We start from the raw sequence: 68792 nt of genomic DNA, 5'->3' as shown, positions 1-68792 counted from the left end.
AATAGAAAATGCGTAGGAACATGCTTCTCGTGTGTTGGGTGTGCACACAGCAGTGTTGGTTGTCTCTGCCTCCTAGAGTTTTGAATCCATGCATGATCAAAGACCCTCTTTACAGGTCATGGATGGTTTCTGAAAGTCACATGCCTTCTTATGGTTCAATCACCTGAAGCGGCACCCCTTTCCCGTCCATTGGCCTATAAAGTTTGAGAACACTTCAGCCTTCAGGTGCTCCTGTTCTGCACCGAAGAAAAAAAACCCACATCAAAACGAACATGAAAAATCCAACCAAAATATAAGAAAAAAACACATCAAAACGAACAAGATAATTCATGCAGATTTTGGGGCTGAACAAAATTTGTGCAAAAATAATGCATGCTAGTACTAGTATGCGACCCCACGACGTGACCATTCAGTTCAGATTCTGCAGAGGTAGCACTTGAAATTGGTAACGGATTCTCCTGAACCAACACGACTCCGCGGCGATCTCCAAATTTACTTTAGTACCCCCCGCTGCTTCGCGCGGGGTGAGGTTTCCTTCCGAGTCCCCGCCGCCGCCTCCCCCGCTCACCTTCGCCTCTCGGCCTCCGCGGCTCACCCTCCGGGCTCCGGCAACCCCACCCCGATCGCGCTGGCCACCCGCTTCGTCGCCAGCCATTGCCACCCGCACCGTCGAGAAAGCTCCCTCGCCTTCCTCGACGATCGAGTCCTCCGCCCGCTCGGCACCGCCACCGCCGCCTCACAGCAGGTACCCAACTACTACCCATCCTTGCCTCCTCGCGGCTGAGGGCTTGCTCGCTTGGGGTTTTGTTGCTTCGGCGCTTTGCTTCGCGGTTACTGATCGTGCAGGGACTAACACGGTAAGCCGAACCGTCAGAAGCCTAGGCAATGATTAACTCCCCAGCCGGATTCGTTGTACCATGAATAATCGTGGTAAAAAAAAAATAGAACATAGAAGCATGGACGAGGAGGAACCTAGCCAGTGATCGTGGTAAAAGCTGCAATGTTGGATTTAGTGTAGCGTGCCATAAGCTTAGGATGATGCTCTATGGCCTATTTTGAACTAATGCATTATTTTACTGGCAAAGACATGATTCACGTAGGAATAGGATACGCGTGAAATTATTTGATATGTGCATACATTAATTTGGTTAAAAGTCGAGCTAAAAGTCTCAAACAAGAACAGTGGCGGACCCAGGGAATAAATGGAGCCCGGGCAAAAGTCATGGTAGTCATGGTAGCTCTTCATTCTCTCTTCACTATAACAGGTTATTACAGTCATGAGTTGCTGATCTGAATGAGCTTCAAGCCAAGATTCTCTTGCACCATTCCATGGGAGCCCGGGCCGGTGCCCAGGGTCGCCGGGCCCTGGGTCCGCCCCTGAACAAGAAGCATGTTCGTGGTAACTTCTATGATATAGATAGGTCTATTATATATCACAAACCCAATCCAATTTTCATGTTAGGGAAACATGTACAGTGCTCCGTTTTGTCACTCTAATCATCGATCTTTCATGCACAGGCAACACATTAATTTGGATTCATGGCCTTACTCTGGCCCCCTACTCCACTGAAACTACCTCCTGTCCATGGTGCTGTCCGCCCTACCATAAGCGCGGGACAGGTTGCGAGGGTTGCAGGTGCGTTGAAAAACATTACTTATTTGTGAAACCTGTGATTTGTTTTGCAGTATGATTCATCCAATTTGTATGGTGGTTAGTTCTTGTACTGTGTGCATGCTTACATGCGTCCGCATGAGTTTCAGTGGGTTTCAACTTTCAAAGATCGTTGTTTCTTTTGATGTAACTATATTGTACTTAAAGATCATCTGCACCCACTATATTGTGCATGTACAATTTTTTGCTGTAACATTTGATGTGCATGTAGAACCATGCATCATAGCCATTGACCATTGGATTTTGTTGCTTTGTTAAAACTAATTATTGTTCTACATAGTTGTTTATAATCATTTAAACTACAGGGCTGTAAAGAATGTGAATGACTCCTAGTACTAGTGAAATTCTTGTGTTCCATATATAACTGAGATCAAATGTAACTGAAATAGGTTCTAGAAATTTTGATTAATTTTTCTCATCAGAGGAAGAATCTAGGATGTTTTACCGCTTGACCTGATTATCTGTCATATTTAGGCTATGGGGCTGCATTTGCAATCATGGCACGAACCATGTGTGGACCACCTTCTCTTAGATCACCAGGCGGAGGTAGCATAACAAACTGGAAATGTCGGAGCGCCAGGAGGCCTCCCTCAATAGTATTGATGGCTCAAAACCATCAAACCAAGGCACCAGCATTTGCTGGGATACGAGCAATGCAGAGTCCTACGGCTACACCCTTATTTGGTTCCAAATCTAAGTTTCCCAGCAGATCATCGAGAGGACAAAAGAACACTCTTGTCACCAGGGCGACGCTCAATAGCTTCACCGGGGAGATTTTGAACATGTTTGCACTTGCACAAGAGGAAACACAGCACCTACTCAAGATCGGAAGCAATCAAATCCTGTGGAGTCACGTTTCACAGTGCATTCGCATTTTGCTCTTGGACCTCATACTCAATGAGGTAAATTATATTCAAATAAACTCTTTACCTCAGTAGTGCTATATCACTCTTGAATACATTTGCATGCTTAGTTGATTGATAGTCATAAACTTTTCTTGCATCTCAGGCTTTCCAACTGATCGATGGTAGAGTTGGGAGAGGAAGCAGCCAGACTTCTTCGAAAACTCGAAGCAGTGAGACTTCTACTGAGACAAAAGGCAAGATGTCAACACCCACACTTGATGAGTATGGAACTAATTTAACAAAATTAGCAAATGAGGTACTGTTCTGGACATATTAGAGTGTAACACAATCCGTAATATTCTGGGACACTAATCGATAATTTGATTATGTGATTTACTCTAGGGAAAGTTGGATCCTGTTGTCGGAAGACAAGAGCAGATTGATCAAGTTGTACAAATTTTAAGCAGAAAGGGGAAGAACAATCCCTGCCTGATTGGAGAGCCAGGAGTAGGAAAAACGGCAGCAGTGGAAGGGCTTGCCCAGCTCATTGCCCGAGGGGATGTTCCTGAAACAATGCAAGGGAAAAAGGTTTGTTTCTTTGTTGTACAGGGCCTTTATTGTGATTTGTTTTGTCCTGATTCTGTCTTATTATTATTTCAGTACAGCAAACCGTTTTACATACAAGATATATGGAATAGAAATACCCGTTTATGTTGGTTAGATTTATCAGTTGCTGCCTTGCTGTTTTTCTATGTTTTTTTTGTTATTGTAATATACTGTAATCACAATGAATTTTTAAATTACTAGCCTAGGATGAGTTTCTTAGGAGACATACATCCAGATTAATGCAGTAGTTCATTGCTATGCAAATGTACCAAAATTAACGAAACACAGCAAACTTCTGTGATGATTTTCTTTCGCTTTATTTGAGCTGTCCATCACAACATCATATGGGGTGGTCATTAATTAATTGTCGTTCCCTAAAACTCCTATGGTAGGTCATCTCCATCGACATGGGACGTTTCCTTGCTGGTACAAAATACCGTGGAGAGTTTGAAGAAAGATTAAAGAATCTTCTGGAAGAAATCAAGAAGTGTGGCAATATTATACTCTTCCTCGATGAAGTTCACACCCTAGTAGGAGCAGGAGCAGCAGCAGAAGGCGCCATTGATGCTGCTAACATTTTGAAGCCAGCACTAGCTAGAGGTGAACTACAGATGAGCATATCACGTTGGACCTGACATATGAGAATTTTTTATTGTTGAATTTGTTTTGCTAAGGTTCTCAGTCAGACATTGATGGTTCAGTGTATTGGAGCCACTACAACTGATGAATACATGAAACATATTGAGAAAGACCCGGCACTAGAAAGGCATTTCCGGCAGGTGAAAGTTCCCGAGCCAACAGTTGATGAAGCAAGATAAATTCTAAAAGGGCTTCAAGAGCGTTACGAAACTCATCATAAAGTCCAATACGCTGATGAAGCACTGAGCGCAGCTGCCGAGCTCTCGCACAAGTACATCAGGTATGTTAATCTGAGAATGGTGTCAGTGAATGTTGCTCCATTCAATTCATGAAAGAAATTTCAAGATAGAAAAACTAGATTCTGAATTCTGTTGTTTGAAAGAAAAACTTTGAATTCTGATGACGTTGAAAGCTGTAAATTTGATCCTAAAGTGCTACATGTATTTAGTTAAATATGTTATAGTATAAACCTTACAATGTATTTTCCTATCATGTTGGGTGTACCTTCGATTTTCATGAAGTTAGATTTGAAATCACTATAGAGATAAGAACCCATTTCAGCTGACATACTTTGTTGAGGACCAGTTGGAGGTCTCAAGAATTTGAACCCTAAATCCTACTCACAGATATCTGTAACTCTACATCTGGTTCATAATTTCACAGCAGCATTTGTTTTGCAGTGATCTTTCATAATTTTACAGCATCATCTTCCATTTGCAGTGATCGTTTTCTCCCAGACAAGGCCATTGACTTGATTGATGAAGCAGGTTCCCTTGTCCGCCTACGACATGCCCAGGTACAAAACAGTCGCAAATGTATCATGATTCTTTTTTTTAATCATGAAGTGTCACTTACAATTTTACAAAATATCAATCTGAACTGATCCACAGCGGAAGCTACCCAAGGAAGTTAAAGATCTTGAAACAGAGCTCAAGAAAATCATGGAGGAGAAGAACGATGCCATCCACAGCCAGAACTTTAAAAGGGTAACGATGCACCTATGCATTTCTTTGCTTGATAATCGTGACATTTCTTTCGGCCATCTTCTCCAAATTTTGTAACATGTTACTGAGTACTGACTAGATGATCTGAACGTTATGCAATCAGGCAAAGGAGCTCCGCTACCGAGGACTGGAGCTAATCGGTAAGTGCAAAGAGGTGACCAACGATGAGGTGAATCCCGGCATGTCTCTGGTGCCGGTGGTCACCAAAGAGGACATTCGCCACATCGTGTCCCTCTGGACCGGCGTGCCTGTCCACGATGTCTCCACTGACGAAACCAACAAGCTCCTCACGATGGAGGCGGCCCTGCACCGGCGCGTCATCGGGCAAGACGAGGCCGTCACGGCGATAAGCCGGGCCATCCGGCGCGCCCGCGTCGGGCTCAACGACCCGCGCCGGCCGATCGCGAGTTTCGTCTTCGCAGGGCCAACCGGCGTCGGCAAGTCGGAGCTCGCCAAGGCGCTGGCGGCCTACTACTACGGGTCGGAGGAGGCCATGGTCCCGCTGGACATGAGCGAGCTCATGTAGAGGCACGCGGTGTCCAGGCTGATCGGCTCGCCCCCGGGCTACGTCGGGCACGGCGAGAGCGGCCATCTGACGGAGGCCGTCCGCCGGCGGCCCTACTCGCTGGTCCTCTTCGACGAGGTCGAGAAGGCCCACCCCGACGTGATGAACATCATGCTGCAGATCCTCGACGACGGCCGGCTGACGGACAGCATGGGCAGGACGGTGGACTTCACCAACACGCTCATCATCATGACGTCCAACATCGGCGGCAGCATCGCCGCCGACGGCGGCTGCGGCAGCGGCGGCGACTGGAGCAAGAGCAAGGGGCTCGTGGAGGAGGAGATGAAGCGGCACTTCCCGCCCGAGTTCCTGAACCGGCTGGACGAGACGATCGTGTTCAGGCCGCTCGGCAAGGTGGAGGTGAGGGCGATCGCGGCCGCCATGGTGGAGGACGTCGCCGCCCGGGTCAGGGAGGTGGGCGTGGAGCTGCGGGTGACGGAGGGGTTCGTGGACCTGGTGGCGGAGGAAGGCTTCGACCCGAGGTACGGGGCGAGGCCGCTGAGGAGGGCCGTCGTGAGGCTGCTGGAGGACACGCTCGCCTACAAGATGCTCGACGGGGAGATCGCGGAAGGGGACTCGGTGGCCGTCGACGCCGACGCGGCGGGGAATGTCGTCGTGCTCGGACGGAACAGCCGTGTCCTGCAGCTGCTGCAGCCTGTCACGTTTGAGAATGTCTAGATCAGGCCCATTTTTGTAGATAATATTCTAGGAGTTGCTTAATTGATTGTGTTGGAAGAAGTTCATGATTTTGGGCCTGTTTGGATGGAGGGGTAAATGGAGTAAAAATGGTAAAAGGAGGTACTTTATACCTTCAACATCTAAACATGAAGGTAAAAGGAGTTGAGGTAAATGTTTTACCCCTTAAATTTTCTTTACCCCTCTTTGGGTGTCAAATAGAGGTAAAACTTGTCTAGATCCCACCAAAAATAGTGCAATTATTGTCTGGCTCTCTCTCATGGCTATTCTACCAAGCCTAGCTACCTACTAAACATTAAATGTTATCTCCAACCACATTTGACCCTAATCCAAACAACTTTATGGGGGTAAAACTAATAGGGGTAAATGGTAGGAGTAAAATATTTAACTTGAGGTAAATTTACCCCCAAATCATTCAAACAGGGCCTTTGCCGACTACTGCTAGCTAGTATAAACTATAAACACAGATAATAGTTAGGCTATCCTGTCATGTAAGGCTCTGTTTGGAGGAGCTAAATTCCTGCCCCGTTGGCATAACCTAAGCCAAAACAGCTAAGCTAAAGCTGGTGAGGCAAAAAAAAAACTTCTAGTTCATTTTAGGACGAGTTTAAAACAGATTCATAATACAGTATCTTGATTTGCGTAAAACAAGTGACGGTAAAGCTGGAGCTAAAATAAACTATGGGTTAAAGTTTAGTTTAGCGAGCTAAACTTTTTTTTTTAAAGAAGCGAGCTAAACTTTAGCACTATCTTGTTTGGAGCCAAATGCTAATCACGTGCTAATGGGAACCTATTAGCACAGCTCCTTCTCCCCATCTAATGTTTTATCCATATTTTTTAAGTTTGCTAAACTTAGCACTCTCATTAGCACTCCTATTTAGAAGTGCTAATGCTAAAGTTTAGCATTTTTATGCATTAGCATTAGCACTAGCCTCCAAACAAGATCCTAAATATATTAAATTGGTGTGCATACAATATTTCTAATATATAATAGTATAACATTATCATGTTATTTCTTAGAGACCAAAACAATCAAATGCTGCGTCATTGTGTCTATGAAAGTGGGCCCGAGGAATTTGATTTCGGGGCAAAATGTTCTATTCGTGCCAGAGCTACAGTTAGGGATGGCAACGGGTACCCGAAACCCGATAGGTTTTTGCTCCATTAGTTGCGGACATAGACTAAATTCTATACCCGCGGGTTTTTTAATGGGATAAACTTCGTACCCGTCGGGTTTGCGGGTGCGGGTTTGTTCTCCAAGTACCCAAACCCGCAAACCCGTGGGTACAATAAACCCGACAACATATAACCTAAAATACCAATGTCACGAGGCCTTGTATCAAAATAAGGTCCAATCACATGCTAAGAGAGACTTAGACTCATATACTTCCATTCCTATGGATGATTACCTACTCATAGACTCATTTGACTATAATGCATTGTGTATTTGTTTATGTTTTCTATTAAATTTTGTTGCTTCTACTGTCGGGTACGGGAAACCCGCGGGTAAAAAAAACCCGCACGGATACGGGTACGGGCATGAAATCATACCCGCGATGGGTATGAGTTTTTTAACAGATATGATTTTACCTTAGCGGGTGCGAATTTGGGTTAGTGATACCCGTCGGGTTTCTACCCGTTGCCATCCCTAGCTACAGTGCATCGCTACGAGCACACGCGCACCGGTCCAAAACCTGGTTGAGAATTGAGACGCCATAAAAAAAAACCTGGTTGAGACGCACCCCGTCGCACCCGCACAAGCAACCCGTGACTGGTGACTCCTACGCGCCGCACCGGAACCGGTCGAACCAGCCCGGCCCCTGGAGTAACCCTTGTCCCCTTCAACCCCCTTCTGTTCCGCTCGCCGACCCGACCGCCGCCGCCGCCACCTGCTGCGGCTCGTCGCCGGCGAGGTGCCACCCGCACCGATTTCCCAGTCCTCCATCGTCGAGAGGCGCCGCCCTTTTCCCGGTCCTCACCTCGCGGGCAAGGCTCGCGCGGGTCGATTCCTTCCTCCCCGCAATTGGTGGCTGGTGAGTAACCCTAGCTTGCTCGCCCCCTCGAATTCCTTCTACCCCGAACCAAATCCGAGCTTCTCGTCTCCTTCTGCGTCTGCTCTCCAGCGCGCGAGGTCGATCCGGCGGAGCTGCGGGGCGCGGTTTATTTTCTCCTCCCCAGAAATTTCGCGGGGCTTGGCTGGACTGAGGAACCCCCCCATGCCGGACGTGAAGCCCCCCGCTGCCGTTCCCGCTGCCGCCGGCGCCAAGGCGGCGGCGGGTGACGCGCCTTCCCCTGCGCCCGCTGCTCCCGCTCCGCCCCCCGCGGCCGCCAACGGCAATGGGACGCCGCAGAAGCCGCCTCCCGTCCCCGCCGCGGCCTTCGACATGCCCAAGCCCAACCTCCGGGGCCTCAACAAGCCCAAGTGCATCCAGTGCGGCAATGTCGCCCGCTCCCGGTAAGAAGACGGAACTTATATAGCTTCCTTATATTAGGCAGGATTGCTTGCTCCTACTGGTTGTGTGGTGTGTGAAGGCAACTCAAAAACCTTCACCTGTGTTTATGTGATAGACCGCGGTGTCGATATTGATTTGTGAATTATATGCGCGCGCTTTGCGCGGCCTTTCAGGTGCCCGTTCCAGTGCTGCAAGGCCTGCTGCTACAAAGCCCAAAATCCTTGCCACATTCATGGTATGTGCGATGATGCTCCTTTACCTTGATCTGTTCTTGTAGTTAGTGACCTGCAGGCTGTTTGGTGTGCTGTCTTTAATATCTTCATGATTACGTATCTGGTTGACCCACAGGCAGTTTAGTGCTGCGATATCTAAATGTCTGCTGATTTTGTTTCTGGTACAACCTGTTTTCCACGCATCGGTTTCCTTTTCACCTTATATTTTTGTTCAGGCGAAATTGTATTAGTACAATTCTCCACGAATCATTTTGCTAACATACCACTCTCCAAACTCATTTTTCTATTTTATCACTCCCCAAAATTGTCTCGATAGAACTCACAAACCATTTTGCTAGCACACCACTCTCCAAAACCCTTTTTTTTTCTTTTTATTTTTGCACTCCCTACTTCTCCATTTTCACCCTTCTAGCACCGCGCTCATGATTGAAACTGAAGTGCAGATTTGATTCGAGGAGCGCTCACGATTGAAACCGAAGTGCAGATTAGATTCGAGGACTCTTACCTCTTACCACTATCTTCTCTGTCTCCATAACCACTCCCGATCCTCCTCTACCTTGTTATCCTCCATCTTCCTTTGCACTATCTCCTTCCTCTGCCTTTAACCTCCATCTTCATCCCCTCCAGCTACCGCGGATCTCCCCGTCATCAGTGCGGGGCACTCCCTGGTGGTGGCTATGCCGCTAAACGTCCACAAGCACCACACTTGACCAACAGACAAAGTCAAACCACGGGCCCTTTGTTACCCAGAGCCACCACGAGGTAAGCAACTCCACATGCATGAGCTCATCTCCAGCCTCCAGGGGACTCAACCATGAGTAAAGTCGTGCTCCATGTACACGCCCTCTCTGATGCTCCTTGGCCTTGGTCTCTCAGTCAGCACTACTGAGGGCATCCTTCGTCCTCTTGTCCAGCAGATCTGACAGGATGAGGCAACAGAGCAGGGGGGCTCGGCTTCCGGTGATGTGCAGAGAGATATAGAGACAAGGAGGAAGGAGACGAGATCTAGAAGCTCTGCTTTGGCAACAAAGAAGGAAAGGAACAGCCGAAGATAGCAGGTTTGACGAACAAGTGCTAAAATAGCAAACTGAGTACACAGTGGTATCTTAGCAAAACAGGTTGTGGAGAGTGCTATTGAGACAAATTTACATTTGTTTAGCCTCACTTATCGTTTAGCAGTTTTTCCAGATTTATTTAATGTTATAATTTAGTGGTGCATCAGGTTTCGTAGCCGAGATGAGCTAGCTTTGAGATACAAATTAGGAAATTTGACGAATCCATCCTAGCACTGGCTCACTGTTTGTTTATTTCTAATTTTTTTATGGCAAGTTTATAGACTAGTGAATTCATTATTATGTTCAGATATTAGTTACCATCCAGAATTAATGTCTGGAACAATCTTTCAAATAAATCTTACAAACTGCAAGTACGGCTTGTCCAGCAGATATCAAAATTTTAAAAAATTAACAAGCAATGGAAGGTCGTAGTTTCTTTTGATGGTGAATACTTGCAGACTATTTGAGGATGTAATAACCCTGTCTTGCTTTGTGGAACATGTTAAATAAGTGGGGAGGGAAGTGGGAGACGGATTATTTATTGGACCTTGCATTAACCTTCTCATTTCATGAAGAAATCGGGGGAAGAGGCTGCTGCAGAAAAAATTGAGAAGTTCTGAGAGTTTTTTGCAGTTCCAATTTCCAAAATCTAAACATCCAGTCTAGCCAATCAGCACTAGAAACTCTGTCGCCTTTGATTCAAACATCCCCTTATACATGGCCCTGTTAGTGTTTATGTTAGAACAATTTCTTACAGGCATTGATATTTCATTTATGATATTTCTAGCTCAATCTGCTTGTTGATTCCTTTTTTCGTATCAATTTTCTTTTACATGATTTTGTATTGGGTCTGCTGCTCTGTGATATTTCAGAGTGTTGTTTATTTTTAACTCTCCTCTGAACACCACTAATATTGTCTTGCTTCACTGATCATGACAGTTCTGAAGCAGACCAACACATTGCCAGACAAGCCATCACCTACTTCTGCTCCTTTGACAGAACAGCCATCTACCAATTTACCTGCAACCGGGTAGAGTTCATGAAACAATATTGATAATTCATCTCTGGCAAAGAATTGCATTGGTTCTGATTCTATGTTTGCCATTTGTCACAGTTCAGCATCAAGGCTTGCTTGCTTGCAGAAGCTTCCCCACCATTTTCTGAATTCTCTCCGAACAAAAAAGGCGCTTGCCAAAAAGGTTATTGGCTGTTTCACCCACTCTTATCTGTTTCGAACCCTTTTTAGTTTCTATCGTGACTTGTTTTTTGTGTTCTAGGATGTTGCGAGCATAAACAAGTGGAGATTTATGAAGTTAAAGGAACATATGCAAGGAGATATTGATGCTGAAAATGAAGCATATGAGAGGTACACACAGAATGTTGGGCTCCTGGAGGAAACATTCTGTCCCATGGAGGATGCTGCTAATGAATCTGAAGCTGAAGCAACTTCCTCTTCAGAAGAAGAAAGGATGGACCTGTTGGTTTCAGAGGCAAAGGTGAGGTTGAAGTCGGATAACGAAAATGCAGATAGCTTCAAGGAGAGGGTTGCCACTATCTTGGACGAGAAGCTGAAGAAACTGCAAGAGCGTCAAAGTGCCTATGACTATGAGGATGACAAACCACCATCGAATGCAGATAGCTTCAAGGAGAGGGTTGCCACTATCTTGGACGAGAAGCTGAAGAAACTGCAAGAGCGTCAAAGTGCCTATGACTATGAGGATGACAAACCACCATCTGATCAGGATCAAGATGATCATACAACCCCAGTGAAGTTTAGTGCAAAGCAGAAGATGGAGAGAGCCGCAAAATTTAATGAGCTGCTTGGTAGGATGACAAGAGCACGGAGCGAGGATGATTTGAAGCCTTGCCGTGATCTCATCGAGCAGCTGTTTGGAAAGGAGGCGCTGTTTGGAAAAGAGAATGGTACCCCCATGTACGAGTCAAACAGAATGGAGACGGAGCCGAGCGGCCGGGAGTCAACTACCGTAGCAGCAGCAGCACGGACGTATTCCTTCCCAAAGCTGTGCACTAGGATAGAAGTTGGCGAGGAGTTTGCCTCCAAGGTCGATGCTGAATTCTCTTCTTTGAGTGAGGTTGCGCAGCTATGAAGTATGAATCTGCAACCTGGGCTGATCCCTACACCACTGTTCGGTAGGGGGTGTTGTCACCGAGCTTCTGCGCTGCGTGCTAACTTGACAGTGTAATTGGTAGATGTTTGTTTAGTGACCGGTCATTTAGTGTAAACAGTGTGGCGTCAGTTAGAGTAATGCTGCGTTTTATATAATCAGTTTTCTTGAGCTGTGTTTGTCCTGAATACATGGAGCATGAATCGAATTGTTGTCTCAGTTAAAATGGCAACTGCTGGGCTGCTCACTTCATTGGTTCAGTTATGTTATTCATGTCCAAATATGAACCTTGTTCATCGCACATTCAGCACGCAGAGGAGCGTGCACACGACGCAGGCTTCTCTTAGCATGCCGAGCCCACGTCAAATTCAAATGTCAGGCTTCTCTCAGTCCGCGTTAACAGAGGAGCTGGTGTGGGCATCGACATTGAAGGCCACGGGCGGTGTGATGACGCCGTCTTCCTCGTGCGTAGCAGCCGGTGGCCATGGTGAGCTTCACATGCTCTCGGTCACTTCGCCTGCCGTCTGCCGGAGAGTGCCTGCAGTGGCGGCGAGCAGGGACAGGACGCGTATTTGTTCAGCGATTGGGAGAGCATCACAGCACAGGACCGGACTGCAACGCGGGCCTCTTCCTCGTCAGGAGCGGCGGCTTGCATTACTTGCTTTCGGTGCTGACGGCGGGCAGCGGTGGCGCGGGCGCGCCCATACATGTCGGCCGAAACGCCTCACCGGCGGCGCAGGCGCGCAGCATTCGGCCGTCGTCCTCAGCTCGTCAGGGCCGGGACTCGGAACGCGGAGGGCGTGCGTGAACCGGCACCGCGGCGAGCTTCTGCAGCGAAGCCCGCTGCACCGACGCCGCCACTCGCCACCCGGACGACTGGAGGCGAGCAGAAGCGCGGCCCAGAGAGCGCGCCGTCCTGGCCTCCGAGGCAAGAACCTTGCCGTGCCAGCTTCCAGTTCAGGTTCAACTTCAACCTGGCAGCATCGGGGAGCTCTGCAATCTGTGTGCAGGGAAGACGCTGGTGGGTCCAATTGGCAGTTTGTCGATGCCTCAATGCGCTGCCGAGTCTCTCAGATCATCCAGCTGATCAAGAACAGGCATTTTCGCAAGAACAGGGCGCACACAAGGGCTAAGAGGAGGGATCGGAGGGCAGACTCGTGCGGCAGCTGCGACGGCAAGGTCTCCAGAGAGGAAGCACGTCGTAGGCGGGGGCCTCCTGGACTCGCCGGCGCCCGCCGCGGCGGCGTGCGGCGGAGACGGCGCGTCTTGGCGATTGCAGGGGGGACGGTGTCCGAAATACCGACCGGGTGGACGGTATTTCAAATACCGTCCACCCTGGGGTGCCTAGGAGTCGTCCGATCAAGCATGTGCGGCCCAGATTGGCGTATCGCAGGAGAGTCTTCCTCTTCCTCTCGCGAGTCTTGGGAGTTCGGTCGGGCCACTCGCTCCGCCGCGGCGCCGGCTCATGAGGCTCCTCGCTGGCCGGTGCACGGTGCCATGTCCGCCGCCCCATGCGCTAATTGGCTTGGCTGTATGCTGCTCACCGTTGCTGTGGTCAAGTTGGCCACGAACGCCGCCCGCACGCATTGCGCGCGACGCGCGTCCCGTGCCCACGCCGTGCCCATCCTGCCGCGCCCTTATTCCTTCGCCCAGGTGCCTCACCCCCTCCTCTCCTTCCCAGACCACGCCGGCCTCCCTTGCTCGCGTCCGAACTCCACCACCGGCCGCCAACTCGCCCAGCACGCCGAGACGCCGCCCGAGCTAGCTCCAACCTTCCCCAGCCCCCTGCGCGTGTTCACCACCCTTCACTCCATCTCCCCGAGCTGCCAGTCCACCGCCCGACCACCCACCTCGCCAGAACAGAGTCCGCCGCCACCGCCCAAACCATCTGCACGTCGAGCTCCCTTCCCCGGTCCTCCTCCGCCCAAGCCGAGCCCCTGAACGGGTTGCCCTCAACCCCCTACCCCCTGAAGCTCCTCGACCCGGCCCCCATCGCCCCCATCGCCGGAAGCGCTGCCGTGTGCCGCGCGCCATGGCCGCCGGGGCACTGCTCCACCGCGCCCCCACTTCCGGCCATCCCCGACCCCGACCGAGCACACCCTCAGGTAGCCCTCGTCGCCCTCATGCTCATCCACCCCTCCCTCGCCGCCGGCAAGCCCCCCCCAATGGCCGGAATCGTCGTTCCCCATTCTCCCCTGCTTCAAAATCGCGTGGAGGACCCCATGCGACAATTGGAACTTTTTCAGGGGGTTTTCTGCACAAACATAGACTCATATGAATAGTGCTGTGAAGGACTCTTTTTCAATAAATCGGCTGAAAATTTGGAAAATTATAGTAAATCATAGAAAAATCATAAAAATGCAAACTAAAATTTTTTGGATTCCTCTAGCATAGACCTATCTCAGAAAAATATTTTTTTTCATGCTAGCTTTCTTTAGATTTAGTTATGTTTTATTGTTACAAAAATGAGTTAAATACTTAGTTATTTGTGTACAGCTCTAAAAATGTCAAACCAAATTTTTCTAGACTCCTTGTGAAGTTTAATTTTCATTGGTGCAACTTTCTCATATGTTTCCATACTTTTTGTTAAGGTTTTACCTTAATTTCGTGCTTGCTGCCTGGGATGTTGTTTATTGCATAAATATTTGTTGAAAAATGATAAAATGGCAAAACCACTTTTGTTAGCCTTTTTTACATGTTTGGTTCCTGTGTAAATTTTATGGAAATTGTTTGAACTCGTTTGCATATCCTTTTTGATTTATTTTGTTTAGAGTAGCTGAAAATTGATATATTTATGGTTAATTCTAGAAAAATGTTTTTACTGAAAATCCAATTTTCATGAGTCGTTTGTAATGCCCTCTGTATGCTCAGTTTATCTCATGATTTGTGTGAACTGTTTGTTCTCCTAGTTTTAAAATTGCTTGCCCTAGGGTTATTTTGCCTAGATAGGGTTTATTGCTCGATGGGCGTGGTCATGATTGTGTATGTGCCATTGCTTGTTATTTCATCCATGTTTCAGTCATAGCATGTCTTTTTCAAGTCACCGCATCATACTAATGCATACGCATCATTTTATGCATAGTATTTTTTGCACAAGCATAGCATCGTACTAACGCATGCATTTCATTCATGCATTATAGTGACTGAACCGTCGGAGAACGAACCTGTGGAGCCCACAGAGTCCGTTGAGTCTGAACCCAGAGTCCAGTTCGTGGTCGAGCCCGAAATTAATCAAGGCAAGCAACAAAACATAATTCCTTGCACCTATTTAATTTGATTAGTTTAGTTATCTCACTTGGGTATTGTTGGGATATATATATATATATATATATATATATATATATATATATATATATATATATACACACACACTATGTACATATTGCATTCTTGTACCTATTTTCATGCATTATCCTTCCTTGATTCGTTTATCCATATCCTTGGCATCGGTTAGATAGCTAATTACTCAATTTGACTAGATGCTTAGCCCCACTTAGAGTACTAATATTACTTGCTAGAAAGGAATGGTCTGGAGAATCACACCTACCGGGTGGTAAGGGTTTGACTGGGTGGTTTTGACTTGGCGGTAAGGGTTTGGTAGTATCGAGATTCGAGCGGAATGGTAGGGCCTAGAGAATGAAGTCACGCGGGCATAGTCCGCTTGGATCGATTAAGGACCGTCGGTGGATGACGTCGGTTTTGAGCACTTTCCGTGCTACCACATATCTAATATAATGGTACGGATGAGCCAACTACCTTCTTTGACTTGATCATTGAGGCCCGGTCCCAGATTCGTGGCTAAGGGCTATGCAGATAGGCTTAGAGGTGTCCCCGGATGGACCTATGTGTAGGAAAGTTTAGAGATGTCCCCGGAGAAACTAAGTCTCCACGCGCAAGTTGGGCGTACCCTCAACGTTTGAGCCTTGTTGGGAACGGTTGATGCGAGTACCCCCTCATCCAACTTTAGCGGGTTGGGTGAGCCGCATGGTCCTTGCGTCGTGTGGGTAAAGTAGTACGCCCTTGCAAGTTTATAATCAATTCGAATTGCCGCGCTCTCGGTTATGAGCACGCTCTTTATCCCATGAACTCCTCGTAGAGTTGCGGTCATGTTGGAATGGATTTTGGCATCTCGGAAGTAAATATGTTATTCTTAGTATATTCCACTAAAATTTAATGGGGGTTCGGGCAACATTAATCAATTTTGCTAGGTGTTAGTCAAGGGAGCTCATGCTTATGCAATAATTACTTAACCTTAAAGCTTTTACTTGAGCCTTTGCATGATCCTTGTTTATTTAATCGCGTAAGTCTTGCGATTACTTTTTGTACTCAGGTTGCTTCTAAACCTAGTTGCAGGTGAGCCAGAAGTTGTCGATTGTTGTGGTCGTAATGGTGCCCTTGAGCAAGACGCCATTGCTTTGTTACGCTTTTATCGATTTATCCGCTGCGTAGTTTATCTCCGTGAGAGCATGTAAGTATAATAAATTCTAAGTTCCGGTTTAATTTGGTTTTCGTGAGCCCAAGGCTTGTATTGGAAGTTAGCTGGACCCTCTTATATCGAACTTGTAATATTAAGTGTGTAAAATTACTCTTTGTGGATCATCGGTAATGTACGTGCTTGTATAACGGTACGTGTGCTTAATCCTGGGCATGTGGCAAACACGTACCGGGACTACCGGGTTTGCTCTCGACTCTAAGGTGTGGATTAGCATGTGGCGTGTTGAGAGACGGACACGTGCTAGCCCTCATCTTAGAGGATTAATCAATAATTTTACCTAAACCGAGTACAAATTGAGCGGTTCTCACACGCGCTTCACAGCTACGCAAGCACAGGCACGTCTTGCCGTCCCGGCCGCGATGCCGGGCAGCCTCGGCGTCGTTAGGCCGGGCGTTGTGTCCAACGAGATCCAACCATAAGCGCGCGGTCCGATCTGCACAGTGCACAATCTGCCACGCAGGGGCGGAGCCAGGAAGTTGATTTTTTCATTATTAAGAAGGCCAACCATACAAATTTATATAAACATTTAATCAAAATTTAAATTTCTAGTGTAAATTTAGGGACCATGGGGCCAGGCCCTGTCCGCCCCCTGTCTCCGCCCCTGAATCTGCGGAGATGATTCTGTAGAGTCCACGCTGCTCCGTCGCCGTCGCAGAGCGAGCTGGTGGCCGGCATGCGAGCGTGGAGTTGCCGGCGGGGCTAAAAGAGGAAGGAGGGGGCACTGGGAGCGCACAGTGGGCACGAGCAGCGGCGGCGGCGGCATGGCCTCAAGGAGGTACGACCAGTGGCGGAGCTTGACCTTGAATTTTGAATTTTAAATAAATGAGGGAGGGCCACTCTTTTGCTACAGTAATAAACAGTAGCCATTTTACTATTCACGTAGTGGGAATTTTCATTGGCCAGGGGCAAGGCCCCCTTGGCCCCAATGAAGCTCCGCCACTGGGTACGACGCCTTTGGCGGTGGCCCATGCCTAAGATCGGTGAGTCCCTTCCTCTACCATGGGCTCCATGCTGCTGCGCTCATCTGGGCCATGCCTGCCGCACGCGCGCGGTGCACCCCGGCGCTGTCGAGGGACGGGACACTGGACAGAGGAGACGCGTGCAAGGCAGCTAGTACACGGCCGGCCACGCGCAGGTAAACATGTGGTTTCTGAAGTCAATCAATAATTCTTATTTTTTCTCCTTGTGTGCTATAGGTAATACTCTGAAATATAAGGTATTTTTAACTTTTTAAATTAAATTATTTTAAATTTGATCAAATTTATAGAAAAGAGTAATGATATTTTGAATGTCTTGAATGTCAAATAACAATAATTAGATTCACTATGAAATATATTTTTCATAATATACTTATTTGATGTATTAGATGTTAATGTTTTTATAAATTTGATCAAATTTAAAATATTATTATAATTTAAGACAAAATAAAATATCTTACATTTCAGAACAGAGGAAGTGAACTTATATAACATGCCGAAAGCATATGATACATGAGCTGGGAGTTTAATAGGCTATGTGCTAGGAGGTGGGAGCTGATTGCATGCCGAAAGCATCTGATACATGAGCATCCCGTCCATTTCTGACAGCAACGTTCAAATGAACAGTTTAGCTACAGGCTGATGTGAGTTTTCGTCGATCGTAGCAGTTTTTTTTTTCACAAGCTGTGAGGTATTCGCATCTTTGCTTTGAGGAGCTGAATTGCAAATAACGGATGGTGTAGCTCGCTGTTCAGTTGCAGACTTGCACGCTTAGTCAGATTCTTGCACAATTCATTTATAGTCAGATTCACCGACTCAGTTTGTTTGACGCCGAGAACATGATCCGAAGAACATTCAAAACTTGAGACGTTCACTTCTTTAACAGGGACTAGTAATTATGCCCGTGCTAACGCTACGGGACATAAAAAAAACAACACATGTCCCATAGTTCAAAACAAGTGCTCATGTTTGAAGGCAAAAAATGAGAGGGAGTATAACAGAATTAAAGGCAAAAAATGAGAGGGAGTATACCTCATGTTTGAGCATGCAATATCCTCGGTACAACACTCTATGAGATACACTTCTCCCAAGACGGCCTTGAAGACATGGAGATACACATGTATCAATTCAAAAATATTCTGATTCCTTAAAAATCTGTAAGGCTCAACATGCATAGCAGTGGGGCTATGGCCGTTCCATAGCAGTGGGGCTAAATATGCATTAGCAATTTAGCACATTGCCTAATCAATTTAGCATACAGACCTTGCTTTTGTTTGACAGAACATCAACCCGATAACCATTATTCAGCAATTGAATCTATAAGGAAGAGCCATGTGTAGGAAAATAAATTGGTCTTAGAAAGAGAAAAAAAACTATCGACCTTGGCCATCCAGTAGCCGGACAGTGGGATCCTGTGCAAAGCACACGGCAGTGATGTCTCTGGCATCGTACCTTGTCTGTTCCTGGAGGGGGCGATGGCGTCTAGCAGGGTGGGGGCAGCGACCGTCCAGCAAGGAGCGGCGTCCTTCCTGTAGGAAAAGGGGGCTGACGTCATTAGCGTAGGGAGGCACCAGGGTCGCGGGAATCGGACCGGAGGGAGGCTCGACGGACCTGGTCGGCCGGCCTAGGGAAATCGGATCGGGGAGGCGCCGCTGGACGGAGTGCTTTAGGCCTTCTAGGGTTAGGGCACTGGGGGAAATCGGAGCGGGGGTGCTGCCTGAGGGGGAGGCGAGGGGGAGGAAGCCCCCTCCCAACGGCGGGGTGGCGCGACCAGGGAGGCACCGGCGGGGGCGACATGCCGGAGTCGGGAGGGAGAGGGAGGCGCGGGTCGGGAGGGAGGCCCGGCGTTTGGAGGGCGCGCGGGCGAGTGGCCGCGGTGAGGAGAATAAATAGAGGGGGAGAAAAAAGAGAGAAGAGAAGGGGAAAAAGAAGGAAAAAGAGATGGCTCATGATTCGAACTTTTGGTATGTCAGCGGGGTGCATTTTCCTGTGTGGACCAAGCCAAATTTGATCATCCTTTAGGGGTAGAGGAAGAGGATAGAGGATAGAGGAAGAGACCTGCTCCTCACCTCTCCCAAGTCCCCATGCAGTTGTAAGGTAATTACGCATCTCTGCCACCCGAGACAGAACAGCCGACTCCTTCCTCCTCCGCCCCCATAGTCCCCACCGCCGCGCCGCCTCTATCACGCGAGGGGACGACTAGGGTTTGGCCCCGCCCCCCCCCCCCCCCCCGGCCCCTCCGCTTCCGTTCCAGGAGGCCCGTCGCCCTCCCTCTCCCTCCCCACGCCATCCCGACGCCCGTCGCCCGCCCGCCGCGGTCTGCCATCGCCCGGCCACGAAATCCCTAAGCTGCACTGACGGAGGTTACTGGGAGCTGCCAGCCCGCAAGGGGCCGATTCCAAGGTTAGGCCCGCGATCCGATTGGTGCCTGCGCCGTGCGTGGTGCTGTGAAACGGGATTCGAATTTGATTGACGCGTGCCTGCGCCTTGTGCTGCTGTGAAACGGGGTTCAAACTTGGTTGATGCGTGTGCCGTGTGATGCAGCTTGCGTGACTGCGTGTTTTTTTCCTGAAACCGCGCAATTGTGAATGTAGCGTCGGACGGGCCTTGTTTGATTTGCTAGGATATCAGTTGATAATGAAGAACCGAAGGTTGTGTTATATTGTCATAATTTTCAAGTAATCGGGATGCAAGCATATTGCCTTTACAAACTTAGTTCAGAAGACAATTCATTTATGTATAACACAGATCAAACAGGGATACTATAGTCTATAGGTATTTCCATTATAAGCCTACCTTTTATGACCCTTGTGAAGCCAATTCACCAAGTGATAAACTGCTTAGCTCCACCATCGGAGCTGCTTCACTAGTGGTTAGATTAGTTCCAACCTACCAGTGACTACCTCTGCTGATTTTTTTGGGAAAAATGTTATTGGACTCGGAAAATTTTGGATGGTGCAGATCTATTATCTCAACTCTGTACTTTACTTTGAGCAGTTGGATATGATTTCTTTTCATGGTGCTCTTTTATAATTAATTCATGTATCTAGTGCATTTTAATTTGTCTAAAGTGTTCATTTGTTCTATGATATAAAATTACGGGATTTAACTCCATATTGCCTAACAACGAGATAGGTTTCTGCCACATTTATGGACTTTTGGATTGATATCAAACCATCAAAATTTTTCTACACTTGCTGAACATCAGAATGGGTTCGTGAACAAATGAGCATCAGTTATATGTCCGGCTCTCTTGGTTTAAGTAGATAGAGTCAGGACGAGCAATTGAGTGGTATTCTGAGACTCATGCGAACAAGCTGTTCAGAATGGGTTCGTGAACCTTGCAAATTTATCCAAATGGAAACATCATTGTTCAGTTAGAATGGGTCGCTGATGCAAACTTGCTGTAGAGTACAACTTGGTGTTATGAGTCCTATAATAGTTGCAGTAAGCTTTGTATGAAGCAGCCGGCTCTGTTATTAAGTATATTTGCTTGAATGTCCCTTTTCCAAAGTGATATCCACTATACTGTATCTCATCTTGCTTGCAAGCCAATTCCCAGAACTTGCTAGGTAAACTAACAAATGGAGGAAAAACGAATTGAACAAAGGTTTTCATATGGTACTGATGGTTGAGTGGACAAGATCACATGAATGTACATGCCACAGTTAGTTCCCTTGTGGTATATGCATGTAGCTAAATGCTGCATTGAACAATTTGTGGATGATTGTTTAATGAGCATTCTTAACCTGACTCTAAATCTTGCAATTCACTTACTGAGTTTGATAAGCGAAATACTGGTAATCAAAATAGAATACTATCTGTTATCAATGGCTTTGTCATTTATGGATGCCTCAAGTTCTGTTAGACAGTTGTGAATAGCTCTCATTGGCCTTACAATGGGTATACATTTATTTGAAATGTAGTTTATCCTGAGATACGTTGGTGCTTACGGTTTTGTTTATTCTGCAAATTCAGGTTTGGACCTGCTTTCAAAATATAAAATATGGCTGCGGTTGATACAGTAGCCAAGGAGATGGAGGCATTGCATGTTGGACAAAATGAAGAAATGAAAGTAAGTAGCTGCAGCAGTTCCTTTCTTTTCCATGCCCCATGGAATGAATCGCTAATTCTGTTTCTACAAAAAGGAGAATATATTTTCTTTGGCATCTATTTGAGAACCGGGGGAGTATTTTTGTTTCCAGAGTTGGTCTGGTTCTGGTTATGATAGCTGGCCGTTGTTCTTGCATACACATGTTTAATGCATTATTTGCTTATTCATTTGTTCCATGTTGCAATTATGCTGTATCTGAATTTGCCATTGTAAAGTGATGGCCTAAATCGCTAATAATGGTCAACAATGTTCAAAAAGGCGCTAGGCGCTATCTAGGCGGTGACCCACCGCCTAGAGCCTAAGCGGGATTAGGCGGGACTAGGCGTTTCAAGGCGTTTTTCTAGGCGGTGCCATATACATACATATATTTTGCAATAGACATCATATATCTCTTAAAGAAAAGAAAAAGAGAGAACCAGTAAATCTTGAGTCGAAAAGAAAGCCCAAAAACCCATCAAACCAGCCCAAAACCAGCCCAACGGCCCACCTCCCACCTTTATCTCCTCACTCCCGTTCCCGACGCCTCACTCGACCGCCGCCGCCCCTGCCTCCTCCGCCAGACCGCCACTGCACACCCGCCCCTGCCTCCTCCCCGCCGCGCTCCCACCCCTGCCTCCTCCGCCGGTCCCCTGCCTCCTCCTCCTCCGCCAGCACCCGTCCCCTACCTCCTCCTCCGCCGCCGCCGCCCGTCCCCTGCTTCCTCCTCCTCCACCGGCGCCCATCCCCTGCTTCCTCCGCCGCCGCCGCCCACCCCTGCCTCCGCCGCGCCCATCCCTGCCTCCGCCTGCCGCCTCCTGGCCGCGCCGGCGGCCCACCTCCTCCCGGCGGCGCCTATCCTCCGCCTACCCCCCTAGGCGAGGCGGCACCCCTCCGCCTAGCGCATAAGCGCGCCTGGGCGAGCGCCTAGTAGCGCCTTTTTGAACACTGATGGTCAATAAACTTTTGACTAGAGGACGTGGGTAGCTTTTCCAGGACTCAGTTTCAGAGATAAATGATTAGAAGACTTGAACTAGTGATACCAACTATCATTGTTACGTGGATTGTGGATATGGCATATCTCGACTGCGTGACCCTTGCTTTGCTGTAGTTTTTATTCCATCATAGCAATTAGCATCCACTTTTCTTTTGCAGGAGAATCTGACTAAAGAGGACAAAGCTGCAAACAGCAATAGTGCGTCTCTTGCAGCTCAGTCCTCACCACCAGAGGATGATGACGATGAAGCACAAGCTGATGGTCCATCTCAAGATGGAGGACCAGGTGACAACTCTGCCTTGCATTTTCTCTTTGTCAAATTTCTCATATAAATCTGAAGCTTATTGTGTAATATCTAGCATTTGGGTTGAAGTTAGTCTAACCAGCTCTCTTTTGAAATGGGTATTCTTCTGAAGCTGTAAAGAAGAAAAAGAAGAAAAACAAATCCAAGTGAGTTTTGCTGTTGAGTTAAACCATACTTTTCTTGTTTGGTCTGTTTAATTTGACAAGGAGGATTCATGTCTTCTGTAGAAAGAAGAAGGACCCCCTTCAGCAGACAGATCCCCCATCAATTCCTGTTGATGAGCTTTTCCCTTCAGGTGAATTTCCTGAGGGTGAAATCCAACAATATAAGGATGAGTAAGTGCAAATCTATCACATTATTTTAAGTTCCTTTGAATTAAACTATCCTATGTGAACATATGTTTGTCTGTTATCATATCAAATCCTTTACATCTGAAATGTAGATTTTTTTCTCCATCCTTTTAAGTACTGGCAATTCTGAACTATTATAATGAACTACTGATAATGCTTACAAATCTGTACATTACGCAATTTAGTAATTTATGGAGAACAACTAGCGAGGAAAAGAGGGAGCTCGAACGACTGCAAAAGCCAATGTACAACTCTGTTCGTCGAGCAGCAGAAGTTCATAGACAGGTTTAAAATATATCCCTCTGTAATTTATTTCCAGTACAATTTGTTCTATATGTTGCTGGTTGCAATTCTACAATGTATATTTGTATTTGCTAGGTCCGGAAATATATGAGGAGCATCATAAAGCCTGGAATATTAATGGTTGATCTATGCGAAACATTGGAAAACATGGTCCGAAAACTTATCAAGGAGAATGGATTGCAAGCTGGCATTGCCTTTCCAACTGGATGCTCCTTGAATTGGTACGATGCTCTTTTCCATTAGTTTGGTATACTTCTGTTATGTTTCCAAATCTTCATTCCATTCACGAATTGATGAAAGAAAAATGCATTCCTTAGGGTTGCAGCTCACTGGACTCCAAATGCGGGTGACAAAACTGTACTACAATATGATGATGTGATGAAGCTAGACTTTGGGACACATATAGATGGTCCGCCAATAATTTTGCTTTATTTTATTGATTTGGTTGCTTGTAAATTAGTCATGCTATTTTAATTGCAAGCACTAACTTTGTATTTCTTCCAGGGTACATTGTTGATTGTGCATTTACTGTTGCGTTCAACCCTATGTACGATCCATTGCTTCAAGCAACGAGAGATGCCACAAATACAGGGATCAAGGTAATTTTGACATGTTTCTGCATTCTGTAGGCTTTATTCATGCCATTTCCCTGCAGTTCTCTGCTTGATTGTACAAAAGTGAGAGCTGTAGCTCAAGTGCAATGATTCATTGTTCTTGTAATACTGATTTCCATTATACAATTATAGTATGTGTAGGCCGGCAGCTGCTACTGTTTAGTTTGTCTTGACTAATTTGAATTTCTCCTGTTATAGTGGGCCGGTATATGTGGTTGTCTGAAATTATTTCCTCTGTTATAGCTTGCACACATTGGACATCAGTAATGATGTGATTACTTCATCTCAGGAAGCTGGAATAGATGCACGACTTTGTGATGTTGGTGCTGCAATCCAAGAAGTAATGGAGTCGTATGAGGTTGAAATCAATGGGAAAGTTTTCCAAGGTAATGTAAAGCAGTCATATGCAGCTTCTGATTTCCCAGTGTGTGAAAATGATGAAAGTGAAAAAGGAAATGATAACTAAAACTACTTTGTTGCTTGTGTGACAGTAAAAAGTGTTCGGAACCTCAATGGACATAGCATTGGGCCATATCAAATCCATGCTGGGAAATCGGTTCCAATAGTGAAAGGTGGAGAACAAACAAAAATGGAGGAGGGAGAGTTTTATGCCATTGAAACATTTGGATCTACCGGTATGGTACTCTTTTACTGCTTGAACTCATGGATATAAATGTATGAGTCGTGTAATTTGTCATAATTGTTTTGCCAAAAGAAACATCACTTCGTCACTTACATAAGTAGAATGACCTTTGGCTTCACTACATAAAATTTATTGCCCCTACTGGGGGCAAGGCTTAACACTTCATAACTTTCATGATGTTTGCAGGAAAGGGATTTGTCAGGGAGGACTTGGAATGTAGTCATTACATGAAGAACTTTGATGTTGGACATGTGCCTTTGAGGTTAGCAAAGGCGAAGCAACTACTCGGGACCATCAACAACAACTTTGGAACGCTCGCTTTCTGTCGTCGGTACTTGGACCGCCTCGGTGAGACGAAGTACCTCATGGCTCTAAAGAATCTCTGTGATAATGGTATAGTTCAGGTACGTGAATCCCCTCCATCTCCGCCCCATCGTCCAATCCTTGTTGCTGACACTCTCTGGTTAATCACTGCCTTCCGCACCATCCGCAGCCGTACCCTCCCCTGTGCGACGTGAGAGGGAGCTACGTCTCGCAGTTTGAGCACACCATCCTACTCCGGCCGACCTGCAAAGAGGTGATTTCCAGAGGCGACGACTACTGATTGCGGCCGCAGTGCCTCCTTCTAGTGGAGTACACACCGTTTTTGCGCAACCTGTGTACCATCTCTTGGACCATAGGACATATCACAGCCGATGAATAATTTCGCACTCCTGATCAAATGTTTTGAGCCTGGAATATGTTGGAACTTGTTTTCTGATGGACTGAAATTGCTACCCCTTTGAATTAATGTTGGATAACCTTTTGATACGAGCATCAGGTGCAATAAAATATGATTATCAAATCGGAATATATAGATCCCATAAATCAGGAACTGCCATTGCAACGCAAAGAGAAAAAGCGAAAATGCTCTACTGAAGAAGGCGCATCTTGGAAGTCGGAAGCCCACATCGTTAAAGGCCCAATTGCTCTTCAGGAAAAAATATTAAAGGTCCCAATTTTTTTTAGTGTTCTGCAGAAATATTGCCCGGGCAAAAACTTTTTGCAACTCTATGCATGCGTACCCACTTCAACATAGCTCGAATCACAGAGTAAAATCTACAGGAGCAGGGAAAAGAAAAATGAATTTAGCATGCTTTGTTTGAACCAATGAATCCAAGCATACTTTAGTTAAGACTTAGGAGTACTAGTAGATAGATAACGGACAATCATCAGCACCAGATCAGATGATAAGGGCATGGGTCGCTCATCCTTCCAATCCAGACGACGGCATGAACTGAACACAACCATCTCCAAGATCCTGGCAATGGCGGTTTTGACCAGCAGAATCCAGCGCAGCTGCCACGGTCTCCGCATCAAGTTCTTCCTGCAGGATGGCCCTGCATATCTGCTTCAGCCTGCACATGGCGTACCGATCCGCGGCCGCGAGAAGATCCCGCACCAGTTCTCGGTACTCCAGAGGCCAAGATCGCCCAGGCCGGGCAGCGCGTCGGTGTAGATGAAGTGGAGCAGGGTCCTGAACACCAGAGGCGTCACGCCGTCGACGGCCACCGCCTCACCTGCGCCCTCCTCCTCCTTCGCCGGCGGCCCGGAGAGCTCGGCGTTGAGCACCGGAGACCGCGCCGCGAGCAAGGCCCTGTGCGCGCGGAACGCTTCTCCCTGGACGGTGAAGGCGACGTCGGCCCCCACCCGCGTCCGGAGCAGCGCGACGAGGTGCCCCCCCATGTCGGGCGGCGGCGGCGGCGGCTCGAGGGTCGCCGGAGCCGCCGCCGTCCGCGATAGCCGCGCCCCCTGCCATGAACGTACAGTGACGCCGCGAGCTCGGCCCTCGCCATGAACGTGCGGGCGCCCCGCTCGCGCTTCCCGGCGCGGCCCGCGCCGAACGCCACCGGCGCCGTGCTCCGGCGCACCGACCGCGGCAGCCCGGTGGCGCGGTCCACCAGCCGGGGGTCGAACAGCGCCCGCGTGGTGGCGTTCGGTGTCACGAGCCGGACGAAGGTGGACACGAACTCATCGTTGCCCTTCCCGTTAGGGTAGTAGCGGATCGCCCAGTCGAAGCCGCCGGCGGCGAAGGTGGCGGAGGTGAGGACGGTGCCGGCGCCGGCGCCCTGCTTGCGGCTGTACCCTGCGACGTCGAACTGGTGCTCGCCGCGCACGGTCTCTGGCGTGCTCGTGGACTTCGTGTTCGGTGACGACGCCATTTCCGATCCTGCAGTATAGCTGAGTCGTCGTCAAGGTCTCGATGCAGGAGAGGACATTGAGTTCTATGGATTGGAGGGTCCATTATTTATTGATTGGTGAGGAAGACGGGGGGATTACAGTTTTGGAGAACGCGCCGTGTTCCCAACCCATCACAATCATTGGCACAATGGGAACACGAAACGAATGCCAATGGTGAATTCTCAGCCAAGAACTCAGCGTTCTCTTCGACTACCAAGATCACCAATTATTCAGGTTCTTGAACTTTCTGCCGTCGTCGTCATCTATCTATATATATATATATATATATATATATATATATATACGCACACGGCCGCGGCCAAACATCCCAGCGATCACAAATGGCGCCGCCGCCGCACGATGTGACCGTCCGCGGCGTGCACCAGTTCGAGATCGTCGGCTACAGCCTCATCAAAGGCCTTGCGGCGGGCGAGTTCGTCCGGTCCGGCGCCTTCGCCGTCGGCGGCTACCGGTGGTCCGTCCGCTTCTACCCCGGCGGCTTCTCGCCGCCGCACCGCGCGTTCGTGTCGGCGTTCCTCAATCTCGCGAGCAAGGACGCCAGGGCGTGGGAGCGCTTCGACCTCCGCCTGCCGCCGGACCTGTCGAAGCATCTGGGCGACCTGCTAGACCAGCAGGACCAGACGGACGTCGCGTTCCGCGTTCGACGTCGGAGGGGAGGTCTTCCGTGCCCACAGGGCGGTGCTCGCGGCGCGGTCGCCGGTGTTCATGGCGGAGCTCTACGGGGGGATGAAGGAGAAGGGGATGGAGTGCATCGCCATTGACGGCATGCAGCCCCGCGAGGTGTTCGGAGCTCTGGTTCGTTTCATGTACACTGATGTTTTGACGATCCCGGGTGATATGGAAGGAGACGACTACAAGGAGATGGTGCGGCATCTGCTTGAGGCGGCGGATCGATACGGCATGGAGCGGCTCAAGTTTGTCACGACCCAAAATTTACCGGACGGTCCGGTTCTATGCCCGGACGGTCCGCCCGGTGCTATGCTCCGGCGTGCAGTGCCCGCATCACGGCGTGCCTCGTGTCAGACATCGCCGCCGGCCATCCTCGTTCCACGTGGCGGCCATCCTCACTCTGCGAACATCCTTATCCGCTATCTCGCCGCTGGCCTTATCCCCCGTGGAGTGCCGTGTTCCTTTTCGCCTTTTCTTCTTTCTCGAGCTCGAGCCGAGCAGAGCCATGCCGCCGCCCCGTCCGTCCCTGGCCGCGCCTCTCTCCGATTCCTCGCGCCCAAGCGTTCCTTTCCTCTTCCTCCACCCCTGCCGCGCCTCCTCAAGCCCGGCCGAGCCCTACCCCGGCCGGAATCCATCTTGCAGCGGCCGGCCACCATTGACGCCGCCGCGAGGAGCTTCGTCGGCCGCCATCGATTCGCCCGTTCCGGAGAGCTTCTCGTCGATTCCTCGCATGGGGAGCACCCCCTCGTCGTCCTCGACCCATTCCCCTCCTCACCCGGCTCCCTCCCCTTCCGCAGGGCCTCCCCGGCGGAGCTCGCCGTCCGCAGCCGTCCGTTGCCGCCGCGCCGCCTCCCTGTCGCTTTTCCTCGCTGTCCGCTTGCGGGGTGAGCTATGCCTCGCCCTAGAACACGCCATGCCCCTGCCCCTTGCCCCGCTCCGGCTCTGCTTCGCCGGCGCCGGCGCCGCCGCCGTCGCGCACGGCGTGCGCGCGTGCGACGCGCCACGTGTGCTGTGGCCGCGCCCACGCCGCGGTCAAGGCCCGGCCTGGGTGGGGCGCCTGCCCGTGGGGCCCACCTGTCGGCCTCTTGCCTGACGGGTGTGGCCGGATCCGGGTGCACCTAGCAATTTTGCTAGGGTTGCATTAGGTTTTATTCTTGTAAAATCCATAGAAATTCGTGTATAGCTCAGAAAAATATGAAACTTGCTTTGTTTGATTCCTCTAGCTGAGATCTACTTAGGAAAAATGTTGTTTTGTATGTTTCACTGCTGTTTGTTAGGGTTTTAGTGTGTTTCTGTTTAATCTATTTGAAAATGGTTTAGGGTAGAACTTCTTGCTGGAAAGTGATAAAATGGCAAAACCAGTTTTGTTAGCCTTGAGTTCATGCCTAGTTTCTATGATAAGTTTCTTAGTTTTGTTTAGTTAAGTTTGCAAGCCTTTTCCGAATTTACTTGTTTAGAGTGGCTGAAAATTGATCTATTTATGATTACTTATAGGAAAATCCTTTTACTGCAAATCCAATTTTCATGAGTTCCTTGTAATGTTCTCTGCATGCTCATTTTAAATGGTGATTTATGCGTGCTATATAAGTTTATTTCTTAATTTTTGCATCGCATTCATGCATTATAGTGACCGAGCCGTCGAAGGTCGAACCCGTGGAGCCCACCGAGTCCGTTGAGCCTGAACCCGGAGTCCAGTTCGTGGTTGAGCCTGAAGTTAACCCAGTCAAGCAACTAAGCATAATTTCTTGCACCTATCTAATTTGACGAGCTTAGTTATCTCACTTGGGTAATATTGGGTTATATATATTATGTATGTATTGCATTTTTGTACCTACTTTGATGCACTATCCTTCCTTGAGTTGTTCAACCATGTCCTTGCCACACATTAGTCAGTTACTCACTTAACTTGACTAGATGCTGAGCTATGCTTAGAATAATCTTTTCGCTTACAACAAAGGATAGTTTGGAGTATGACACTTACCGGTTATCCTTGATCGCACTGGTTCGGTTTAGTGGTAAGGGTTTGGTAGTATCGAGATTCGAGCGGAATGGTAGGGCCTAGAGAATGAAATCACATGGGTATAGTCCGCTTGGATCGATTATGGACCGAGTGGATGACGTCTGTTTTGAGCACCTTTCCGTGCTACCACATATCCAATATAATGGTACGGATGAGCCAATTACCTTCTTTGACTTGATCATTGGGGCCCGGTCCCAGATACGTGGCCAAGGGCTATGCAGGGAGGCTTAGTGTGTCCCCGGGTGGAACTATGTGTAGAAAAGTTTAGAGATGTCCCCGGTGGAACTAAGTCTCCACGCGCAAGCTGGGCGTACCCTCAACGGTTGAGCCTTGTTGGGAACGGTTGACGCGAGTACCCCCTTATCCAACTTTGGCCGGTTGGGTGAGTCGAATGGTCCTTGCGTCGTGTGAGTAAAGTAGTACACCCTTACAAGGTTATAATCAATTCAAATTGCCGCGCTCTCGGTTATGAGCAAGCTCTTTATCCCATGAACTCCTCGTAGAATTTCGATTATGATGGGAATAGTTCATTTTACAGCTATGATCAGTTATAGATTATATTACTCTCTTAATCAACTAAAATTGTTTGGAGGTTTGGGCAATATTAGTTAATTCTGATAAGTGATAGTGTACAGAGCTAATGCTTCTGCAATAATTACTTAACCTTAAAACTTTTACTTGAGCCATTGCATGATCCTTGTATATGTAATCGTGTAAGTCTTCCAAGTACATTTTGTACTCAGGTTGCTTTCTAAACCTAGTTGCAGGTGAGCCGGAAGTGGTGTTCGGCCACTTCTACCCCGCTGATCCAAACGCGGGGGAAGAGTAGGTCGTGGTGGCTGTAATGATGTCTTTGAGTAAGACATCATTACTTTAGTAAGTCTTTATCGTAATCGAGCTCCGTGGGAGTATGCAAATACAATAAAGTTTAAGTTTCTGTTTAATATGACTTTCGTGAGCCCAAGGCTTATAAGTGAAGCTTGAAACCCACCTATATTGAACTTGTAATATTAAGATTCGAACTCTGTTTTTGTAAAACTGCTCTTTGTGGATTATTGGCGATGTATTCGATTGTAAACGGTATGTGCATATGCTGATTCTGGACGTATATTGGAGCACATACCGGGACTACCAGATTTGATATTATTTTGGATGAATGACGTGTCGGTTATTCGTGTCTCTAGATGTGGGATAACACGTGGCACGCTCTCCGGCAAGCACGTGTTAACTCTCATCTAGATGATAATGACCGACAGTTCGATTAAAATAGTATCAAATTGGGCAGTTCTCACAAAGTTGATGTGCGAGAGCATCCTGTGCAGGATCCTCGATGGGAGCACAGTGGAGACGACGCTCGCCCTAGCCGAACAACACTACTGCACGGCGCTGAAGGATGTTTGCCTTCAGTTTATGTCGCTTGGATTACAAGGATGATTGTAGGATCGTATGTATTAAGGCAATTCCTGCTAGCTAATCTCCTTATTATCTATCAAGAAATTTCTTGGTCCTTATGCATGTGGCAAATTGAAGTTCCATAATTTTTTTTTAAAAAAACACATGTTCAAATCTCAAAAAGAGCGCATACTACATCCGTTTCAAATTAAGGTCGTTCGACTTTTTTGGCGCAAAATTTGACTATTCGTCTTATTCAAAAAATTTGTGCAAACATAATCAAATTTAAATCATTTTTGAAAAACTTGAATTGATAAAACAAGCCACAATAAAAAAAGTGATATTTGCACAAATTTTTGAATAAGATGAGTGGTCAATTTAAGATTAAAAAAAAATCAAAACTTATAATTTGAAACGGAGGTACTACAACACTCTCTTTCACAAAAGTGTACTACTCCTAACGCAAAACCAAACCAAAGGTTACGCGTGTAGTAGTTTTCTACATACATACGCGTCTGACATGTGGGGCCAGCAGGCCACGTATCCTTTTCGGACTCCGACGCGGCCTGGAGATATCTTGGCGGCCGCCTCCAAGAAAAACTCGTTCACCTAGCCCAACGCGCCGCCGGGGGAAGACAAGACCCGCCGTCTCGCCGCACGTGCCCATGGCAGGAGGCACGGACGACACACCGCTGTCGCCGTGGTCGCTGAGCCTCCCGCCCAAGATAGCGGCCGCAAGATAGGGGGATCACGGACATCGCGTTCTACGACGGCAAGGTGTACGCCGTCGAGGACACCGGCGACCTCTTCGCCATGCCCACCGGCGAGGACGCCCGCACCGGCGAGCCGGCGGTGGCCTGGGCCAGGTGCGTCGTCAAGGCCTCCCGCGCCGTGTTCAGGGCCGACCTCGGCTCGTCGCGGTGGTCGGAGGTGAGGAGTGTCGGCGACGACACCGCACTCTTCGTCGGCCGGTGGTGCACCCTTGCCCGGCGCGTGTCCCTGTACGAGCTGCCGGGAAACCGAATCCACTTTCTGGACGACGACGCGGCGTTCTCCCGCGGCTGCGGTCACCACTTCGGCTCCTATGACATGAGCGACGGGAAGACCTACCCCCTCCTGCCGCCGCTGGAGCTACGACACTCCAGTGACCTGGCTCTTCCCTCAAGACGTGCGCCGCGGATCACGGCGAGCACTTGCGCCGCCCACATTGCATGGTTCTGCTTTGTGAGCTTTTCGGTGACTTGAACACCGAACAATGGATTTGTGGTGGAGGAACTAGAGGCCATGATAGATCCAATCTAGTTTTTGCAAGCTCTGATTACCATGTAAATTATCAGAGGTGCGGAGTAGCGTGGAACCTACACAGTGGTAGGATTGCGTGTTAATGATTGGTGAGGAAAAACCCCTCACGTGGTTTACATATATATAGATATACTTGTGATCAGTTTAATTTGTATACAACTCTATCTACAACAGGTTAGAGATAACAAGATCCTAAACTGATCACGTGTAACCTCAACAAACTCTTGTTACATGAAACTCTATTTCTAACACTGAGTGGTGCTGTTCTACCTTTTCCTCCCAGTTGTGTTACGCTTCTCAAATTAGGTCAAGATTTTGCCCAGTGAAAATTGATAAACTTCTCTCTTATAATAATTATAATCAGGAGAAGCATCTATGGCTTGTTTTCGAACACCTAGCTTTTGTCTGCCTAGCCCACCCAGGAGGGTACCTATTCATCTTCCGTGCGATGCGGAGGCATGCACTCGCATGGCCCAACAACTTGTAGCAGCCCATATTTCTAACACTGAGTGGTGCTGTTCTACCTTTTCCTCCCAGTTGTGTTACTCTTCTCAAATTAGGTCAAGATTTTGCTCAGTGAAAATTGACAAACTTCTCTCTTATAATAATTATAATCAGGAGAAGCATCTATGGCTTGTTTTGGAACACCTAGCTTTTGTCTGCCTAGCCCACCCAGGAGGGTACCTATTCATCTTTCGTGCGATACGGAGGCATGCACTCGCATGGCCCAACAACTTGTAGCAGCCCAATTGCTAGCAGCATGACTAAGAGACAAAAGCAACTATGCGGGAGTTGCGGAGACTCCTTCTCTCTCGAAGCGTCCGTCCCCAACAGTAAAGAAGGGCGATTCGCAGGCGATTTTCGATCCGGCGGCGAATCCGCCTGATCCTCTGCGTCTCCGGCATCATTGTTGGCGTTGGAGGTGGTGGGGACCGGTGGATTAGGCAGCCGTTGTATATACCCTATTCTACTAGGTGTGGTTTAGGTAGGTTAGGGTTAGATTTGTCTGCGCCGGTGATGCGGCGTGGATTCGTCTCCCTGTGCTGCTGCAGCTCCAGTGTGCGACGGCGGAGGTGTGGTGAAGACGAGGACGTCTTCAGCATCTTCGGCGGTTTCCCTGACACCGTGAGCAGCAGCAACATCAGGTTTTGTTTCCTCCCGAGCTCATCTGCCGTTGCTTGTGTCGGTGGTGAGTGGGATTTGGTTGTGGCTGGGCTGTGCATGGTGCTTGGCGATGGCGTCCTCTGCGGAGGATTCGGTGCCGACGGGTACGTTAAGGTTGTTTTCCTATGCATTGGTGACCGTTTCCTCTGGATGCTTCTCTGTGCTGTCGAAGTCTATGGCAACAATGGCGACGCTGACCTCACAAGCTACTACAAGGTGGCGGTTGTGTGGAATCTTGGGAGGTGTTGTCCCTTCCTCGTCTCCGTCGTCGCCGGTGGTAGATCTGGGAGGTTTGCCTACCAGCTCGCTGAAAAGCCGGATTGGAATCTGTGTCCCACCTTCTACGGTGGTTCTGCTTCCCCTTGGGATTCATCGACGTCTGGTCGTGTGGGAGCTCTGGTGCATGTGGCGTCAGATTCCTCAGTATCCGACAATGATCAGCCGGGTCGTTCATTGGTTACAAAGCAAGTCGGGTTCGACGTGCTACACAAGACGGCAAAAAAAATCTGCGATGCTTCGCCGGAGAGGAGGTTGGCTTCAAGCAGTGCGCTCCGACCGCTGGTGGCGAGGAAGACCGGGAGCTTACAAGAACTTGGTTGTAATTTTCTTTCTGCTCATGAGTGTTCTTGTAACTTTTGTGTTGTAACCGTCAAAATCTTTATATGAAATATAAACCCGGTTTCTAAAAAAAGAGAGACAAAATCAACTTAATGCATTTGGGGTCTCGGCTCTTCTCTTTTCTCCTTGCTACAGTAACCAGCGGATTAGGAAAAGCACCCTTCGACTCCGGTGTTGATTCCGCCGCTTCCCTTTCCTCTCTGGCACGGAGAGGAATGGGAAGCCAAATCAGCCGGGTGCTGTACAGTTTTAGTCTAGGTTTATGTTTTCCTAGCTAAATAATATGTCCTCATGGTGGTATCTTCACATATGGGGATTGGTTCCTTCCTGGTCTGCGACAACTGCATCATTGCCGGCGATGTGAAGCTTTTGCTCCTCTGCATGCGGCGTGACCTCCTTCTTCAAATCCGGCGACGATTGTATGAGGTACCTCATCCTTTCTTGCAAAGGGGTGGATGTTCTTGGCATCCCCGTTAAAGAGCAGCTTATCCGGGTTGTTGATGTGGTCTGTATCATTGGTTGTTTGGTGGTGGTGGGGTTGGATTTCTTCCTGACAGGGTTAAATACCACAAGTACCCCAAAGACGGGCCCTCATGGGCCAAAATCAGGGATCAGCCAGCCTCTGACAGGCAAATTAGCCCGCCTTATAGGCGTACGACCGACACCGCCCCGCCAGATGGGCAGATAGCACAGGGGCCCAAATAGGCCAACGACAGGCACGTGGCGCTCCCCCGACCCACGCCGAACCGGTGGGTCGAGAAGACCTGCGCCAACCCCGGGTGAAATCCGACCCCATAAGCCCCTCGGGAATGCCCGAGGGGGCATTAACAGCACTGGCCCGACAAGACGTGCATGCACGCCCTCTACCCGACAAGCGGGGTAGGGGCGCCGCCTACGGATCGGAGGACTGGCAGGAATGCCTCCGGTCAGCCGGACCATCATGACGCCGCGACCGGTGCCCATACCGACTGCGCCCCCTCCGGCAGCGCAATAGGACAGGCCATGCCTGATCACCCTCTGCCGCTAGGCATAGGGTAAGACGGGGTGTGGCGGGCTAGCAGGCCCTGCACCATACAGATGGGACTGGCAGCGAGTGCCCGAACACCCGACCTCTATGGAGGAAACCAACCTCGCTAAGGAAGCAGGAGGCCCGCCCCCGACGGACCGGGAGGGCGTACCACAAGTACGACGACACCATACCCTGCCACGAGGATGGTGAATAGGACCGAAGCCGTGTTAGGCAGCGCCGCGGAACGGGCGGACAAGACTTGGCTTTGGGATGCGATGAAGCACAGCTGATCGGTGGACCGTAGCTTAGGACACGTGTAGAGCTCTCGACCTCCCCATCGGACTCCGACCCGGGGGGTGAGGCACCCCCTCTTCTCGCAATGTAGCCCGACCCATCAAGGTATATAAAGTGGAGCCGGCCTTCTCTCTAGGTTCTAGGTTCTGGGTTCTGACATTCTAACACCCAGACACACATGCACTCGTTTGCTTGCAAGCGTCCCGTTATAAGCAGCCAGCACTCGAACGCAAGAACACGAAGCGCAGCACCCCCATACTAGACGTAGGGCGATTGCTCGAACCAGTATAAATCTCTTGCCTTTGAGTGTTAGCCATCAAGCTACGGAGAAGCGCGGCACAATTTACTAGCCGGTGATCGAAACACCGACACTTCCCGGTGTGGATCCTACCAGGAATCTTTTGTTTCCCCCATGCTTTTTCTGGTGACTGTGTTGGTGGTGATCGGAGTTTGGCAGTGGATGTTGGGCGTCTTGAACAGGAAGGTGTTTTAGGCGGATGGTTCAGTGCTGACGAAGTTTTCTTCGATGCTTTCTTCTGAGTCGGTATTCGAATCCTGTGTGAGCTTATCTGTGCCGGATATGTCCAAGGTGTCTGCAGTATCGCCGGGCTTGCTACCACCGATATGGCTGCTGGAGGCCAGGGGATTGTTTTGTCCCTCCGAAGTGGTTCACATGACCTCGCTGTCGTATGTGACTGTTTTGTGAGGTTTGTTCTCCACCTGCTCGTGTTTTTGAGCTGGTGTTCTTTAGTTTCCCTTGCCGGATTGCTGCTCGTCAACTGGGTGTTGCCGGTGAGGCGACCGGCGACTGAGCCCGGTGAATGGGAGGACTGCCTAGGGCGTTCAACGGGAAAATAGCATGCTTCTGGTATGCTACTGACAGGCTTTGAAGATCTTTTCGTCGATTCAGGTTCCGGCCATGAGTTTCATCCAGGGTTTTTCTTCATTGCGGGAGATGGAGAAGGCTCGGTCTGCGGCAATGACGGCGGCGAGGATCGCTAGGTACTCTAGCTGCTGACTTCTATGTAATTTTTCCTTTCGTCAGGGGTGCCCTGTTTAAGGGGATGGATGTAACAGTTCTGTGATAATGAAATCCAACCCTTCTTCTCAAAAAAAAAGGAAGAAGAGAAAAGCAACAATAGGCCTGGCAGCATGGTGCAACCAGAGATGAGATATCCTTTTATATTTAACAAAAACATGAGCAAATGTTGAACAAGTATATTCAACATTTTGAAATTATAGATTCAATACTTCTTCAAAACGAATTCAACATTTGGCACAAACTAGGAAAACATTTTACGTGAAATTCTTGAAATAGTATATTCAAAATGTTGAAACAATATTTTCCAAATGCTGAAACGGTACACTATAAATGTTGTTTTTTAGAAAATAAAAAATAAATAAAAATATATTCATATCAGATCTCATTTTATTGCATTAATTTCAATTAACATGATAGTTCAAATAGATCTAAAAACAGATTTGCGGTTCAAGAGGAAATCTCATTTGAAGCTTAGATCTCAAACTAGATTACCAATTGCCCCAGCCAATTCAGTACTTGACACCTATCCTCACCCTATCAGCCACATCGATGCATGTGCCGGCCCAGCGTGTTTCTCACGTGCCATCGCAACCGAGTCACATGAATAAAGAATCAATTTACCGGCCTGTCCATGCATTCGTGGTCCCAAACCCAACTTGAGCCTAGGCCAAAAATGGAGGCCCACTACGGGTGGGGTGGGGGTGGTGGCCCTAGGCAGCAGCACTTTTGTTGCCCGAAAAAAGTCCGGACATCCAAAAGGACCCTAAAATCAGGATCAAGAGGTTAGAGCAAAAAAAAAAGAGGAAAGTTATAGCAAATGAAACAAAAACAAAGCAGCAATTTACACGTCTAGTATGCTTAGACTTCTGCTCAGCTTGTAAATTTGTAATGGAATGGGAGAAGCCCGATTTTGTTGAACCCGCTTTCACAAACAAACGGATGTCTTTTGAAAAGGACTTGCTAAAAGCGATCTTCTGCAATTGCTTCTGATTACACTACAGTAGTGTTGTCCTGAATGGTTCAACGAGGTGATAACATGAGTAGAAATGACTCGACGCAAGAAGCTACGTGTTGGACACTCTTTTCTATTAATTCTTCCGGAAAATTGTAGTATAGAAAAAAGAGAGGTCCCTAGTGGAGTTTTTAAAACTTCAAAAATGGTTTTAACAATATCATGGTTATAAAAATTTTGGGGGGGGGGGGGTAGTTTTTTGCACCCAAACACCTATCAGCTTTCAAAAACCAAAGTACTCCATATATTCTCCTTTGATAGGCATATTTCACCTTGACACAATGACAAAGAAAACAATATTGCTTATCATCCAATTAATGCGAACAAGACTCTACTTCTCAGTTCTTCTATATGTTTACTATTGACACCTTGTTGCTGATGTTATTTATTGCCGGTCCATGTTAATAACAAACACTATCGGAAACTGTGTGTTTGTCGTGTGCCTCGACTTTACCGTGTGCAAATCCTCGGGCACACGGCAAAACAGCCATTTGCCGAGTGTTGGCAAACAAGCACACAACAAAACTATGGCACACGGCAAAGGAGGTATTTGCCGTGTGCCAGAAGAAAAAAACCTATGACAAAGCCTGCCATGTGCCACACGTCAGGCACACGGCAAAATTGCAATCAGGTAACTGCCGTCCCCCGGCCGTCACGCACTTTTGCCGTGTGCCAAGTGTAGGCACTCGGCAATGCAAATATTTTACCGTGTGTTTATTGTTTTTGCCGAGTGTTGGTAAAAAAACACACGGCAAAGTATTTGGAAAAATTTGAATCTGCCCACCCAACTTTTCCTGCTATCCGCATTCTGTACGTTGTACTCCATGTTATGTTTTGACATGTTTCTTGGTCTTTTATCTATATTTAATCATTTTATTTCATGAAACAGATCTTTTCGGATAATTCAAATTTGAACTGCAAGTTTTTTGAATATTGGAATATAATGAATCAAAAAATGATATTCACGATATTGAGTCCATTGTGAGGCCATATCCATGAAATGGAAGGCTATTTCGAACATCATGCTCAGAAACCATGACCACGAACGTGTGGCCTAACCGTTTTAAAATTCTATAAAAAGCAAATGAAGTCTGAAAATCATATATTTTATCATGATATCATAATTTCATACTACGAGGCTGTGGTAAAAATTTGAGAAGGTTTCGCACGAGTTGTCACGTATGCTCCCAACAAATCGAAGCATCTCCGGAGAAGGTCGATAGAGTTAAGAAGTAGCCGTTCAAAATTCGAGTCAAAGTGATGAGCGAATTTGGGTTTGAGTTCAAAACTTTTTGTATATGCAATACCCAACTTAGATTCTTTAATGCAAAATTTTGGTAATTTTTCGGATCCGTTTCATAATTTTAATTTTTTTTGCAGTTAAACAATATCATGTGATATACATTTAAATTGAGCTATAACTACATAAAATAATGGTTTTTTTATAGAATCATCAAACATGAATTGTTAATTCACTTTGGCAAAGTATTTAAAGTAACTTCAATCAAATTTACTTAAATATGGTATGGAAACGATTTAGTTGATACAATTTGAAATTAATTTTGAAACACATGAAATAATATATTTTTTTGCTTAGAATCATAAAACATGAATTGTTTAGTGTCTTTGGCAATGTATTTTCAATGTTCATTCGATCAAATTTTGTAAAACAACTTATGAAACCGAATTAGTTGATGCAAATCGAATTTAAAAAAAAATGTGTTTGCCGTATGCCGGACCAGGGGCACACGGCAAAAACTCTCTTTGCCGTGTGCCCTTGATCTGGGCACACAGCAAACAAGGCATCTTTGCCGTGTGCCCCAGATCTAGGCACACGACAAAAAGCCTCCACCCCCCTCGCACTTACCCGTTACCGGCCTCCTCTCGATTACACACTCACGCACGCACACTCACACGACACACACACACACCGCCGACCTCGCCTCCCCGCTGTGCCGCTGCCCTCGCCTCCCCGCCGCGCCGCCGCCCATGCCGCCGGCGTCGCCTCCCCGCCGCTGCCGCTGACGCCGCGCACGCCTCCCCACCGCCGATGCCGCTCCACGCCCGGCCCGCCGCGGCGCCCGGCGCAGCAGCGCCACCCGCGCCCGGCCGCCCCGCCGCGGCAGCGGGCGCAGTAAGGCCCCGGCCCCGTCGTCCCGACGCCCCGCCACGCGCCATGCCCGGCCGTCGTGAGCCGGCGCCCCGGCACACGCCGCCCCACCGCACACTATGCCCTGGCGCCACGCCGCCCCGGCCCCCGGCGCCCCGCCGCCTGCCGTGGCTGGACACCCCGGTACACACCGCCCCAGCCCCGGCGTCCCGGAGGTGAGCATGTGCATGAACTCCTGTGTAGGCCGGCCTTCGTGCCATGGTTTTTCTTGCCGGGTTTGGAAACCTCACCGTGCAGGGGAGGTGCTGCCAATTTTTTCAATTGACACTATTTTGTTTCTATTTTGGCAGGAGAGGCTATTGCACACCATCCTCGAGCCGTCTGCACCGACACACACGTCACCATCTCGCCCACCAACGAGCCCTAGGTGAGCACCTGCAAAAGGCCCCTCACACCGACACTAATATTTTGTATTCATCACTTTGGCAGGAACTTTATAATCGTCGCTGAAGGTGCTCACAAACGCATCCCCAATGGCATTATTCTGGGGCTGCTCTGCAAGCTACACTACCCTGGCTGCATGCAGATTGCCGGCCAACTTCAGCCGATGTCGGTGTGGGAGCACTACATCACCGCCGACGATGGACTGAATCGGGAAGGCAGGATATATCTGAATAAGGCGGAGCAGGTGTTGCACGAACTGTGGGTAAGTCTTTCGGGCACTACATTTGTCAATGCATCGCATTCATTGGACATTCTTGAAATAATGGCTTCGTTCGTGTTTATGTGCAGGAATTCTACAGATGCAAGGAGGGAATGATGACCACGGCGCGCGAGGTGGCTAACACAGCCTGTCACAAGCTGGTGGCGGATATGCTTTACGAGGCGCGCGTCCAGGCCACCTATGATTACAAACATCACATTGAAGGAGTGAAGATAGACAAAAAGGATGCGAGAAACATCATACTGACCCGAGAACAATTCCTGATGGTAAATATACAACATTATTAATACTGACTTTTTCTGAGATGAAGTACGCTCCATTTGATCTTCTTATATGTCATGTACTTGATGACGTGCAGGTGCCTCCGTGGTGGTTAGCCGGGAATTCCCAGTGCTGGGAAATGATAGTGGACAGGTGGTTTGCGGAAGGTTGCATTGGGTGGAGATGCACGAGGCTTGCCGGCAGCGGCGTTTGATGATGCCAGGTGCACCGCACCATCAGGGCAACCGTCACCTCAGAGAGTACGCAGCTAGATGGGTATGTGAATTCACTTTTTTATTCTAACGCTCAATTCTACATAATTTGTAATCATCTTGCTTTTTTTTCCACAGTCGGTGGCACATGGTGGCCAGCCTTGCTCCCAGCTCCAGGCATGGGCTTTGGCCCACAAGGGGAAGGCGACGTCTAGGGATGGGAACGGGGCCATCCCCGACGGGGATCGGCAGAACATTCTTGCCCCCGAGAAAGCAAAATGTCCCCGTTCCCCTCCCCGTCACCGCTTGTGGGGAAGAAATTTCTACCGTCCCCGTCCCCGAACGGGGATCATGTACCCGACGGGGCCCCGAAATTGACAAATCCCCAAAGAACTTGAGCATATGAGGAGGAAGAAAACTTTCACTGGGCGTCAATGGTGGATCCCGCAACCACCATCTCACCGGCGAGCGCGGACGGCGTGGTGGCGTGAGCTCGGGCATGTAGTGTGAGGCCCGGTGGCGCGGGCCTGCGGCGCCGGCGTCTGGACTCTGGAGCGAGCTACGCGCGATGTCGGGAGGGAGCTGTGCGCGGCGTCGGCGTCGACCATTGGAAGGGAGCAGTGCGCGGTGGGAGATCAGGGGGCGCGGTTGAAGAGGGACTGCGGGAGGCCAAAGGCGGCTGCTCAGCTGGACGCTGAGTGAAGATGCCGGATTGGCTAGCTAGGGTTATGGATAATGGGCTTCACTACTTGGGCTTTTTTTTGGCCCAAAGATATATGCAGACCATGCTTGGCTTGACGTTCTTGCGAAACTGGACGTTGGCTACGATCCCCGACGGGGAACGGGGACGGGGAGACAGGGAACGTTCCCTCCCCCGCTTCACCCGATGGGGACAGAAATAGCCCCGTTAAGCTCCCCATGGGGACTAAATACATACCAAATACATCCCCTAATGGATGAAATCCCTGTCGGGGATCGGGGATCGGGGCCCGTTGCCATCCCTAGTGACGTCTGATGTCACCTACCACTATGTCAAAACTCCTAATTAGTGATGGCTGAAAAGGTACATTAGCGACGGCTAAAACACGCGTCACTAAATTTTCATCACTGATGTGAACCACATCGGTGACGCGCGAACACCCGTCACTAATGATAATCATTGGTGACGGCTGTAGAAGACACCCGTCACCCATAATTAACAAAGGTGACGGCTTTATAGTTTGCCCGCCACCAATAACTGATAAAGGTGACAGCTGCAGATTTTGCGTGTCACCCAATTACTGGAAAAGGTGACCGGCGCAGCAACACGCGTCACCAATGAAGATGAAAGGTGACGGCTATATATTTTGCGTGTCACCAATGATAAGAAAAGGTGATCGGTGTTAGATACACGCGTCGCCAATGAGTATTAAAGGTGACGGCTTCATATTTTCCCCATCACTGATGAGTCAGAACGGTGACAGATGTAATTTTCACCCGTCACTGATATGGGGCACATCAGAGACACGATCTCTTAAGAGCCGTCACTAATGATTATTGGTCATTAAAAAAAATACCATATAGCCCCAAGTACAAAACCAGAACATTCAGACAGAATAGGTTCACATTTCAGAAACATTCAGACAGAACATTTCAGGTTCATAAACAAGTCGCATCATAGTTTCATAAAGTAACTTGGTGCGAGTTCACAAACAAGTCTCACATACTCACATAGGTAGATAAACAAGTCACATAACAGTTACATAGGTAGATAAACAAGTCACATCACAGTTACATAGGTAGATTCACATATGGAACTTGGTGGACTAGCAGTTTGACTAGTTCACAGAAGATGGATTGGCACAATGAAACTCTCCCTTCTTGTTGATGACTTGGGACAATACAACGGCGGCCAATCCTCCCCGAATACTTGATAGCTCACTCTCGCCGAGGGGGTCGGTTGGCACTTCAAACTCCTGCATTGTTCTTTCTGTCAACTCATTTACACTCTAGCAAAAGTCCAAAAGGTTCAAGTACTAGCTAGAAATTAAACCAGGAACACATAAAACCCCCAAAAGTCTGAGTGCAGAAATGGTGATAAATCTAAGCAACCATATTGCACAAACTGAATTAAATACCAACACAGAATAAGCTTTTAATTGCACAAACTGATAAACCCATTCAATCTTCTAGAGAAGCATGCATACATACTGTACAAACTGATAAACTCAAAAGCCTAAGCCTAAACTCTTTGACTGTATACCTTTAATAGGGCATGTTAACATTTCAAGGGTATTATGCAGGTCCATTTTCTCAGAAAAGGATGTTCGGTGACAATCAGGACAAACAAAAAAGGTAATTCTGTTGGTACATGGTGAAAAAAATGTATTTTGTCATAGTAAACAAAAAAGAAATCACATCAATTGCAATACCTCAGGACTTGAGATCATCCACAAGCGCTCTTGCTTGTACCCATCGAAGACATCCTCAACACCAGGTAACCAAAGTTTTTTGAGATCATCCACAAGCGGTCTGAGGTACACATCAATGTCATTGCCTGGCTGATGCGGGCCTGACATTAGAAGTGGCATCATGATATACTTTCTCTTGTTACAGAGCCAAATCGGAAGATTGTATATAGATAGCAAAACCGAATATTTCTTGGATCATCTGCAAATTTTCCATATATCACATTGAAGTTTCTCCACTGGGCAGAATCAGCTAGATGCCGTAGATAATTATCGTTATCCTTGCGCCCTTCCTTATGCCAGCGCAACAACTGAGCCTCCTTCTTACTTGCAAACATGCGCTTCACATGGGGTATTACTGGGAAATACCATGCCACCTTACGAGGAGCTCCATTCTTTCTTTTATCATCGCCACCATCTTTTCTACGCTTGTATCGAGAGACTCCACACTCTGGGCATTCAGTCAAATCCGTATTATCACCACAGAATAGGATGCAATCATTCTTACATGAGTGTATCTTTTCTACTTCCAATCCCATAGGGCAAATAATCTTCTTAGCATCGTAGGTGGACCTAGGTATTTCATTCCCCTCTGGAAGCATATCATGTAGTAGATCCAGCAATGCCTTGAAGCTTCGGTCAGTCCAATGATGGGTCGCTTTCAACTGCAAAAGCTTGAGCATCATGAACAACTTTGTATACTTTTCCTTACAACCAGGATACAATGGGATCTTCGCATCTCTCACTAGTTGTTTCAACTTAGCAAACTCCCCATCAATGTCATCATCATTCTCCATGGTATCACGGACCATCTCCTCCAAATTTTCAATCACACGGGCACAGTTGCCACTGATATCAACAACATCGTGGTCACTGAGATCTTGACATGTATGCATATCATCTTGGTCCGGCTGCTTGTCTGGGAGATCTTCATCCAGCTCTCCATCATTGACTCCTATCTCACCATGTTTGTTCCAACACGTGTACTTGTATTTTTTTATGAATCCCCGAATGATGAGATGAGCATGAATATGCAGCGAGTTTCTGTACTCCTTGATGTTCTTAAAATCGCGGCACGGGCAGAACATAGAGGACTTGTTTTGACTCAACATATCAGCCTCTACTGCAGATATGAATGACTTGACACCAGATAAGTATTCTTCAGAAGTTCGGTTGTCAATATACATCCACTTTCGGTCCTCCATCTACAATAATACAAAAATGGAATATGTTAGAATTAATCATGCATCAAGATATACTCCTAAGAGGGATGCAGATAGTTTTAGAATGAAAAAAGAACTGATAATTTAAAATTCATCCTAGTTTGACTTGTACTATTCAAAACTGTAGTGACTGACCAAGATAATTCCTTTAAAAAGTGTGGTCAAAACTGAAGAAAAGAATAAATACTGACATGATCAGTGAACAAATAAACAAGAGTGATACAAATTGATGAACAAATAAACAAATAAGTGTAGTGACTTAACTAACTATGAATCAGGTTCAGCTTTGATGATTGACAGTAGATTAGTAACAAATTGACGCATGCATGATTCCTTAAGAGATGTTGGACTTATTGGCATATATAATGACCAGCAACAAGGAATCAGGTTCAATTATGATGATCCGTAACAAGAAATTGATCTGTTTAATTACCATAAATGAACTTTTCTGAAAATGGAGAGAATAGAGGAGCAGGTCGATTAGCAAGCTAAGGTACATACTTGTTCTTGAGGCTGGATGATCAGTAACAAGGGGTCAGGTTCAGCTTTCTGGTTAGAAATAACAAATTGATCTGCTAATTGCTTACCATAATTGAACAACCGAGAGCAGGTCCATGAGTCAGGCTTCTTCAGGAGCAGCAACATCCAACAGAGACAAGATGTCTGCCGTGAGTATAGTCACAAAGTTCCTGGGTCGAGAGTCGTCATTTTATAAAATTGTGGTACGAAGGGGGTATACATCTATGGAACGATAAATTATTATGTGGGACGCGACCCTGATTCATCGGGGTCGATATCTTCGGGTCGATAAAGACAAAAACTATATATGTGCTACTAATGAAGAAACTAATCTGCACAAGCATATAAGAAACATATAAAAGAGTACATTTAGACCATGCTACACGTACTTAGCTCATTGTCTAACAAAAACCACACCAATCCACTGTCCTTAACCTCCTTATCCCAATTAAATCTGCTAGCAATGGAGCTGCGACCCCTTTCAAACCGGGACACGATCCAACCTTGAATGGGACACTGACCCTCTTCGACCCCGACCCTCGAATCGGAACGACGTTCCCGGGTCGAGGGACGAGGCATCGACCCCGAATCCTGTGACTAGGGGAGTCTGGCCGGCAACAGGGCAACCGGAGAGGGCACCCGGTGCGCGCGGAGCCGGGGCTGGCGGCACGCGGCCGCCCGGCGATGAGCTTGTGTGTGGATATGAGCTAGCGTGTGTGGACAGGGATGAGCTTGTAATAGTTGATAGGATAGCATCTAATAGGTGACGGTGGAACAAATGCGTGTCACCTTATATATATTGGTGACGCGCAACTAATTACGCGTCACAAATATAAGTAATCATTAGTGACGTGCGTTTAAGTTGTCCGTCACCAATAACTAGTTAGTGACGCGCGTTTAAGTTGCCCGTCACCAATATGTGCGTTCCAGGATAAAAAATGGTACTCTTGTACATTGGTGATGTCTGCGATTATTAGCCGTCACTAATCTTATATTAGTGACGTGTAACGTTGCTGTGTCACTAATATGGGTGTCTCCTTTTACTGTTTTTGACGTAGTGTACAACCCGGAGGACCCGCCCGAAGCGTACAGCAACACGACCATCCACATCCGCCTCAGTGACTACAACTCGATGGCAAGGGAGGTCTATGGGCCGGAGTTTGATCCGAGCACGTAGCCCCTTGATGGAGAAATCATCATGAGGGTGGGAGGAGGCAAGAAGCATGGCTGGTACTGGATTAGCGACAGCACAATCGACATGGCCAGTACTCCCACTCTCTCGCAGATTCAAGCTAGGAGCACCAGCTCAAGCCCGGCCATACGCCCTCGGCCAAACACTACAGAGACCCAGATGGCGGCACTGAAGGTTATTTCTATTTCATCCGTCGTTCCTTGATTTTTACATACGTTTGCTTTGTATTCTAACCCTGCAATCAAATATTGTAGGCCCAGATGCAAGCAGACTTCCAAGCACAGCAGGAGGCGGTGGAGGCAAGGTGGCAGGCCGAGCGGGAGAAGATGCAGCAAGAGTCTCGGCAGACGCAGGAGGCTGAACGCCAGAGACTGGAGCAGGCTCTTTAGTACATGCAAACTCTAGGCTCGGCGATGGGTCTTTCGCCGCCACCATTCACTCCGACTCCTCTTCCACATCGTGCAGCTACTCCTACTCCTGTGAGTGACTTGACAACTTTCTAGTTTCATTTGTCATAGTGACTTAGCACTTTGAATGATGGATAAATCTACAATGACTTTGAACTAATGACTAAGAACTTAGGATAATGCTTGTAGTTTTGTTTCTCATAATATACATGCTCGCAACTTACGATAAAGCTACAATGACTTAGTTCGAATGTTCCTAACTTAAATCTTGTCTAACACATGCAATATCTTCACCTATGTGCGGAATCAATCGACAGCATCCAATGATGGGCCAATCAATCCAGACATGTCGCCTCCGGTGCCGGCACATACTCCTTTGTGGCCGCCTCGTCACTGGACATCTTACATTCAGCAGTACTCGCAGCAGCCTTCATGGTTGCATCCGCCGCCGCTGCCGCCGGCCCCGTGAGTTGTATGGACTTGCTATTGTCTGGACATATATGCTAGCTTTGCATTTGGACGTGTATCGACTATTGTATGGACTATTGTATGGACTACTAGTGGTTGTATGGATTGCATGTGATGCATATTGTGATTTATGAAATGATTGTAATATTTATTGTGATATATTTGAACTGCCTATGATGTTTATTTGATTGGGATTTCATATACGTGACTGAACAAAAAAATAGGGTCAATGGCCACTTTGCCATGTGCATGGCCATAGCACACGGCAAAGGTGCCATTCTTTGCCGTGTACATTGCCCTGGCACACGCCAAAGTGGCCATTCTTTGCTGTGTGCCACACACTGGCACACGCCGTTAGGGCACACGGCAAAGGTGCCATTCCCGTCAAGTGGCAGTCAAAGTTACTTTTTTTTTCCGTGGCCCAGCGTGGCACACGGCAAAACCTTTGCCATGTGCTCGAGAAATGACCCACGGCAAAGATTTTCTTTGCCGGCCGTTGTATGCCGTTGGGGCAAACCTTTTGCCGTTTGTATTACAGTAAATGAGTCGAATCCCATAGTGAAATAGGAATATCATTTGTGAAAAACTTAAGTTGAAAAATAGGTCTTATATATCAAAGGTGAATAGAGGGAGTATATATTATACAAAACCGTAGTATATGTTCAATACTCCAAAAATACCTTACATCCAAACTGGGCCTTACTCCCTCCAGTCAAGATTAGTTGAAGTTTATGCCGGCAAACTAAGTGCACCCAATTTGATTGTCTGAAACGACAACTTATTTTGTCTAGAGGGATTGCTTATTTGGTGAAACTACTACGCCTGTAGTTTCAGTACTGGTCTGGACACACGTCAAGTCTTGTTCAGACCGCAGCTTGTTTCATGGACGCTGGAGACACCCTGTCATCCTCCATCCTGGATTGCATCCTCGGATCGTGCCTGTAGGTGTACCTCCACGCACAGAGCAGGTAGAGGACTAAGGAGACGAGCCCAAACACGGCGAGAAGCCAGTAGAAGAGATCGAGCCGGCCGGCGTCGAGGTCGGCGCCGTCCAGCCACCCGGTGCCCCCGCCGCGGCGCGCGGTGGCGCGGTTGACCACCCGGATGAGCAAGCTCCCGAGCCACGACGCCACGCCGAGGATGCAGAAGAAGACGGCGCCGCCGATGGACTTCATGCCGGCGGAGGCCTCGCTGTAGAAGAACTCGAGCAGGCCCACGAAGGAGGTGACGTCCATCACGCCCAGCAGGAAGAACTGCGGCGTCAGCCAGAACACCGACATCTCGGCGGCGCCCCCGCCCCTGCGGCGGGCCTCCACCGCCGCGGCCACGGCGAGCGCCACGACGCTGGACGCGAACCCGGCGCCGATGCGCTGCAGGTGCGTGACGCCGCCGGCGTACCCCGTCGCGCGCCGCAGCCACGGCACAGCGGCGCGGTCGTAGGCCACCAGCGTCAGCATCTGGAACACGACCGGGATGACGAAGAGGCTCGCCGGCGGGACGTGGGCGGCGCCGAGCCGGGTGTCCATGGTCCCGCCCTGCTGCACGGTGAAGGTCAGGAGCAGCGGGATCGGGAGGTAGCCCAGGACGGAGCTCAGGAAGACGGGCAGCATGCGGAGGATGATCTTGGCCTCCTCCACCTGCGTCACAGTGCACAGAGACCACCGCCTCCTGTCGCCATCGTCGACGGCTGCCTTGTCAAGGAACCTTATGACGCGCGCCGCAGTGCCCGAATGAAAAGTTAGTTTAAGTCCACTTAATTACTTGAAGCCTGTAAAGGCTATAATGCATGTCTTTGCTGTTGATATGGCATTGAGATTTTGCATGACAAAGACTCAACCACAAATTGAACAAGTGGTTCTTATGTGCTTTATCTTTATTTATATATTTTTTACTCTTCCGGCAGGTGAAAAGTTCTGGCAGACAACAAACAAGCCCACTTACTTGAAGCCTGAAGTTCTCTCTAGCACTTGGATGCTGGTGCATGTCCCTTCAGTGGCCTCCTCACGCATCTCCATCAAATTCTCAGGCGCTGGAAGATTCCTTTTCCTCAAGGCAGCCACAAAAACCTGTGCTTCCACAAAAAAGAACCAATCAACAAAACAGCACAATAATTTTTTGTAGCCAACAATAATATCCACATGCATGAAAATCTTATCAAGTTTGATGGCTCAGAACAGAAGACTAGTGTGTGTGTGTATGTCTATACCTGAAGGATTCTCGTGAGTGGGCTTCCTGTGGGGTTCTGATGCCGGTAGAACGGCAGGCCGGTGAGGAGGACGACGGCGCCGAGGAGCGCCACAAGCGCAGAGAGCGCCAAGCCGAGGTCCCAGCCCTTGTTGTTCTGCACCCACACCACCAACACGAGCCCCAAGAAGCCGCCCAGGGAGATGCAGAAGGTGTACCAGTTGAAGAAGCTCATCTTGCCGCGGAGCTCCTGTGGGTCGCTGTCGTCGAACTGGTCGCCGCCGAGCGCCGCCGCGCACACGCGCACCGCGCCCTCACCGAGCGGGATCACGTACAGGCCCAGGGTCAGAAGGCTCAGGTTCCGGCCGCTCACCGCCGTGCACTCGCCGGGGTGGCTGGCGATGTCGCACGGCGGCGGGTGCAGCGACGGGAAGTGTGCTTGGCATGCCAGCAGCATGTAACCCTGTCCATGGCGAGAAATAAACAACTGACGAAACAGTCGCTCAAGTAACTATCTTCCATTTTTGTCGTCATGAAACTTACCAAAATCTCGATAGGGGCGAATATGAGGATGGTGTAGAAGCGTTTGATGTAGGAGTCAGAGATGAAAGCACCGAAGAAGGTGAAGACGCAGATAGCTCCGTACAAGTTAGTGGCGGTTGTGGAGGCATCGGCGATGCCCATATGCATCGTGCCATGCAAGTAGCTCACTATGTTCAACAGCATCGGGATGTTGCCAATATTTGTCATCACAACCAAGACTGCAAATGGAGTAGTGGAATAGATTCATCAACACTGAACGTTCTACTCTTTAATCATTTACTCACATGCATCTTATTGTTGTAAAAAAGTAGATAACATAAATTGTTAAAGAAGCATTTGGCAAAGGAGAACATTTTTCCTCAATTTGTTTTAAAAGTGATTTATTGTACATTTCAAATTAGTGGAGATACATGATCTGCCAACGGTACAATCAAACAACTCGGACCGATGGTTTAATTTTTTTCTCTTTTACGACGGGTTGATTAACCCCAGTTTCACGGAACATGCTGTTCTGTATAAGTGAAAGAAAGACGGTGTTGTTACTTACAGTAGATGAACATGGTGGCTTTCACCCCGCCATGGCGCTTTGGGTTAACTGGCCGTCCCTTCCAATCTACAAGGCCTTGCAAAGCCATTGCTTCAGTAAGGCTCTCAGTACCTATTGCAAGCCAATAAGACTTCACTTGATGACCAAGCTCTCTTGGTTTTGTGTGTGTCAATGTGTCACTCTCCTTATGATCTTTGCGATCAACAAGTGTGCCTTTTATAGCCGTGGAGTGTGAGCAACCAATTGCATTTATTTTTGTGGATATAGGGGCAGCTAGTAGGTAATTAAGCTCAGGATGTTGTGCTGACTTTTCTCTGTGATCATGACTCGTTTGATATATATAACTAAAAGGATGTTTGTGTGATTGCATCTCAAGTAATAATTGTTAAGGCACTTCCACCAAAATCACGTGATCCATTCGATACCTTGGAGGACTATTTTGTCATATGCAGAGTAAAATATATACTAAGACTGCCTTTTACATGGTTGGGGTCACCTCAAAGTTAGAAAATCCTCTCCTGGTAACAAGTTTTGGGCCCTCTGATAATTCCTCCAATTCTTCAAGCACAAGTGAAACTAGACCATGTTGCTCCATCTTTTAGAAAGGTAATATATTAAGAGAAAACTTATTGACAAAACCTAATTTTGATTTAATATAAGTCTTAGCAAAACATATAGGGAATGGTTAAGTCATATTGTGAAAATATATGTGCTCTGTTTTTTTTTGTGAGGGAGCATAGAAAAAAATCCAAAGTGGATTGTATGGATAAAGAATGAATTTCCTAATACCAAGCAACCAATACTTACAAATTTATCATAGCAACATACTTTGAACTTTGAAGCAACAATTTTAGAAAAATAATTCTCTATTCCTATATTGTTTCAAAATGTTACACTTTAAGAATTGCCTTCATATCCACTGTGGAAAAAAATATGATACTGCTAATATTAGTGACTTTGGGAGAGATCATCATGCAAATAGGGATATAGGGGGTGTTTGGGAGCACTCCGCTCCATGATTTTTAGCTCCGCTCCACAAAAGAATATCCAAACAGATCTAGTTGCTCCACTCCAAAAACTAGCTCCACTCCACCTTTTTTTTGGAGCTCCTCAAGAGGTGCTCCACTAAAAGCTGGAGTTGGTGGAGTTGGGTAAAATTACCAACCAAGCCACTGGTTACACATCTCCCGTACCCCTTCGCGAAGGAAAAAAGAAAAAGTCGTCGCTCTGCCGCGGGCCGCACGCCCGCACCTCCGCTCATGTGGGGAGCTCTGGGGCTTCCGCCGCCGCCGCAGGGGCTCGGAGCCCCCGCCGCCGGGGCTCGCCGCCTCCACCCCCAGGGCTCGAAGACGCGGCCCCTAGGGCTCGCAGCCGCCTCCGCTGCGGGCTCGCGGCCGCCGCCCACCAAGCGCTGCTGCTCGCGTCCCCCGTGGAGGCCGCCGGGGATGGCGCCGTGCGGCTCGGGTGCGCCTCCCCAAGGCCAGCGTCCAGCACCTCGTCGAGGGCAGCTGTGATGCCACTGACTCTCCGGGGCTCGCCACCGGCTGCTCGACGCTGAGGAGGTGCACCGCCTCGGCGTGCATGCATCCCCACTCGACCCGGATGCGGCGGCATCGGCACTGCTGCTCGCGTCCCCCGCGCGGCCGGCCGTGAAGGCCGCCGGGGATGGCTCCGTGCAGATCCGAGTGTGTCGAGTTGGACCAGAGCTGGCACCGCTCCGCCGACGCCTCCTCGGCTCGCCGCCGCCGTGGCCGGAGCTCGCCCGGCACCACCGCCTGCAGGGGCACACAAGGAGGAAGCGGAAATGTGGAGTGGAGGTAGAAGAATTGCCTGACCAGCGGGGCCCGTATGGAAGTGAGAGGAGTTTAGATGGGCCTTGACGATCTGCTGAGCTGGCGGGGTGAAATGAGATGGGATGACCTTTTTAGAGTTGTGGAGTGGAGCCACAAAATATCTAAACAGAATAGACTTAAAGTGGTGGAGTGGAGTGGAGTTGGTGGAGTAGAGTCGGTGGAGTGGAGTGGCTATTTTAGAAGTGAAGTGCTCCCAAACATGCCCATAACATAGTGAAACTGTATTTATCTACCTCTAATAAAGTTGCAGTGTCAGCGTTGAGGTCGCGTGCCTCCGCATCATCCTCTCAACATCGTGTGCCCTCGTGACCGATCGTGAAGGAGCTGATGACCTTGCCCCACGCATCGTCCTCTCCTGTGCAGGCCTTTCCAATGCTGCCAACTGTGGCGTCAGGTGAGTTCACTAATCCTTATCCTTGGCACTCCTTGCATTGATTAGGGTGGAGCAGGATTGTTATGTTTCTTTTAATAATTACTGAGATCTCCCTATATATATATATATATATATATATATATATATATATATATATATATATATATATATATATATATATATATATATATATATATATATATATGGTTGGTGATGAAGTTATCCTCCAATGCCAAAGAAACATTGAGTTCTCCACTGCACACCAGGTGCTTGCGTTTTTGTCAACACCATCATTTATAAGGATGAGTGTGCATGCGTTGTGAGTGTTTGAGTTGTACTGTGTAATCGTAAAAAAAACATTGTCTTGCTAAATGTTTTTAGCTTTGATTGCGCACCATAAATAATATCACCATTCTGTCTTGAATGTTTAAGCAAAGACTCCGTTTACAAGGCGATTGTAGCACACACCCAGTTCAATGTTCAAGTATGCCTTTTGTTTCCCTAACCCGTTCTGTCTGCTTGGACGTTGAGTGGCTCCCAAAACACATATATTGTCTATGGGTCATTATGAAGGATACTGCATGTTAACTATGGATCTCTTATTCTTTTTCAATCTCTTTTTTTTCCGACTTGTTAGTTCAATCGATCACAATCATAATCATGTATGTAATATGTTTGAACCTAAAGATCTGGCCTGAAGAACTCAACATGGAGAAATTATTAATTATTAGCTTAAGCATCTAAATGCCGAAAAGTACCGTGTATCATTCAGCTTTTGGCCATTAGTCATTGCCACTTTGTTAGTAGGCAACGATATTTATGTTGCTGCAGCATTCCTTCTGGTAAATGTGAATATATTGTTTCATTGTAACCTAGACAAACTTAGTTCTCTGGATTCAATTTTTTTTTCTCACAGTCTTGGCCAAGTGATTAAAGCATCATTGCCGAATCTAGAGTGTCTGCTCCAAATGGCTCGTCCAAGTTATTAGCTGTTTGCTTAGACTATTGTTAGTGAAAAAATAGGTTGCAAGACATGCTACCTTTTTATTTTGTTCATGTTACCTTTATGCTAGTGTGACATCGAGGTATATCCCCCCATTGGGTTCAGGTCTCAAGAGCCATATGTAAGTTTTTTTTAATCTAAACTAATGTATTCATACTTATCATGATCACTTTACTTAACATAGAAAACATAGTTGTTTTAATTGTTTTCCCAAACCTTGCATTGTAGAAAATTAAACCTCCAATAATTCTGACAAAAAATGTTCGTTATATTTTCTTGCAGGATCTTAGACTGGAGTCGACTGTTGGATTAGAATCAGAAAGGTGCATGTCATGGGTCTGCTCATTTGTTTTGACGAAAATAATATGAAGTAATTTCTTGTTTTGGTTGACATGATCACTAAGTATCAGCACATAGAACATGTATAAACTTATGATGCTATGACAAGTTAATATAATTTTGAGTGTATGTGATCTTGAGATGAATTGGGTCAGCATTTTCTTAGTTGTACTCATGTGGAAATGTTTGAATGCAAGATTGATGTTATTCCCGTGGCAATGCACGGGTACAGACCTAGTGTGAACAAAAGAGCGGAACATTATGCTGACCTTAGAAGCGCGGTTACCTAGTTGCTTAAATTGTGGCTTCAGTAGTTTTGATGAACTTCATATAGTTTTATTAAATTTATTCTTACGGGAAAAATGTCCCGAAGGAGGAAAAGGTGGTCAAATTGAGCCAATTAAATAAAGGTTTTGTGAAATGACAGTAGTGCAACATTCATCATTACATTTTTCATTGAGTGATCACATATCCATATTATTTGTTCAAGACTTATCCAGTAAACGTCTTGCAATCCTACTATGGCTATTATTAAGCCATCATTTGTGTTTATTTGGAGAGCGACTATGTAAGACCTCTGAATCGTCACACTAACGTTGTCAGTAACTAGAAATATATCAATTTATAAATGATTTCTCACAGGAATGCCTTTTGAACCTAAAAGCTTGTAAGTGCGGCCTTGGCCATTAGCTCATGGAATGTCGACGTAGGCCAATATGCCAGATCCTAGGTAGTTAGCTAGCTAGGTTCGACGCATGCTTTGTGACAGCAAGTGACGCATGCTTTGTGACAGCAAGTGACGCATACGGAGCCGTAGCGAAAGCGAGTCTTCATATGGCAATTGTCACTGCTTATGGACCCGAACCTGAGTGATCTATCTATGACTAGGATGAAGCTTGGATGAAACTAAGCAGAGGTCCGAACCGATTGATGTTGAAAAATCAGCGGATGAGTTGTGGTTAGGGGTGAAATGCCACTCGAACCCAGAACTAGCTGGTTCTCCCCGAAATGTGTTGAGGCGCAACAGTTGACTGGACATCTAGAGGTAAAGCACTGTTTCGATGCGCGCTGCGCAAGCGGTACCAAATTGAGGCAAACTCTGAATACTAGATATGACCCAAACAGGGGTCAAGGTCGGCCAGTGAAACGATGGGGGATAAGCTTCATCGTCAAGAGGAAAAATATAAGTTGGTCCAATAGTCACCATCATCTTCTAGGAAAAACTGTGGAAGATTCCAAACTCAACCTAGCCCATCGATAAGACGGCACTACGCCAGGGTTTGTGATGGCTGTTTACTAAAACCACCGGCAACCTTCTGCCAGGATAAATGATCTATTCTGGCAGTCGTCTTAATTAAGCGCCCGCCAACACATACAGCTGCCATTTTTGCTGGCGGACTACCTAGGATCTGTGCTGGTGGTTCTTAACGGACCGACGACCCATTAGCCTTTTGTGCTGATGATCAGAAAAAATCGTGCCTGTCAGCATCCAAAACCCCATGTGACTGCACAAATCATTTCTAGTCTATTCCGGGTCCGCATATGTGTAACACAACACTCACACATTGGCTCTCTCTTTGTGTAAAAAAGTTAGCCTAATGATGCTACTGTTTAGAATGGTTAGCCTAAAGATGCTACAATTATAACATAGAAGCTTACAAAATATATAATATAAGCACTTTTACGGTGCACTATAATATACTATACTGGTGTTGAAAAAGAACTAGTATAAAAACATCCTATGATTAAGATTAATTATATACTACTAAGAAGTTTGCATATGGTATGAGTAGTATAATTGAGTAGTATAGGTAATAAAGGGGTATTTGTCGGTGTTCTACTGCCAAGCCCACCGAGGGATACCCCCGATGTGGTAGGTTGTAGGTAGGGTGTCGACGAGATCTGGAACTCGAAGGTGCAAGGGAACACAGAGGTTTAGACAGATTCGGGCCGCCGAGAGCGTAATACCCTACGTCCTGTGTGTTGGTTTGTATTGCCCTAGATGGTTATGCTTTGGAGAGGGTTCCTGCCCGCCCTTATATAGTCTGGGGAGGCAGGGTTACATGGAAACCTAGATCGACGCTAGCTTAGGAGTCCTACCCGAGTACGTTTCGAGTAGTTTCCTTTTGTACCGACTAGTCCTACTCGCATCCGAGTAGTTACAATAGGGATAAGGTATGGGACATGCCCCATTCCTTATTCTAGATATTCTATGCCTTATGCGCAGTTCCATCGCCCCGGGTCTGACAAGCCTCCGAGCTCTTCGTAGCCGAGTACTGCAGACTTCCGAGTACTTCTGAAGGCGTCTTCGAGTTCTTCTGAAACTCCATCTTGAAAGTGTCTTTCGAGTACTTCCCTGGCTGCATCGAGGCTATGAGATGCTCATGTCCCGAGTACCTATTAAGTCTTCAGAAACAATCTTTTATATGGGGTGCGATGAAAATCGCACTCCATATGGAGTAGCCCCCGAGCCTTAGGTTCAGTCGAAGAATCAGGCTGAGGGTCAAATAAGTCATGAATCTTCTGTCCTTGTATTCCAAATAAATTTGAAAAATAGGTCTATGATGACACGTGTCCCGTAGCCCCCGAGACTTGAATCCAAATCCAAAGGTTTGGCAAAAGGATCCAAGAAATCGTGGCATGGAGGATTTGAAATGATGGTAAAAAAAGGACATTTGGTTCGAAATTCAAAAAACCCCTCATTCGGGATTGAATTCTGAAAAAGTGGTTTAAAAAAATAACTCCCCAACACAAAATCCTTAATTACCGCTCAAAACAAATCTTATCCCGAAAAAACGGTTCGCCTTCCGTGACTGTTTAGCTTCCACTGTATCAGTCACTGGCTATTTAATCCTAGGGTAAACCTAGGATTGGTTTTACCCTTAGTACTTTCACATCTTCTTGTGCTCCGACGCCTCCCTTGCGAGATCTAGGTTTAGATCTTCCCAAGTTCCATCCTAGATAAGTACTCACCGGAGCCGCATGCTGTCTCCACCATCCTCACTTCCCAGCCCCCGAGCTTGCGCGAAGGGAAAATTTGCAAGTGTTCCAATAACAACTTGTTGCCCGAGGTCTTCTTCAGGATAAAAAAGTGGTGCAATGGCGTTCCGCCAATGCTGATCCCTTTCGCACGGAGAATCTTGGAGAAATTGTCCTCTTTGAACATTTCATCAGACGGGGTCTGGCCCTCCCCACCAATGACTTCTTCCGAGGCTTGCTCTACTTCTATGGTCTTCATATTCATCATCTAGACCCGAATTCCTTGCTACACACCTCTATCTTCATTCATTTTTATGAGGCTTTTCTTGGCATTGAGCCACATTTTCCCTTTTTTGTTACTTTTTCCGTGTTGAACCTCAGCCCAGCTCCAAGAAACAATTCATAATCGGAGGGGCTAACTTCCAGTTGAGACAGGAGAGAAAATCTGAGTACCTTGATTACTCGTGTCCGACTAGCTTGCCCGAGTGGAGGAGCCGTTGGTTCTATATTGGAAATCACGAACCTTCCCTTCCAGAAAGAAGTCTAGGGCATGCCCAGGCATAGGCTAAATGGGGGATGAATCCTCAAGAGTCCGAGATGAGGGAAGTCCAAGAGCTAGTCGGGAAGATTCGCCAATTGAAGATGTTGAAAGTTACTGGAGCTGCGGTTGTTATTTCCTGGATCCAGAGACGTATCCAACCTCTTCAGAAGAGGGATCGACTGGGATTTGAGTGCCTTGGCGACAAGGATCCTTCACATTTGTCTCCAGAGCCGTTGGCGGCGGGAGAAGCGTTGAAGACGGTGTAGTCAGTTCTGTTGGATGTGACGGCTGTCCCGTACATGCCCAAACTTTTCTGTGCAAGCAATCCACCGAAGCAGGTATGAGTAAGTTGTCGATGAAGCCCTTTGTCGAGTACTTATTTTGAATTTGTCTGCTGCTAAATATCAGACTGCTTCTGATTGAGTTCTTGCAGGATGACGTGAATGTATATAGGAGCGTGGCTCCTCTTCCTGAGACCATGGAGCTCGTTGTTGGTGCCTACCAACGTCACCACCGGGAAACAGCGATGACGCCCGCAGACGCCAATTGAGGTGGTAGGTATTTCATGAACCACGAATAAATCCGCAAGCGCACGGAATACCGCTGTAGCATTTTACTCGGGAGTATACCGGGGTGTCATTTATATTTCCGCAGGGAAGGCGGTGAGTGAAGAGATATAGACTAGTTGATGAACTTTATCTAGATTGGATATTCTCAGGCATAAATATGGGTAAGATATATAACATGGTAGGAGATAGTGTGACACACACACCAACTATCCTCTGGATAAATAAATAAAGGAAAAGATAAAAGATGCTCTAGGACGGGAGTAAGGCAGAAGTTAGAGCTCGAGTCAACTGTGCTAGGCTAGCTATATCTGTACTATCTCATTGGTTAGATCGTCAGAGATTTAAACTACACAACAGGGAGATCGCAATCGAAGCAACGGGAGGAGCCCGTACACCCCGGCGACTTTATGTACCTCCTACCCCCCATACCGAACGTGGAGGATTACTCGGGCTCAGACAGGGTTGTCACCACCTGCCGGCTACCTCTACAAACCATGGGTATAGTTGACATCCAGCAACTCTTAGCTAATCTAGACACCATGTCTACACTAGTAAGGGATACTCTAGTATCCCACGCGGAGCCCCCACCCTCCGGATGGACAGACATCATACTAGAGCAAATATACGAATACTGGAGCAGTTGATAGAGTTCTAAGAACGATACAATAACCATCTCAAGCACAGGGCAATCATGCAATGCAAGCATTGAATAATAACACAACCATGACAAGAAGCATATACCCGATAACTCAAAACATACTTCGAGCAGATATCAGTAACCATAGTCTAATTCTATTACAAACAACCAAATATTACAAGAGAGAGCTGGAGATGAACCCATACCAGACTCTCGAGCAGATTCGGTGACTCGAAGACTCCTAGACTTCTCCTAAACTCCACTAAGCCTAAAGACTATGCAAGATGAGCAAGAGAGGAGAGGAAGTGTGGTGTGTGTGTGTGTCATAATCTCTACCCCCCTTTGTATTTATAGCAGGGAGCCACGAGGTGATACCCTTGCAACTGACCTAGGGGACCTATGAGGAGGCGCCACGTGTCCTGGGTGAGGCGGTGGGGCCCACGGGCCAGGTCGGTCAGCTTGCCCGGGCCACCAACCGCCCCCAACTTCTTCTGGCAGGCTGTCCTGGGCCTCCTTGTCTGGTCCATGTTGGGGTTGGCCTATCTTGACTTGTCTGAATTGGGTTCTTGCATCACTTTTGGTCCATCTGAGCCTGAATCGGTGCTCTGATATTTTCTGTGATTTTATGTCAGGCCAAAGTATGCTTGTAACCTGCATATTAGCTCCAAAACACAACTTGCATTTTCTAAAAGGTAAAGTGTGATTTAGGGACTTTATTGGATAAGGATGCGTGTAAGAAATGCAAACTCTCATAATTTTCTGATCAAGTTGACATATGGTAATGATCATTAGTGAGCGTCAACACTCGCGCAATCGGAGATTCGCAGTGGGTTGTGCCTAATGCCATGCGACCGCCTCGTCCGTCGACTCCGAGTACGGAGGAAGTTGAGGATGTCAAGTCATTAGATGAGGAGGCCACTGAAAGGAATCAGGTGCTCGTTGCCAAAGAGGGGAAGGGGGTGAATTAGGCAATCTAAAACCTTAACCTATGGCTCTGACTAGTTTCCACATAAACATAAACTAGATCATGCTATCTAGATATGCAACTGCGGTTCTTCTAGTGTGAAACCCTCATCCCAAAAGAGTTTTGCAATCTATTGCCAATTCTAGCAAAAAACTACACTAAGAATGTAAAGGCACACAAGTTGCAAGTATGAAATGCGGAAACATAAAGAGGGAATGAGAGGAAGCAAACTCTCGACACAAAGATTTATCCCGTGGCATCGATAGGCACAAAAGTCATCCCTAAACCACATTATTGAAGCACTCAATCAAGAGTATTGCTTCTCGACAATCAAGTCTCTTCCGGGAACCCTTCACTTGGCACAAAGGCTAGGCCACCAAGGCTCACATCAAGTTCCCCGGTCACCTTGATCCCGCTTTCCACTAAGGAGCTTCTCCATGAAGGATGGGGGTCTCCACATCCCCCTCACAAGATCATCGACGCCGCTCTATACCAAGCCGGTGGGTTGAAGACTAGCTGGCGAGCCACCAAAGCTCCAAGGGGTCGGCACACCAAGATACAAGCTTGAGCAACTCTCAAGCACAGTACACAAGGTACTACACCTTGCTTTCACACTCAATCTTGAGCTAGCATAGCACTCTCACTCACAAAGCATGTGCTAAACCTAAGTATATGATCAATGAGCGCTTGGAAGGCTTGGAGAACTTGTTCAGTATATGGGTAGCTTCACACGAACTCCAGCAATCATGAAATGCTCGGGGTGAGGCCCTCATATAGCCTTCCAACTCGAAGTAGCCGTTGCTAGCCATTATGCACTTTCTGCACTAAGTGTATGATCATTGAGCTCTTGGAAGGCTTGGAGAACTTCTTTAGTATGTGGGTAGCTTCACACAAACTCCAGCAAGAACAAAATGCCCGGGGTGAGGCCCTTATATAGCCCTCTAACTCAAAGTCGCCGTTGCTAGCCGTTATGCACTTTCTGCATGTAGCGTCGGTTCAACCGGTTGCATGGGTCGGTTTAACCGGTCGCACACAGTCTGCTACTTGCTGTTTGACGTCTAACAGTCACCTGCTGCTGACGTGGATGTACCGACGATTGCACCGACATGGTGTCGGTTTAATCGGTCCTTAAGGGATCTCTACAGCAGCCAAGATATGCTCTCTGGACAATGCCTAGGTGTATGCACCGACGCCTTCATCGGTTCAACCGGTGACTCTTGAAATCTTCACTTGCCTCAGTATTGCATTGACCATTGCACCGACGCTCTATGATTTTATGCCATCGGTTCAATCGGTCATCCTTTTCTTGGAGCACCAGTGCACCCAAAGTTAGTCCAATGCACCGACGTGTTGATTTCCTTAGCCGTTGGTTTAACCGGTGCATGCATTCCTGCTGACTTTGTCCAACTCGTCGCTACTGTTATTTGGATGCTTCAAATATATTATCTCTGCTTTTTCACTATGATTTGGACGTCTTGCCAGTGAATTGGACACTTTGACTATGCATTGGACTTCATCCATGGGACCTAGAAATCCTACAAATATGATCTCACAGACTTATTAGTCCCATTGATTATGTTGTCACACAATCACCAAAATCACAAATAATGGCCTAATGGGGCCATGTTCCTTACAGCCACCCTGGTAGAGCACCTGAGGAAGCGGGCCAAAGGCAAGGTTGTCGTAGAGAGTATGCCAGGGACCACTTCTTCGGTGGTAATCCCAAGTCCTCTGCGGAGGCCGAGGAGTACCGCACAAGTGGTCCACCGCCCTGTAAAGGCTACTGCGGGAAGCGGGTGAGTCCATTGTTGTAAGGCCTTGATCTTCTTTGTAGATGCATGGTTATTGGTTGACACGTCTGTTTGTTATTATGTAGGACCATCTCTACTCCGAGCTTGGGGGATTCTGGTGATGCCACGATTATCCCAGCCCCCAAGCTAGAGAAGACACCGGATGTTGTGGTGTTGGATGCCCCGGCGGAGGAGCCCAAGTCTCCCGCTTCTTCTGTTGTCGGGGCTGGAGGAGTGTCAAGTAGCCAGCCACCCGCCGAGGAATATTGTAGGGGGGTGACGATGCACCATGAATTTTGGTGGTGATTCCACTATTTCACCTCTTCATTGCAGGTTCTTTGTCTCCTTGAGGGGGACTAATCCTCGTACGCGGGTTGGCAGATGCCTCGCGTCAGCAACCGAGTGCTGAAGGCGCGGGCGCTACGAGTACTTCTCAGGGGCGAGTCTTGATGCATCCCCCCCCCCCGAGTGTGTCGTCAAGGCAGAGCTTGTGGAAGACTCGATGCTGACCGCGGAAACCATGAAGAAGTTTCAAGATATCTTCAAGGACTTGTATAGGTTTTCCACGGTGAGTTGTCTTCCTAATCTGTAACGTAGCTGCATTTAGTACTTTCTTGATCTAATAGTGTGTTTGATGCTTTCGCGGAGTAGACAATGGCGAATTGTTCCAGATTGAAGTCTGACAGGATGAGGTTGATTGAGGATGGTCTGGGCCGAGTGCAGGCCCTTGATGCCAAACTCACCGAAGGAAAGTACAAGACCATACTGGTGCAGAGCCAACTTGATGACCTCAAGCTTGAGTGGACTCAAGAAGTCTAGGCCCTCAAGAAGCAAATCAAGGAGCAGACCTTGTGAAAGGATCGTGGCCCAAGAAGGGGGGGGGTTGAATTGGGACTTTTTCAAATTCTACCTAGTCCTTAACCTAGACTAGTATTGCCCAATCTACAAATTTGAAACCTAGTCAATAGAGCATGCTAGCAAAAGGTCCTTAGGTAGGTAAACACACTATCATGATCATTTTGTCTAGATGGTTGCACACTAGCAAAATCAACACCTAAGCAAGAGTTCACACTACCATACAAATTGTCCTAGTCAATCTACAAGCAATCAAAAGCAAGAATAACAACAAAGGATTTAATTGCTTGAAATAAAAGTAAGGGACACGAGACAACCGGATTTTTCCCGTGGTATCGAGGAGTTGACGCTCCCCCCTAATCCACGTTGGAGCACCCACACAAGGGTATAGCTCCCTTGCTTCACCAAGGAGCAAGTGATCACTAAGAATGCTCCTTCTCCATCTCCGGAATGGCGAGCTTCACACCGTGTACAATCTTCTTGTCTTGGGGCTCCCACAAACTCCAAGAGCTCACCAAGAACCTCCCGATCACCAAGACCGGCTAGGTGCCATCAAACACCAAGAGTAACAAGCTCTTAAGCCTTCACTTGACCTACACTCAGTTGGCCCTAGCTCAAGCACACTTGCTACACTTGCAAAGGATGAATTCTTCAAGGTTGAAGCACAAACAATGTACTAGATCTTCTCTCTTTTGCTCAAAGCACTTTCTTTTCTTCTCAAGGGTGGACTCAGGTATTCAAGGTGTCAAAGGCACTTCAAATGAGCCAGGGGGTGCCCTTATATAGAGTGGAGAGGGTTACATAGCCGTTGGAAGTCCACTGTAGAAAAACCAAAACCACCGGAAGAACCGACAGGTTAGAAAGTGAAAGCATCGGTTCAACCGGTCTCTCTGTGTCCAATTAGTAGCCGTTGGGATTCTGACACAGTATTCAGGCTTGCGTCATTGCACCGGTGCATGCTCCGTAGGGGCATCGGTTCAACCGGTGCTGAAGAGGTTCACTGATCAACTCAAAACAAGCTCTCTGGAACATAGTACATCCAATGCACCGGTGGTTGATTCTGAAGCGTCGGTTCAATCGGTGCTGAAGAGGATTTGAGGTCCACCAAAACATGCTCTCTGGAACATAGTACATCTAATGCACCGGTGCTTTGCTTGGGACCATCGGTTCAACCGGTGCTATAGAGATTGTTGATTTCATTTCAGCTTGCATCCAGAGAGATAGACCGACAGGGGCAACGGAACTTCTACCATGCGTCGGATGCACCGATGCTTAGGCATCGGTTAAACCGGTGCTGCTATTTTTCTTCGTTTTCAGCTGAATTGACTTAGATTTGAATGTAACTTCGATTGTTTCTTCTTCCAAGCGTTGTGTTAACTTCTATTGACCATCTTGGGCTGTTTTTGAGCGAGTGTGCAAGATTTCTAAGGCCAACTCAATTTTGGTCAAGCTACTAACTCATGAACCCCTCTTAATAGTACGGTCAAGAACTAAAAACTATAAACCCTAGCTAAATCAAGTGTCCTTCATCTCCTTGTGACACTTGAGACTAGAAAGGTCCTTAATCTTTAACATTGAGTCCTTGGCACACATGGTTATTCCGAATTGAGGGGTCTCTTTTCACATTTCATATGAGACTGGACTAATCATTAATTTTTCCTTCAAAACACGCGTTAGTCGCATACGGTTGTCATTAATCACCGAAACTTGCCATTAGCATCTATCGGCCTAGATGCAGTTCAATCTCCCCATTTTTGGTGATTGATGACAACACAAAGTAGAGATACACAAGATATGAAATTGAAAGCGATAAACAGGCATGCATTACTAGAAATAAAGCACATGTAGGGACATGTTAACACAGAGCATACACAATATCCAAATAACATGTCCATACACAAAATCCATGAAGATCCAAACACGCCACAAACCACCAAGCTCCCCCTATCTCTACTCCCCCTATCTATCTCCCCCTTTGGCAACAAAGCACCAAAAAGGAAGGCGGTCTAGTCCTGAGCTAGAGAAGGCGGGGTCTTCAGGCTCGGTCCGGTGGAGAACTGAGCGGCGGAGTCGTCGGTGTCGTCGTCCGTACAGTCTTCGTCGACCGAAGAGGACTTCTACTCGACCGGAGTCGTCGGAGCAGCAGAAGTAGCTGGAGTGGCGGTAGCAACTGGCTCGGTGATGACCGTGGAGTCCGTCGGAGGAGCAGACGTGACGGGAGTCAGGTCTGGCTGAGTAGGGCGCACGACGGACGGACGGAGCACCTCAGGCTGTGAGGGTGACTCAAACATGAGGGACTGAGCTGAGGGGTGCTGAAGCTGATGCAGTACCTGCTGCTGCCTGAGGAACTCTGCACGCTGCTCGGTTGTCCAGACACTAGGCTGTGGAGCATGAGCCGGAGTAGAAGTGGAAGTAGGAGCAGGGCTGGCAAACAACCCGGTCTGAAGAAGGGGTGACATCGGGAAGGACGCCTAGGGTGTCTGCACAAAACCGCCAACAGGTGGAGGAGGAGCAGTGGGGTAGAACTGGAGCTGCTGGGGTGTAGGGAGCTAAGGCTCAGGCAGTCCAGTGTGACGGTACAGCTGACCGAAGCATCCCGAGAAGAAAGTGAACATCTGCTGCTGAATCTGGGACTACTGCTGAAGCTGTAACCTCATGGCCTCCTGCTGCTGCTGGATCCCCTCAAGTACTAGTGTCTGGGCCTCCTGCTGGCGAGCCTGCTCGACTTGCATGCTCAGCTGAGCTGCAGCAAATCTGTCCTACTGGTCAAAGAGCCTCTGAAGAATAGCAGCGAGTGCATCGGGCTGAGTGACCTGAGCAGTGGTAACTGGAGGAGCAGGGGTGCGGGAGCTGGGCCTCTGCTGCTGTGAGTGAAGCGTCCTCAGCTGCAGTGGGATCATCCACAACTCTGCCCTCAGCCAAAACACGCTCATCCAGAATCCGCTGTGCCCTGCGCTGGCCTCTCGGGCCACGACGACCGTCTCGAGGAGTAGTAGGTGAGTAAGAACTGAAGTGCGTCCTCGACTGCTCCAGCTCATCCATATGAGCATTCTGACTGAGCTGAGTGAGTATCTAGCAGATCCAATGAGCAAAAAGATGGCGACGGTGAACTGTCATCCCATCCAGAATCACGTCCTCTAGCTCGCAGATAAAGAAGTCAACGAGGTCAAAGTCTCGTCCGGTCATGATATACAGTAGTAGCCACTGCTGCAAAGCTGTGATCCCCTCATTGTATCCAATCCGGAACAACAGACTCTTCCTCAAAGCTAGGTGTATGGAGTGAGCTACGGGAGTCAGCCTGTCCGGGGTCCTCGGTGTGCCAGGCAGGAAGGGCTGCTGAAAGAGAACGCTGACCTCCTCGTCAGACGGGACGTGAGACTCATGAGGACGACGAGGAGGCACCGTGTTGCCATAAGCCTGATTGTGCACGAAGTGTGGCTCCTCGGCAATCTGAACTCCTAGCAGGGTAGCCAAACATGCTCGAGTCAATCTATAATGCCTCTGCTGGAACATAAAGTCAATGAACTGCCGGTCCTCCTCAACAAATAGGGTGGCGTAGAAAACGCGAACCCACTCTCTGATGTACCGAGACCTCTCATTAAGCAGAGCTGGTAGACCCTCATATCTCTCAAACAAAGGGAGGATAGGAATGCCTCCTGCTGCCACGCGCATAGCCACCTAGTGAAGCATTTTGTGCTCACTGATCTTGATGTCCATCTGGGTATAAGCGTGGTAGAAAGATTCCTGGAGCAGAGTGTGAAAGCGACGGTCAACTCTAATGTCCCTCTGCTCGGGAAACCACTGCTCCGGGTGACATATCTCAATCTCTTGACCCTAGGTCCTGGAATGCCCCGAAGATCGAGCAGCTCAACCTGTGGAGGCTCCTCCTCTGCATCACTATCCTGACCAGCTGCCTCTCTCTCACTGTCATGGCCTGCTGCCCTGTGAGTACCACCGCCTCGAGTCCGTGGTCGTGAGCGGGACTCAGGTGTGGTCTGAGCTGTCTCTGGCTGACGAGCACGTCCTGAGCGACGTAACTGCTGCTGTGGCTCCCCCTGAGCCTGAGGATCCCTGATCCTGAGCGAACCCTGCCTGTCTGCTGCATCTGCAACTGCCTCTGCTCTCTCTCGCTCTCGGTCCTCATGAGTGCGCTTTTTCTTCTGCACAACCTGCTTGCCCTTTCCCTTCTTGTCTCCTGCCATCTATCAGAGAGAATCGATAGAAGATAATGGAATTAAGATAGAGAATTATGTATATATGAGATATCCACTAAAGGAAAGAATGTCCTTCAGCAAAGTATGGATTTGATTGAGCCTAAAACAGGAATATCAAGTGGATAACAGCCTCGATACGATTAAGAGATATCTATGTGTGCATAAGTGACATATGTGGTCATGTGTAAAAAGAATAATGTATCAAAGGAACTTCACATGCCAAAGAAGTGTGAAGATCATACCCTTGCAGATTAGAGAAGAAACCAGAAAGAAATTGATGAGAATTTCTTTGAGGCAAAACGACGAACGCCTTGCGGGCACACGAGCAAAGGGTGGAAGGAACTCAAAATGGGCTCGAATGCACGTGCGTGGGAGAAGGAGTGGAGCAGGAGAGGCTGCACGCGTGGGGAGAGTGCGCGGGCGGCAGTGGTGAGCGGCGGCGCTGCGGAAAAGAGGCGGCGCACGGGTGGCACAGGCGCGGTGCATGCGTGGCGCGGATGCGGGGTGCTGCGCGCGAGCGGCTGCGGGACAGAGTGTTGGCGGCGGCGTGTGGGCTCGCAAGGGCGGCGGCGCAGTGGATCAGCGGCGGCGTAACGGCGTACGGGCGAAGAGCAGCGGCGGCGTAGCGGCATCTGGTGCGGGGGCGTCGGTTCGCGAGGAAGAAGAAGGAGCGTGTGACTGACACACGGGGCCCGCGGATGGGTTAAGTGAAATGGGACGAGCGGGCTCGCAAACGCTAGATCACCGGAAGAACCGATGCTGTAGAGAAAAGACCATCGGTGTAACCGTCGGTGTAAAGTTGACTAGATTTGAACAATTTTGAAACTGGTCAACAGAGAGGCACCAGAAGAACCGCTACTGAAGCATCGGAGCATCTGACGGGCATCGGTGCAACTGTAGGAGGAAGGTCCAGAGACGCTGCACGGGCTAAAACTCCACGCAGTAGCACCGGTTGAACCGAAGCAATGGCGTCGGTTCATCCGCCAACCATCGGATGCACCGGTGTCCGTCGGTGTAACGGTCGGAGGTTGTTCCAGAGACGATGCAGAAACTGAGCCACGAAGACTTAAGCACCGGTTGAACCGATGCAAGGTAGACCAGGGCGTCGGTTTAACCGGTGGTGAAGAGAATTTTCTGCTGAACTACAAACTCTACTTCTGATCCAAATTTTCAAAACCAAAGCCATAAACTCTCAATTTGGACCATTTTCGAGAGACAACCTCACCCCTCAAACACTCATACATATAGTGCTCGCAAGCTTTTACATAAACATAGGCAAATTAAGATCCAAATGAGGTTTTAAACACAAAAACCAAATGTATGAGCCACTTTGCCTATGAACTTAGAGATTGAAACTTTAAGTTCGATAGGATGTGGCTCAATAGGCATGAAAGCGCAATATTGATCTTATCACTCTTGTAGAGATGATATATCATATTTAGCATGAATATCTTTCTCGAAGTGTGATTTGCTCCCTTGTGATGCTACTAACGTGATGCAATGCCAATGCAAAGCTAGAAATTAAACATGGATGCAATCTATATGACAAGCACATGCATTGCAAAAATTAAATCTATCTTGTCAAGTTTGAACCCTTGGCAAGCTTCTTCATGATGAACCATTCTTCATGCCATGAGCGAAACCAACACCACCGGCTCATGCAAGACCCATGTTCATCACTATCTTGACAAGGTTGGATAAGCCCCTAGCATTTGTACATATGAAATGCATCTATATGACAAGGCATTTATATGACGTTAGAAGTATCTAGGACGTTAAGCTCACTTCGCAACCTACAAAAGGTGCTCTCATCTAGAGGTTTTGTGAAGATATCCGCCAATTGATCTTCGGAACGAACACCACAAAGTAGTATATCATTCCTTGCCACATGATCTCTTAGAAAGTGATGGCGAATATCTATGTGCTTGGTGCGAGGGTGTTGAACCGGGTTATTAGAAATTTTAACGGCACTCTCGTTATCACAAAGGAGCGGGATCCTATCTAATACTACACCATAGTCCAAGAGGCTTTGCTTCATGTAGAGGATTTGAGCACGACAAGCCCCGGCGGCAATATATTCCGCCTCCGCGGTTGACAAGGCCACGGAATTTTGTTTCTTTGACGACCAAGAGACTAAGGAACGCCCTAGCAAGTGGCACCCACCCGATGTACTCTTGCGATCCACACGACATCCGGCAAAGTCCGAATCCGAGTATCCCAAGAGTGTAAAACTAGCGCCTTTGGGGTACCACAAGCCTATGCTAGGCGTATGCTTGAGATATCTAAGGATCCTCTTAACGGCACTATTGTGTGATTCCTTAGGATTAGCTTGAAAGCGGGCACATATGCATACGCTAAACATGATATCGGGCCTAGATGCGGTTAGGTAAAGAAGCGACCCAATCATG

At 47.9% G+C, this 68792-nt stretch overlaps 6 protein-coding genes, 1 long non-coding RNA gene and 1 pseudogene across 10 annotated transcripts in view; 5 read left to right on the top strand and 3 right to left on the bottom strand.

Annotated features, from left to right (window-relative positions):
- LOC120711304 (protein CHUP1, chloroplastic-like) overlaps positions 1-45 on the top strand; it is a 5203-nt gene extending 5158 nt beyond the window's left edge. Inside the window, exon 8 of the mRNA XM_039996773.1 lies at positions 1-45. This exon is cut by the window's left edge and continues 336 nt beyond it. The gene's annotated coding sequence lies outside the window, so the exon portion shown is untranslated.
- A 639-nt stretch (positions 46-684) lies between these two features.
- On the top strand, positions 685-6181 carry LOC120711303 (annotated as a pseudogene).
- Positions 6182-7781: 1600 nt separating this feature from the next.
- On the top strand, positions 7782-12143 carry LOC120711302. Of its 2 annotated transcripts, XM_039996771.1 has the most exons (7): positions 7806-8060; positions 8151-8482; positions 8654-8715; positions 10708-10798; positions 10883-10967; positions 11046-11295; positions 11404-12141. In XM_039996771.1, the coding sequence occupies exons 2-7, from the start codon at positions 8244-8246 to the stop codon at positions 11874-11876; spliced, it is 1200 nt and encodes a 399-aa protein (XP_039852705.1). In that variant the 5' UTR covers positions 7806-8060; positions 8151-8243; the 3' UTR covers positions 11877-12141. The 2 variants fall into 2 exon arrangements, with proteins under 2 accessions (XP_039852704.1, XP_039852705.1); XM_039996770.1 differs by having other exon boundaries at positions 7782-8060; positions 11046-12143.
- Positions 12144-19430: 7287 nt separating this feature from the next.
- On the top strand, positions 19431-25477 carry LOC120711301 (methionine aminopeptidase 2B-like). Its single transcript, XM_039996769.1, has 13 exons — positions 19431-19769; positions 21345-21441; positions 22612-22738; positions 22870-22903; positions 22985-23092; positions 23293-23392; positions 23486-23631; positions 23728-23819; positions 23915-24009; positions 24314-24410; positions 24516-24659; positions 24854-25071; positions 25161-25477. Exons 2-13 carry the CDS (start codon positions 21373-21375, stop codon positions 25269-25271), a joined length of 1341 nt encoding a protein of 446 aa, XP_039852703.1. The 5' UTR covers positions 19431-19769; positions 21345-21372; the 3' UTR covers positions 25272-25477.
- A 436-nt stretch (positions 25478-25913) lies between these two features.
- LOC120639319 (BTB/POZ and MATH domain-containing protein 3-like) lies at positions 25914-26868 on the bottom strand. Its single transcript, XM_039915288.1, has 3 exons — positions 26474-26868; positions 26109-26303; positions 25914-26064 (listed from the first exon to the last, which is right to left on the bottom strand). Exons 1-3 carry the CDS (start codon positions 26866-26868, stop codon positions 25914-25916), a joined length of 741 nt encoding a protein of 246 aa, XP_039771222.1.
- A 15443-nt stretch (positions 26869-42311) lies between these two features.
- LOC120711299 lies at positions 42312-45079 on the bottom strand. 3 transcript variants are annotated; one of them, XM_039996766.1, is made up of 4 exons: positions 44995-45073; positions 44841-44920; positions 43149-44389; positions 42312-42692 (listed from the first exon to the last, which is right to left on the bottom strand). In XM_039996766.1, the coding sequence occupies exons 1-3, from the start codon at positions 45050-45052 to the stop codon at positions 43307-43309; spliced, it is 1221 nt and encodes a 406-aa protein (XP_039852700.1). In that variant the 5' UTR covers positions 45053-45073; the 3' UTR covers positions 42312-42692; positions 43149-43306. The 3 variants fall into 3 exon arrangements, with proteins under 3 accessions (XP_039852700.1, XP_039852701.1, XP_039852702.1); XM_039996767.1 differs by having other exon boundaries at positions 42312-42689; XM_039996768.1 differs by lacking the exon at positions 44841-44920 and having other exon boundaries at positions 44995-45079.
- A 2525-nt stretch (positions 45080-47604) lies between these two features.
- LOC120711298 (protein NRT1/ PTR FAMILY 4.3-like) lies at positions 47605-50478 on the bottom strand. The gene is made up of 5 exons (XM_039996765.1): positions 50268-50478; positions 49721-49938; positions 49200-49640; positions 48935-49059; positions 47605-48697 (listed from the first exon to the last, which is right to left on the bottom strand). Exons 1-5 carry the CDS (start codon positions 50353-50355, stop codon positions 47857-47859), a joined length of 1713 nt encoding a protein of 570 aa, XP_039852699.1. The 5' UTR covers positions 50356-50478; the 3' UTR covers positions 47605-47856.
- Positions 50479-51702: 1224 nt separating this feature from the next.
- LOC120713865 lies at positions 51703-53975 on the top strand. Its single transcript, XR_005691302.1, has 2 exons — positions 51703-52514; positions 53779-53975. It is a non-coding gene; the product is annotated as an uncharacterized LOC120713865 (long non-coding RNA).
- Positions 53976-68792: the final 14817 nt, after the last annotated feature.

The sequence above is a fragment of the Panicum virgatum genome, chromosome 6K (genome assembly GCF_016808335.1).
Source record: "Panicum virgatum strain AP13 chromosome 6K, P.virgatum_v5, whole genome shotgun sequence".
NCBI lineage: Eukaryota > Viridiplantae > Streptophyta > Magnoliopsida > Poales > Poaceae > Panicum > Panicum virgatum.
This window is presented reverse-complemented; position numbering and strand designations above follow the sequence as displayed.

Excerpts from the sequence above, each read along its gene's own strand:
- LOC120711302 (XM_039996770.1), top strand. The coding sequence starts at position 8,244 with ATGCCGGACGTGAAGCCCCCCGCTGCCGTTCCCGCTGCCGCCGGCGCC. Across the intron at positions 8,716-10,707 it reads AAATCCTTGCCACATTCATG|TTCTGAAGCAGACCAACACA; the intron begins GTATGTGCGATG and ends TGATCATGACAG. Across the intron at positions 10,799-10,882 it reads ACCAATTTACCTGCAACCGG|TTCAGCATCAAGGCTTGCTT; the intron begins GTAGAGTTCATG and ends CATTTGTCACAG.
- LOC120711301 (XM_039996769.1), top strand. The coding sequence starts at position 21,373 with ATGGCTGCGGTTGATACAGTAGCCAAGGAGATGGAGGCATTGCATGTT. Across the intron at positions 23,820-23,914 it reads CTTTGGGACACATATAGATG|GGTACATTGTTGATTGTGCA; the intron begins GTCCGCCAATAA and ends TATTTCTTCCAG. Across the intron at positions 25,072-25,160 it reads GTGATAATGGTATAGTTCAG|CCGTACCCTCCCCTGTGCGA; the intron begins GTACGTGAATCC and ends CACCATCCGCAG.
- LOC120639319 (XM_039915288.1), bottom strand. The coding sequence starts at position 26,868 with ATGGCGTCGTCACCGAACACGAAGTCCACGAGCACGCCAGAGACCGTG. Across the intron at positions 26,304-26,473 it reads GCCGAGCTCGCGGCGTCACT|GGCCTTGCTCGCGGCGCGGT; the intron begins GTACGTTCATGG and ends CCGCGCGCACAG. Across the intron at positions 26,065-26,108 it reads CTCTGGAGTACCGAGAACTG|GCTGAAGCAGATATGCAGGG; the intron begins GTGCGGGATCTT and ends CGCCATGTGCAG.
- LOC120711299 (XM_039996766.1), bottom strand. The coding sequence starts at position 45,052 with ATGTTGCTGCTCCTGAAGAAGCCTGACTCATGGACCTGCTCTCGGTTG. Across the intron at positions 44,921-44,994 it reads CTCTCGGTTGTTCAATTATG|CCTCAAGAACAAGTATGTAC; the intron begins GTAAGCAATTAG and ends CTGATCATCCAG. Across the intron at positions 44,390-44,840 it reads TTCAGAAAAGTTCATTTATG|ATGGAGGACCGAAAGTGGAT; the intron begins GTAATTAAACAG and ends GTATTATTGTAG.
- LOC120711298 (XM_039996765.1), bottom strand. The coding sequence starts at position 50,355 with ATGGCTTTGCAAGGCCTTGTAGATTGGAAGGGACGGCCAGTTAACCCA. Across the intron at positions 49,060-49,199 it reads CACTCACGAGAATCCTTCAG|GTTTTTGTGGCTGCCTTGAG; the intron begins GTATAGACATAC and ends GTGGAAGCACAG. Across the intron at positions 48,698-48,934 it reads GAGAGAACTTCAGGCTTCAA|GTTCCTTGACAAGGCAGCCG; the intron begins GTAAGTGGGCTT and ends GCGCGTCATAAG.